This window comes from Salvia splendens, chromosome 1 (assembly GCF_004379255.2).
Source record: "Salvia splendens isolate huo1 chromosome 1, SspV2, whole genome shotgun sequence".
Taxonomy (NCBI): Eukaryota; Viridiplantae; Streptophyta; class Magnoliopsida; order Lamiales; family Lamiaceae; genus Salvia; species Salvia splendens.
In genome coordinates, this window is record NC_056032.1 from 30,634,923 (window position 1) to 30,707,011 (window position 72,089).

The 72,089-nt window shown below is 38.0% G+C and overlaps 6 protein-coding genes across 6 annotated transcripts; 2 read left to right on the forward strand and 4 right to left on the reverse strand.

Annotated features, from left to right (window-relative positions):
- Window positions 1-6,956: 6,956 nt before the first annotated feature.
- On the reverse strand, window positions 6,957-8,941 carry LOC121798040 (40S ribosomal protein S4-1-like). The gene is made up of 5 exons (XM_042196865.1): window positions 8,860-8,941; window positions 8,218-8,295; window positions 7,958-8,138; window positions 7,788-7,885; window positions 6,957-7,579 (listed from the first exon to the last, which is right to left on the reverse strand). The coding sequence occupies exons 1-5, from the start codon at window positions 8,860-8,862 to the stop codon at window positions 7,145-7,147; spliced, it is 795 nt and encodes a 264-aa protein (XP_042052799.1). The 5' UTR covers window positions 8,863-8,941; the 3' UTR covers window positions 6,957-7,144.
- A 15,144-nt stretch (window positions 8,942-24,085) lies between these two features.
- Window positions 24,086-27,410, forward strand: LOC121768793 (protein trichome birefringence-like 35). Its single transcript, XM_042165386.1, is given in 5 exon segments — window positions 24,086-24,275; window positions 24,332-24,482; window positions 26,717-26,789; window positions 26,791-26,882; window positions 27,027-27,410. Coding segments are annotated over 5 exon segments (849 nt in total). The 3' UTR covers window positions 27,370-27,410.
- A 334-nt stretch (window positions 27,411-27,744) lies between these two features.
- LOC121768871 (protein NODULATION SIGNALING PATHWAY 2-like) lies at window positions 27,745-29,127 on the reverse strand. Its single transcript, XM_042165504.1, has one exon. It carries the CDS (start codon window positions 29,125-29,127, stop codon window positions 27,745-27,747), a length of 1,383 nt encoding a protein of 460 aa, XP_042021438.1.
- A 3,291-nt stretch (window positions 29,128-32,418) lies between these two features.
- LOC121746896 (importin subunit beta-1-like) lies at window positions 32,419-36,141 on the reverse strand. Its single transcript, XM_042140854.1, has 3 exons — window positions 35,918-36,141; window positions 32,894-35,317; window positions 32,419-32,792 (listed from the first exon to the last, which is right to left on the reverse strand). The coding sequence occupies exons 2-3, from the start codon at window positions 35,311-35,313 to the stop codon at window positions 32,588-32,590; spliced, it is 2,625 nt and encodes an 874-aa protein (XP_041996788.1). The 5' UTR covers window positions 35,314-35,317; window positions 35,918-36,141; the 3' UTR covers window positions 32,419-32,587.
- A 10,548-nt stretch (window positions 36,142-46,689) lies between these two features.
- Window positions 46,690-47,760, forward strand: LOC121768954. Its single transcript, XM_042165612.1, has 4 exons — window positions 46,690-46,749; window positions 46,819-46,941; window positions 47,038-47,181; window positions 47,332-47,760. Exons 1-4 carry the CDS (start codon window positions 46,690-46,692, stop codon window positions 47,758-47,760), a joined length of 756 nt encoding a protein of 251 aa, XP_042021546.1.
- Window positions 47,761-48,558: 798 nt separating this feature from the next.
- Window positions 48,559-58,865, reverse strand: LOC121769032 (protein FAR1-RELATED SEQUENCE 5-like). Its single transcript, XM_042165726.1, has 5 exons — window positions 58,657-58,865; window positions 51,414-51,508; window positions 50,211-50,955; window positions 49,229-50,082; window positions 48,559-48,971 (listed from the first exon to the last, which is right to left on the reverse strand). The coding sequence occupies exons 1-5, from the start codon at window positions 58,863-58,865 to the stop codon at window positions 48,559-48,561; spliced, it is 2,316 nt and encodes a 771-aa protein (XP_042021660.1).
- Window positions 58,866-72,089: the final 13,224 nt, after the last annotated feature.

Below are 72,089 nucleotides of genomic sequence, written 5' to 3' on the forward strand. Positions count from 1 at the left end.
GAAGGAAAAGTCTGTAACCTTCATTAAATTCAAAGAATGGTGCAAGGAGGTTGAAGTAGAAAAGAGAAAATGCATGAGGTTCTTGAGAACGGACAATGGCTTGGAGTTTCTAAGCAAGGAGTTTGATCAGTACTGTAAACATAAGGGTATTAGAAGACATAGAACATATCCTAGCAATCCACAACAAAATGAAGTTGTTGAGCGTATGAACAGAACTATATTAGAGAGAGTTCGGTGTACGCTTTTCAGTTCAGGTTTACCCAAGAGATTTTGGGGGGAGGCTGTCAGTATGGCTGCTACATTGATCAACAGAAGTCCTTCATCATCCATAAACTTTGAGACTCCATATTACAGGTGGTTTGGAAGGGATTATGACTACTCTAATCTCATGATTTTTGGTTGCATAGCGTATGCTCACGTCAGCCAAAGTAAGCTAGAAGCTAGGGCTTTGAGGTGTGTTCTGGTTGGGTATCAGAAAGGTGTGAAGGGATACAGATTATGGTGCATAGAGCCTAACAACCAGAATATTATCATTAGCAGAGATGTCCAATTTGAAGAAAGCAGAATGCCATATCTTGAAGGAAAATCTGGACAAGAGGTTCCTGAAGTTGAGAAAATGGTTCAGGTGGAGGTGGAGGACATACCAACTGATGAGGAAGCATCATCAGAAGATGCAGTAACTAATAATGAAGTGGTCACTGAGATGGTGGAGCCAAGCAGATCAGAAAATCATCTGAATGGATATATGCTAGCTAGAGACATAGTTAGGAGAAATGCAAGGCCTTCAACTAGATATAGTGAAGAAGAATATTTGCTATATGTTCTATGTATTGCAGAAAACATTGAGTATGCAGAGCCTGCAAGCTTCAAGGAAGCTATGGCTTCAAAGGAAAGTAAGCAATGGATAGAGGCTATGATAGAGGAGATACAGTCATTGCTTAAAAAGAAGACATGGATTCTTGTGAAGAAGCTAGACACACAGAAGCCAGTAAGTTGTAAGTGGATCTTCTAGAAAAAGGTGGAGGCTGGGAATAAGATCAGATTTAAGACAAGGCTTGTAACTAGAGGGTTCATACAAGAAGAAGGGGTGGACTACAATGAGGTGTTTTTCCGTGGTGAAACACGCCTCAATCAGAATTTTACTAGGTATAGTTGCACCAAAAGAACTAGCATTTGGAGCAACTTGATGTTAAAACAGCTTTTCTACATGGAGATCTAGAGGAGACTATATGACAGTGAGGATAAGGTGTGCATACTGGAAAAGAGTATGGTTTGAAACAGGCAAGCAGACAATGGCATATTATGTTTGATGAACACATGCAAAGTATGGGATTTGTGAAGTCAAAATATGATAGTTGTGTTTAGTTCAAGCCTAAGGGTATTGAACCAGTGATATACCTCCTCCTATATGTGGATGATATACTGCTTGTTGGGCCGGATAAGCAAGAGTTGGATAGGGTAAAATGTATGCTTAAAGAGGGCTTTGAGATTAAAGATCTGGGAAGTGCTAGGAGGATACTGGGCATGGATATAATCAGAGACAAAGATGAAGGAGTTTTATGGTTATCTCAGGAAGACTATGTCAAGAGAGTCTTGCAAAAGTATCAGATTGAGAGGATCAGAACCACATCAGTTCCCTTGTCTCAACAGACCAAATTATCAAAAGAGCAATGTCCCAGAAATCAACAAGAAGAAAAAGAGATGAGCCAGATACCTTACTCCAATATAGTTGGGAGTATGATGTATATGATGATTTACACGAGACCAGACATCTCTCATGCGATCAGCGTAGTTAGCATATACATGTCCTACCCAGGAAGAGAACATTGGTTAGCCTTGAAAGGAATTCTCAAATATCTCAAGGGCAGTAGTGATTTGGGAATTGTGTTCAGGTCAAAGGATGAGGGCAATGAGGATGCTCTGATTGGGTTTTGCGATTCAGATTATGCAGCCAATATTGACAATAGGCACTCACAATCTAGGTACATATTTACATTGTTCGGAACAGCGGTGAGTTGGAAGTCAACCTTCAATCCGTTGTGGCATTGTCGACGACAGAAGCCGAGTATATAGCCTTAGCGGAGGTGGTGAAAGAGAGTTTTTGGCTCAAGGGAATGGTAGGTGATTTCGAGGTAAAGCAGAAGAGTGTGACTGTTAAGTGTGACAGTAATAGCGCCATCTGCCTCGCAAAGCATCAAACTTTTCACGAGTGTAGTAAACACATCGAAGTGAGGCAACATTTTATTCGAGATGAGGTTGACAAGGGTGGAGTTAAGATTGAGAAGGTGAGTACTGAGCACAATGCGGCCGATATGCTCACAAAGGCCTTACCAAAGTCCAAGTTCAAACATTGCTTGGATTTGGTGGGGCTTGTTCAAAAGTCTTAAGAGTCAAAGGGAAGAAGGTGAAGCTGGTGGTGTGTGAGTTTGAATCGCTCAACGTGGAGGATTTGTTAATGATTGAGCTGATCAAATCAATTTGGAATTGAGTTTTTCCAAAATAGAGTCGTTGGAACAGGGGCAGCTGAATTGGGAAAGTGGCCGTTGGTAGTTACAACTGATTTGGGGTTTTTTGCTATGAACGGAATTGGGGTTTGATTGATTCTGATCTAACTGCATTTATATAGCAGTGATTCATTGAAGGAGAGATAGAACTCAAGTGAGAGACTAAGAAAGAGAGATAGAAAAATTCCAGTTATGCGTGTGTGCTCTCGAAGCAAGTCGACTTCGAGCGAGCTAAGAGTGTTACTCATTTTTTAAATCTCCGAGAGCTTGAGTGTTTGGTAATCCTACAATTTGAGTGAATCCATCAATACATCACCAGATTTGCCCGTGGACGTAGGCCATTTGTGCCGAACCATGTAACCTTCGAGTTCTTGTACGATTTGTTTTCTTGCGTTTGAATTCACACACCATATAAACACGCTTCATCCATTCCTTTCACCACAATTCCATCATAAACACATTTTGGTACAACAACAGCTCCGATGGCGGGTAATGGGAAGCGAAAGGTGATATCCGATGGAAGTTCGCCGGGTACCATTGTATCTCTTTCAAGACTCCTCACCTCTCTTTCGTATGAGTCCACTCAATAGAAGTGATTATAGCCAAGCAGCCAAACAAATCAATAGCATTCATTTAGGGATGCAACGGGTGACCCATGGATGGATGTTTTTGTGGTTTATCATAGTGATCATCCATATCAGGACTAATACAAATAAAGAGCAGCCATTTGGGTTGAAGCAGCAATCAATGCAGCCATTTGGTCGGAAAGCTTTATTCGCCGCCATGAATCAGTGTCTTGTGGTTATGGGTATGTGGCTGTAGATGTTGAATAGTGGTGGGAGGGAGTGCAAATTAGGCATAAAGCTACAAATCAGGCAGTCGGAGAAGTAGAGAAAAAATATACTTGCTTTTGTCTTCGATAGTGGAATGTCTTCAATCTTCATATCTTTTGTATACCCATCTATGGTTGAATTTGTTTTATGATACTAGAGGTGTTAATGGGGCCACTTCATCAGGTTTTTACATTAGTTCTAATTTGGAGATGGTTTAATTTGGTTAGAATTTTATCAGGTTGAAATTTACAATCCTAAAAGTTTTGGATTTCGGTAAGGTTGAAATTTTAAGGTTTCAGTTCGGTTTTGATTTTCAAGTAAATTTGATTTTTCAGTTTCGGTGCGGTTTGGGGGAAAAACCGAACCGAAAACCCAAAAACCGAACTAATAAACCGAACGAAACCGAAAAAACCGAAATTGTATAAAATTTCAAAAAACCTAAAAACCGAAAATAAAAAAAAAACAAGAAAGCATAAAACCATAACATAATTAACATACATCAACCAACAAATACAAATATTTTAGGCAAAAACAAAGAAAAATAGAGTTTGATGATATCTAAGTAACTAATAAATCTACAACAAATTATAACAATGTAAATCTAGTCCAAGCCTTCTTGACTTCTTCGTGCTCAAAATTCCGAATACCAAGGGATGAACTTTGGTCATATCTTTTGCCCATAGTTTTCCTCACAAGTTTGAATGAACTTTGTAAAATCTGAAATACAAAATAATCTCTTAAGTTATTAAGAATGAAGCAGAAAATTTATGAATGTCCAAGAAAATGCTAATGAACAGTTGTGGGATTGAGAAAATTGGAATAACAAAATTTTTTAAATCTAGGGGCATGGAGCCATGGAGGACGGCAGATATGGAATGATTAGTGAATCCAATATTTTTCTTCAATTATTTCAGGTTCCTGAAAAAGAACATATACATAAACTCATTATATCAAGAATAATACTAACTTGCACACTATAATAACTAAACACAAAAACTTCGGAAATATTATAAATTGAACACTAATTTGAGAGTTAGTGATGAAAATATATGAGTTTGAGTTATTACCCTCTTCTGGAGGCGTGGATGGCTGGAGCACGGCTGATGGCGACGGGCTGCACTGCTGGAGGGTGGAGGACAGATGGCTGGAGCACGGCCGGCGGCGACGGTTTGGAGGCTTAGAGCATCCACTATAGGCGGCCTTCCCCAATAGCCCCGCCTCCGTGTTTGTCCATAGCCCCAATTTTTTTATCCATAGCCCCATTTTTTTGTCCACAACCCCACTATAGGCAAACACTTCCAATAGCCCCGAAATTTTATAACCAATTTTCATTTTAATTTTTTCGTTTCGTTTTTAAATCAACTGAATTGAAATAATTATAAAACGAGGTAATTGAGACCGAATATTCGTTGTATTGGCAAAGGTAAAATTATACAACGAACGAATTAAAAATAATACAAATAAAAACTCCGCCACCGTCTAATCGGCGGCGGCTGAGAAGGATAGCCGCCATATCCCGACGGCTGAGAAGGATAGCCGCCATATCCCGACGGCTGAGACGAATAGCCGCCATATCCCGACGGTTGGGAAGGATTGCCGCCATATCCCAATTCGTTCGAGCCAGGGGATTCGTCATCTTCACCGTGCATTTTTAGAGAGTGAAGGTGTAGATAGTGAATGAAGGGAGAGTGTGTGAAAATGGGGTAAATGGATGGAGGAATGGTATTCATAGGGGTAATTTTTGAAAAAAAAATAAATTAAAAAAAATTCAAGGGGGCGGCCGGCGCGCCGACCGCCACCCCACTATAGATAGCCCCGCCTATCGCCCCGCCGCCCCGTCATCGCCCAGTCCTAGCCCCCATTTTTTCGTCCGCCCCGAGGCGGACGTCCCTCCCACTATAGGCGGCCTCGGCATCGCCTCCTCCGGGGCTATAGGCACGCCTCGCCTATAGTGGATGCTCTTAGAGTTTGGGAGATTTAGCTTTAGATTGAGAATGGAGGGGGAGAGAGTGGGGAATGAGAATGGAGTCGGAATTTTTTAGGGTTAGAGATCTTAGTGTATTAAATAATATATATATATATATATAGGGGTGCATTATAATGATAACCCTAATTTCCGTAATAACCCTATAATTAAATCTGGACCACACATTTTTAAAATCACGTGGTCTAGATACAAACTTAGATTTACTTCATAAAAAAAGCGCGGGGGTAAATATGTCATTTCGTTCATGATAAAATTTACGTATCCAAATTTCGCTCATTTAATTTCTGAATTTCGCTCATTTTATCATTTTATCAGTCAGTCAAAAGTATCATTTTATCAACTCAGAGTATCATTCTATCCGGTAAAACTATCATTCTATGCAATAAACCTAACATGTATCATTTTATCATTTTATCAGTCAGTCAAAAGTATCATTTTATCAACTCAGAGTATCATTCTATCCGGCAAAAATATCATTCTATGCAATAAACCTATCATTTTATCATTTTATCAGTCAGTCAAAAGTATCATTTTATCAACTCAGAGTATCATTCTATCCGGCAAAACTATCATTCTATGCAATAAACCTAACATATATTATTTTATCATTTTACCATTTTAATAGTCAGTCAAAAGTATCATTTTATCAACTCAGAGTATCACTCTATCCGGCAAAACTATCATTCTATGCAATAAACCTAATATAATATGCACAATACATAATATACAAACCTACAAAGCAGTAAACGTATCATTTTATCAACTCAGAGTATCATTTTTATAAGGTTACTGTCATTTTATCCGCTTATATTATCATTTTATCAGGTAAAAGTATCATTTTATTAAACAAAAATGTCATTTTATACACCAAAAATACCTATCATTCTATCGGCTGAAAGTATCATTCTATCCGGCAAAACTATCATTTTATGCAGTAAACCTAACATTTATAAGTTAAAAGTATCATTTTATCAACTCAGAGTATCATTCTATCCGGAAAAACTATCATTTTTATAAGGTTTCTGTAATTTTATATTAAATATAATTCGATTTTTCGGTTTTTTTCGTCAGAACCGAATCGAAACACCGAATTTTTTTTATTTTCAAAACCGAACCGAACCGAACTGAACTGAAAAAAAAAACCGAGGCGAATTTCAATTTTCAATTTGGTTCGATTCGGATATTTGGTTTTCAGTTTTTTTGCTCACACCTAGATTTTGGCAATCCAATAGGCTAATCGGATTTCGAATTTGTTATAAATATCAAATGAAGTGCAAGAGGACACAAAAAAAATAATTTTGATGTACTTTACCCACATGAAAAAAAATTGTTCAAAAGAGCAAAATCATCCAAAACAATGAAAAATACCTCGAGATAATAAACCATTTCTCCATATACTTCCCGTGCTCGTAAATTTCATGAGGTATCGCAAATATGCAAACAACATTAATTAGATACTTTTTTTAGTTACATAACCAACTGAAAGAAATAGACAGAAAGCTCATGTAATTCACGTGATTTGCATTCAAAACAGCATAAATCTAACATTTTAAAACATATAAACATGTGTTATCAACCCCTACATAATATCTCGGTAACGCATCTAAATGGCATGGTTCAAAAAGAGTAAGGTGCAACCAAAATTTGATACTTTTCATAAATAAAATAGATCCGAAATTCAGAAATCCAAATTAAGAAACTTAAGATATGTTTTTCAAGGCCAACTCGATAGGAATGTCTAAATCTCAGAAAAAGCGCCGAACAATAAAATACAAGAGTTACTAAAACCTACTCAAATCATCAAGAAGGTAAGTATCTCTCTAAGCTGTGGCAGCAGCTTGGGCGCTAATCCTCTTCTTGGCCTCCTCGATGATAGATAGCTTAATACCCTTACCCTTTGGTAGAGATACCCACGGCTTGGTACCTTTTCCAATGGTGTAGACATTGCCCAATCGAGTGGCAAACTCATGCCCAGTTGCATCCTGGATATGGACAGTCTCAAAGCTTCCCTTATGCTTCTCACGGTTCTTGAGAATACCAACACGCCCTCTATTCCTACCGCCAGTCACCATAACAACATTGCCTACATCAAACTTGATGAAATCAGTAATCTTGCTGCTCTCAAGGTCGAGTTTAATTGTGTCGTTGGCCTTGATGAGAGGGTCAGGGTAACGAATGGTCCTGCCGTCGTAAGTGTTCAGGTAAGGAATGCCTTTCTTGCCAAACTGGATATTGCGCACCTTGCAAAGCTTGAACTGCAATTGCACGAAAAAGTTGTTCAAACAACAATGACATCCTATGGTATTTGATTATTTTTAGAGATACATAACCATCGCTCCATATATTAAAGAAAGCACAAGAAAATATACCTTGGACACCATAAATATTAAAAGAGAACATAAGATATCAACTTGAAATTAACATAGGCAAATGCCAAACCCACAACATAAATTGAAAACAGACCTTTGCTTCCTCATCCCTGATAGAGTGGAGCCTGAACCGTCCCTTGGTGTCATAAAGTAGACGGAAGTTTTCATTGGTCTTGGGAATAGAGACAACATCTAAAAGTAAAAAAATTTCAATATCAGGAAACAACAACAACCAACACGCAAAGAATTAAGAGCATTGCATACCCATGAATCCAGCAGGGTAGGTCTTGTCTGTCCTTACTTTCCCATCAACAAGGATATGGCGTTGCATCAGAATAGCAATAACCTCACGATAAGTTAAAGCATACTTCAACCTGTTTCGCAGGATGAGAATCAAGGGCAAGCACTCCCTCGATTTGTGGGGACCAGATGATGGTTTGGGGGCCTGTTTACACATTTTCACCCAAATGTCAAAACTAAAACTATATACAAAACACATTCATGAAATGTAAGGATATACTTACAAAGGCACCACCCAGTTTATCCAACATCCAGTGCTTTGGGGCATTGAGCCTCTTCAAGTGTTTCTTCAATCCTCTAGCCTGTTTAGCAGCATAATAAATGTTAAATATTTCCAAAATACCTCTTTGGATCAATTCCTTAAATACAGATTTCAGTAAAACAGATAGCTAAATTACAATCATACTTCTACAGATCTAATCAAGAAATGTGTTCATCAAAAGTTTCCCAGTAATTGAACTTTACTTTACAAGATAAGCAGAGATTCATTCAGTAAATACAGCTACATATGCATCAAGCTCAAATTTATTCAAATTAAACTACCGAGAGGGTAACAATACTGATACTTTTTCATGAAAACTAATCGCCAAAGAAATCAGCCTCGCCTGGATGAAATCTCTTAAACTAAAAAGTTGAACAATTGATTGAAAAAACTGCACTTTCTATTGAAACAGAAAACGGAAAGAAACGCAGAAATTAAAACCTAGATTTGCGGCACCAAACAAAGGTGCATAAGAGATCATTTAGGAAACGGGATTCAGAAACAAATCAGTGAAGAAAATACTTAAAAATTATCAATCATAGACATGAAGAAACAGCACTAATCTATGGTATCGGAAGAGTAAAATGGATCGAAATCAACAAACCATGTTGGAGGTGGTGGATGCAGAACGGGTGGCGCCTCCTCGCTTCTGTCGCAACTGAAGAAGCGTAAACCCTAACGGCGGAATTATATGATTTACGGAAAGGGTAATGTTGGGATTTCATATGTTTTTGTTGGGTTTAGTTAAAAAGGATACTCGATTCATTTAATAGGCCCAACTAAGTTTAACCCATTTATTAACGGGCCGAATATCATCAGCTCATCCACATTTATATGTTACTCCGTTGATAGTAGCAATTCTTTATGTTATTAATAAGAAGAAGAACAAAGAAGAAAATGTGTAAATAATGAATTTTCTCAAATATGATTTCAGTTTCTTCTTTTCAAATTAAAAATTGTCAGTTAATAAAATGATTTTAATGACACCAAAAAGTATGTCTTAAAATTTAGTTACATCAACATATATGGCCATGTTTGGTTGGCGGGAAAGTAAAGTTGGCAAGGAAAATGATTTCTGGGAAAATGAATCCCAAAAATATGATTTCTAATAACTTTACTTTCTCGTGTTTGGAAAATATCAAGATTTGAAAGTATATATTTGATTTAAACACTAAACTAAAAATATACTTATCATTTTTTATTTATAAAAAAATAATAATACATATTATTTAATAAATTATTAATTACAAATGATAATAATTATTTTATTTTATTTATTATTACGATGGATAGTTTAAATATGGATTATAAATCATAATATATAATAATATAATAATAAAGAAGATTATTATTATTATTATCATTATATTTACTTAATTTTTAATTGAATAAATTTTATAATTTAAAATTTCACTACAATTTTATTGTTAATTACTATTTTATAAATTAATAATTATCATATTATTATATAATTATAATTATTATTATCATTATTATTATTATTATTATTATGATAATAAAAATAAAAATAAAAATAAATATTAATAATATAGTTATAATTATGATAATTTGAATTATAGTTATTTATTATCCTGAAATTAAGTATGGTTTATACTTTTAAATTATTTTTAAAACATTGTAATAAATAATAATGATGATGATGATAATAATAATAATAATAATAATAATAATAATAATGATAATAATAATAATAATAATAATAATAATAATACTCCCTCCGTCCCGTGCTACTCGCATGTTTGCTTTTCGGCACGGAGATTAAGGAATGAGTGTATAGCAAAGTCAACAATTGCGGCTTTAGGTGATAATTTTTACTAAAAATGGAAAGAGTGCAAATAACTTGGGACGTCCAGAAAGGAAAATAGTGCAAGTAACACGGGACGGAGGGAGTAATAAACTGTACAATATTACATTAAATATGTAAGAATCCTAAAACTGGAAAAAAGAATACCTAAGAAAAGTTAGGATTCAGAATCCTAGAAAGTTGTACTAACTTTCCTTGTTTCAGGATTTTGATTACTTTCCCAGTTTGATTAAAAACGGAAACAAACACAGGAATTTAAAATTTAAGGAATCAGATTACTTTCCCAGACAGAATCCTGGCAACCAAACATGGCCATATGTATTCCTAGTGATTAAATACTAACTATTTTTTATATGCTACTAACTAATTAAATCAGTATATTATATTAAAAATGTCAACCACATAAATATGTCGATACAAATTTGAATTGCCATTTTATGAATGTCAAGATAAATTTGTATTGACATACTCAAGTCTTTTTGTTGATATTTTAAATATAAGTATGTTGATTAGTTAGTGAATACTCCATCTGTTCGCGAATAGGAGTCCCGTTTTTCCATTTTGGTTTGTCCGCTAATAGGAGCTCCGGTTCATAATTACCATAAATGGTAAAAAGGCCTCACATTCCACCAACTCATTCCACTGACATATCATTTAAAACTAATATATACAAGTGAGACTCATATTCCATTAATTTTTTTCTACCCACTTTTCTTAACATTTCTTAAAATCCGTGCCGGATAGAAATGAGACTCACATCCGCGGACGGAGGGAGTAGCACATTAATTAATTAGCACACTTTTATATATATATATATATATATATATATATGATCAAATACAAACCCCTATCTATAATATAAACTAAAAACTTTAATCCTACACACTCCTTGTAAGTAATCAACAATTAGCAATGGGATTCATATGTCAATGTCAACGCCTAATACAAATTCTGTCACTGGGGGAATGTCAACAATGTCAACACCTAAAGTTTGTATAGTTTATATATATATATATGTATATATAGGGTGCATTATAATGATAACCCCAATTTCCATAATAGCCCTATAACTAAATCTGGACCACACATTTATAAAATCAAGTGGTCTAGATTCAAACTTAGCTTTCCTTCATTAAAAAGGTGCAGAGGGTAAATATGTCATTTCGCTTATTTAATTTCTGAATTTCGCTCATGATAAAATTTACGTATTCAAATTTCGCTCATTTAAATACGTAAAATCTTATTTCCCATGATACACAGATGTATGAGGTTCAGTTACATGTATGTATAAGGTTCAATTATACGTAAAATCTTATTTCCCATGATATACAAATTTCGCTCATTTAAATACGTAAAATCTTATTTAAGTATCATTTTATCATTTTATCAGTCAAAAGTATCATTTTATCAACTCAGGGTATCATTCTATCCGGCAAAACTATCATTCTATGCAATAAACCTAACGTATATCATTTTATCAGTCAAAAGTATCATTTTATCAACTCAGAGTATCATTCTAACCGGCAAAACTATCATTCTATGCAATAAACCTAACATATATCATTTTATCATTTTATCAGTCAGTCAAAAGTATCATTTTATCAACTCAGGGTATCATTCTATCCGGCAAAACTATCATTCTATGCAATAAACCTAACATATATCATTTTATTATTTTATCAGTCAGTCAAAAGTATCATTTTATCAACTCAGAGTATCATTCTATCCGGCAAAACTATCATTCTATGCAATAAACCTAACATATATCATTTTATCATTTTATCATTTTATAAGTCAAAAGTATCATTTTATCAACTCAGAGTATCATTCTATCCGGCAAAACTATCATTCTATGCAATAAACCTAACATATATCATTTTATCATTTTATCATTTTATCAGTTAGTCAAAAGTATCATTTTATCAACTCAGAGTATCATTCTATCCGGTAAAACTATCATTCTATGCAATAAACCTAACATATATCATTTTATCATTTTATCAGTCAGTCAAAATTATCATTTTATCAACTCAGAGTATCATTCTATCCGGCAAAACTATCATTCTATGCAATAAACCTAACATATATCATTTTATCAGTCAGTCAAAAGTATCATTTTATCAACTCAGAGTATCATTCTATCCGACAAAACTATCATTCTATGCAATAAACCTATCATATATCATTTTATCATTTTATCAGTCAGTCAAAAGTATCATTTTATCAACTCAGAGTATCATTCTATCCGGCAAAACTATCATTCTATGCAATAAACCTAACATATATCATTTTATCATTTTATCAGTCAGTCAAAAGTATCATTTTATCAACTCAGAGTATCATTCTATCCGACAAAACTATCATTCTATGCAATAAACCTAACATATATCATTTTATCCTTTTACGTGATATTTGGCGAAATTCAGAAATTAAATGAGGGAAATGACATATTTACCCCCGCGTTTTTTTTATGAAGTAAATCTAAGTTCGAATCTCAACCACAAGATTAGAAAATATGTGTGGTTCAGATTTGGTTATAGGGTTATTGCGTGATTTAGGGGTTATCATATGATCACAACTCTCTTTATATATATATATATATATATATATATGGATGTATTCATTTCCTTTTTGTATCTTTTATTCTATTGTTCTTTTTAATCTCGGCCCCACGATTTTATAATGCAGATTTTCAGTTGAATAATGCACACCGACTAATAATGCACCATTATAGTGTAATAATGCAGATTTTCAGTTGAATAATGCACACCGCCTAATAATGCACCATTAGTGTAATAATGCAGATCATCACAACCATCCAATTCAAGGATCCAAGGGCTGCGATCTGATTGAAGCTTGGACTGAAAAGCTGCGAAGGACCTTAACACACCCATATATATATATATATAGGTGTGATCAAATACAAACTCTCTATAATACAAACTGATGTCAACGGAGTGTATAAATTCTGTCAACGGGGGTTGATGTCAACAGGGGCTGATGTCAACGGAGTGTACAAATTCTGTCAACGGGGGGACTGATGTCAACTGAGTGTACAAATTCTGTTAACGGGGGCTTATGTCAACAAGGTGTACAAATTATGTCAACGGGGGTGTACAAATTCTGATTGTTCGATGTCAACGGAGTGTACAGATTTGTAGGAAATGTTGACATTAGAAAAATCCCTTATATTAACCGTTGATTAATTGTATTAAGTGAGTAGGATTAAAGTTTGTATAGTTTGTATTATAGAGGGATTGTAGATTATCACACCCCTATATATATATATATATATGGGTTTTGATCCATGCAAAAGCATTCTTAATACAAAAATGCAGAACCAAGCATACAAAAGTAATTTTTAGGTCATTGTAAGCTTATTTTTACGTCATTATAGTAAGGATGACATGAAATGATCTTAACATGACCTCAAATCCAAAGTTTATAATATGACCTAAAACTGCTTTACAATGACCCTCCGTGTTTTTGTTTAATTATTGACCATTGGATTGTCAAATCTCATGGTCAGGATTTGGTCTGGATTTTGTATTGAGATCAAGTTTTGTATTGATCATTTTCCTTATATATATATATATATATATATATAATTATACAGTTTTATTACATGTAAAAGTGCATAGTGTAAAATGAATACACCTTCAAATGTCACTGTTGGGTACGAACTAGTCGAACATAATCATTTGAAACACCAAGAACAAGGAACGAGACGAATTTCAGCAAAACTCTTGCCGAGACTCTTTTATATTGATAGTTTATTTGATAGATCCCCTTTCTCAAAATGACGATTACACATACTTATAAGCAAAGAAACTAACTTAAGCCACTAACCCTCTATTCTATAACTGCTACTCAAATAATATTAAATAACAAAGTCTAAAATAACTAAAGCATAACAACTCTTGCATCCACTTCCCACGTTGCCCACTTCATCCACCTACTTGCTACTGCTGTAACTTCGAAGTTGGTCTGATGGTGCGTGAGCTACGACGCACCACTGGTGGCTCAGCTAAACCAGGCTCATCACTCTCCCCCTCTAAAAGACTAAGCTTGTCCTCAAGCTTGAAGTTTGGAAATCGTTTCTTGATCTCATCAGCTATCTCCCACGTGGAGTCGTCCTGTAGCAGATACTTCCACTTGATTAAAACTTGACGTTGAGGTACCCCACGGATCAAGATAGATCGTTGAGCGAGCACCCTCTCCGGCTCCACATCAGGTTCCCCTTGCTCCGAGAGTGGTGGTAAGGACATCGGCACCACCTCCGCACTACCCACTCGCCGTCGCAGTAATGATACATGAAAAATAGGGTGGACCCGACAATTTTCTGGCAACTGCAACTCATAGGCTACCTTACCAATCCGACGCAAAACTTTGTATGACCCAAAGTAATGACTTTCCAGCTTCTGATAGACACGACGGTAGACCGATTGTTGTCGATAAGGACGCAGGCGAAGGTATACCATGTTACCCTCTTCAAACTCCTCTTCACGACGATGCTTATCTGCTTGGGACTTTTGCTGCTGACGTGCCAGTTCTAGATTTACCTTGAGCTCTCGAAGAATTTCATCACGAGCTCGTAAGGCAACATCAACTTCTTGGACCATCGATGAGCCCAGCTCATAAGGAACAACAACCGGTGGAGTTCTTCCATACACCGCTTCAAATGGAGTCATTTTGATGGAGCGGTGGTATGTTGTATTATACCAATATTCGGCCCAAGCCAAATACTTCTCCCACTGCAGCGGCTTGCTCGAAGCATAACAACGAAGGTATTGCTCCAGGCTCCGGTTAGTGACCTCCGATTGGCCATCAGTTTCTGGGTGGTACGCGTTGCTCATCCTTAGTTTAGTTCCCATTTGACGAAAAAGCTTCTGCCAAAACATGCTCAAGAAAGCTCGATCACGATCAGAAACTATTGATTGAGGCACTCCATGCAACTTGATTATGTTGCGAACAAAAGCATCAGCTACTGTGCGTGCCGAGTGTTGGGATTCGCACACACAAGGCTTTCACACACTCAAGAAGATCACACACACACTCACTGTTGTATGAGATCACACAATGCAGAAAACACACACACTCACACTTTGAGTATTGAAGATGATAATCTTGGAGAGAAACTTGAAAACTCTTTATTGATAAAACTCTAAACTACATACACGGTTTTTGAGCTATTTAAAGCTCTACAATCAAGTAGCAACTGCTACTAACTAACTACAACAAGAATCAAGAAAGCAAGAAGAATAACCGCTACATCTCAGCTAACTAACTGCTGCTCCAACGGCTAGTTCGGCTAGGTTGCTTCTTCCTTCTCGGCTTAAGGCCGAACTCCCTTCTCGGCTCAAGACCGAACTCAAGACCGAACTCCCTTCTCGGCTCAAGACCGAACTCCCTTCTCGGCTCAAGACCGAACTCCCTTCTCGGCTAGTTCCAGCTCAAAGCCGAGCTTCCTTCTTCTGCCTTCTTCTTCTCGGCTAGTTCCAGCTCAAAGCCGAGCTTACCGAACTCTGCCTTCTTCTTCCAACTGAAATGAGCACTCCATTATTACAATTCTCCACCTGAGGGCTCATCTCAGTTCTTGCACAAACATTGATCAACTTCTTGCAATGATCAAACTTGTCTCTACCTAGAGACTTTGTTAGCATGTCAGCCGGATTGTGCAAGGTGTTAATCTTAATCACCTTCACTCTCCCCTTCTCAATCTCGTCTCTAATAAAATGCAACTTTATGTCTATGTGCTTGCTCCTTTCATGAAAACCCGGATGTTTAGCCAAGCACATAGCTGAGCTGCTGTCACAATGAATCACCATTGTCTTTTGGTCAAAACCAAAGTCAGAAATCACTCCCTGAATCCAAAAGCTCTCCTGTACAGCTGCAGTGAGAGCTATATACTCTGATTCTGTTGTTGAGAGAGCAACAACACTTTGCAAACCTGATTTCCAGCTGATTACAGTTCCAAACATGGTGAAAAGATAACCTGTTTGGGACTTTCTGTTGTCCAGGTTTGCAGCATAGTCTGCATCACAATAGCCCTGCACAACCTCCTCAGATTCACCTTCCCAGCCATTGAAGACAATTCCCCAGCCACTGGTTGACTTCATGTACCTCAATATCCACTTAAGAGCATTCCAATGCTCCTTCCCCGGGTCAGCCATGTATCTGCTAGTCACTGAGATAGCATGTGCCAGATCTGGTCTGGTACAGATCATAGTATACATAACACTTCCAACCACACTAGCATAAGGAATAGACTCCATCTCCTCAGCCTCTTGCTTAGATTTAGGGGCCTGCTCCTTTGAAAGCTTAAAACTCTGGGACAGAGGAGTTGATGCAGCTTTTGCATTTTCCATTTTGTATCTCTGCAAAACTTTCTCAATATAGTCAGTTTGAAGCATCCACAGCTTCTTGCAGCCTCTGTCTCTCTGAATGTGTATGCCTAGGATCTTCCTTGACTCTCCTAGATCCTTCATTTCAAAGCTAGACTTCAAATCCTCCTTGACTTGCTGAATTTCTGTCATAGAAGGTCCTGCAAGTAGCATATCATCCACATAGAGCAATAGATAGGCAATAGGTGTTTTGCCCTTCCTCTTGATGTAGATGCAATCATCAAACTCTGATCTAATGAAGCCAATCTTCTTCATTTGTGCATCAAACTTCTTGTTCCACTGTCTAGGACTTTGCTTAAGACCATAAAGACTCTTTTGTAGCAAGCACACCTTGCTTTCTTCACCACTCTTCACATAGCCCTCTGGCTGATCCATGAAGATAGTCTCCTCTAGGTCTCCATTTAGGAAGGCAGTCTTCACATCAAGTGCTGCAATTCCCAATCTAGCTGATTCACCACAGCCAACAAAATCCTAATAGAAGTGTGCTTAACAACCGGAGCAAACACCTCATTGAAGTCAACTCCTTCTTGCTGTGTAAATCCCCTTGCCACCAGCCTTGCTTTGAACCTGATTCTGTCTTTATCAGTGGTCTCTACCTTCTTTTTAAACAACCACTTGCAACTGATCAGCTTCCTCTCCTTTCCATCTGTATTCAGCTTGGATTTGTCCACCAAAATCCAGGTTTTGTTCTTGAGTAAAGACTCTATTTCTTCATTCATGGCCTCTATCCATCTCTCTCTGTCTTTGCTTCTCATGGCCTCTTTATAGGTGAGAGGATCAGCAATATCAATACTCTCAGCAGCACACAGTGCATAATAGACCATATCTGCAAATTTCTCAGGAGGCTTTGCATTTCTCCTTCCCCTATCTCTTGCAATCTGGTACTCTCTGGTAGGATCTGCTGTAGGCTCATCATTTCTTCTACCTTGAGCTGGAGCACCATCACCCTCTGGATCAGGTTCACTTTCTGAGTCAGTGACTCCACCTGCTCCTAGGCCAACTCCCATAGGCTCCACCTTGAAGAAATCACTCTCAACTTCACTGGAGTCACTGGAGTCCAGCTTATCTTTCAAGTAGGGCATCTGATCCTCCAAGAACACCACATCCCTACTCACCACCACCTTCTGCCTACCAGGCTCAATACACCAGAGCCTATACCCCTTAACACCCCTCTGATATCCCAGCAAGATACATTTCAGAGCCCTAGCTTCAAGCTTACTTTGCCTAGCATGAGCATAGGCTGCACACCCAAACACCTTGTATTTTGAGTAGTCACTATGAGCTCCATACCACATGTAATCAGGAGTTTCAGATTTCAGGGCAGTAGATGGACATTTATTGATGAGATAGGCTGCTGTATACACTACCTCTCCCCAGAACCTGCTGCTCAAACCAGAACCAAGAAGCAGGCACCTCACCCTCTCTAGGATAGTCCTATTCATCCTCTCCACAACACCATTTTGCTGGGGATTACCAGGAACAGTACGGTGCCTCTTCATACCCTTCTCTTTGCAAAATATATCAAATTCAGCAGACAAGAATTCCAAGCCATTGTCAGTTCTTAAACATTTAACACTCCTTCCTTTCTCTAGCTCCACCTCCTTACACCATATCTTGAACTTAGTGAGTGTTTCAGATTTTTCCTTAAGAATATATACCCACAACTTCCTTGTATAGTCATCAATGATAGCTAGATAATACTTTCCTCCACCAATTGAACACACCGGTGAAGGCCCCCAAAGATCACTATGTATGTAGTCTAAAGGGGCTGTAGAGGAGTGAATACCTGTAGGATAGGGTGCCTTCTTTGCTTTTCCAAGTATACACTGCTCACAGGGGTCCATCTTGTTGAAATCTCCAGAGATCAGGCCCTTCTTGATGAGTTCTTTCAAGCTTCCTTCTGCTGGATGGCCCAGCCTCTTGTGCCATAGCATTAGGGAATCATCTGACACAGCATTGCTTTCTCCATCAACGGCCTTAGCCTTCAAATAATAGAGAATATGCTCTCTGTCAGCCTCCATCATCACTGCATCTCCAGATTTCACAAACAATTTTTCTTGACTCATTAATATAGTGAACCCCCTCTGCTCCAGCATTCCCAATGAGATGAGGTTCCTCTTCACTTCTGGAATATACCTCACCCCAGTCAGGATCTTCACAGAGCCATCTTGTAGGCTTAGCTTCACCTTCCCTATCCCTTTTATCTGACAAGTATGATTATTTCCAAGAACAACCGTACCCGATGCTTCTTGAAGATCATGAAACCAGCTTCTATTGGGGCACATATGGAAGCTGCACCCCGAGTCCATTATCCACCTGTGACTGACCCCACTGTCACTAATATTCATAAGTTGAGCCGGGGGATCAGCACTCTCCACACAATCAGATTGGTTGTGTCCCTCAGAGGCCATCTTTCTCTTCCATGCATGACAATCTTTCTTCAAATGTCCAGGTTTCTTGCACCAATAGCAAGCTCTGGTTTCCTTCTGAGCATCAGAACTTGAGGGTTTAGGGCCCTCAAACTTCTTCTTGAAGTTCTGCTTCTTGAACTTCTTCACATTCAAGGCCTCTGCAGCTTGAACATTGGAGCTTGCAGAGCCTCTGTTGGCTGTCTTCTGGAGTTCTTTGGCCATCAAGGCTGAATAGACTTCTGCATAGGTGATAGGTTTATCTCTTCCATAGATAATTGCATCACTTAACTGGTCATACGAGCTAGGCAAGGCATTCAATGTGAGAATGGCCTTATCCTCATCTGAAATCTTGACATCAACAGATCCCAGGTCATCAATGATCTTGTTGAACTCCTCTAGCTGCTCAATGATGGACCTATCTCCAGAAAAACTATAGGCATACAGCCTCTTCTTGAGATACAGCCGGTTAGCCAAGGATTTGGCCAAGTAAACTTCATCCAACTTGTCCAAGATCTCCACCGCAGTCTTGGCCTCTTGAACATCCCTCAAGACCTTATCTCCAAGGCACAGAATCACTGCAGAATGTGCCTTGAGCTGCATCTCCTCCATCTTTGCCTGAGCTTTATCATCAAGCACTGGAGCCTTTCCTTTCTCCTCTGGTTTTGCAAGAACTGCGGCCAAGCCTTGTTGAATCAAAACCGCCTTCATCTTCATCTTCCACAGGCTATAATCATTCTTGCCTGTGAACTTTTCTGCATCAAGCCTTGCTGCCATCTCTGAAACCGTTTGATCCTCTGCAAATCAGCTTCAATATCCCTTCCCACAGACGGCGCCACTTGTTGGGATTCGCACACACAAGGCTTTCACACACTCAAGAAGATCACACACACACTCACTGTTGTATGAGATCACACAATGCAGAAAACACACACACTCACACTTTGAGTATTGAAGATGATAATCTTGGAGAGAAACTTGAAAACTCTTTATTGATAAAACTCTAAACTACATACACGGTTTTTGAGCTATTTAAAGCTCTACAATCAAGTAGCAACTGCTACTAACTAACTACAACAAGAATCAAGAAAGCAAGAAGAATAACCGCTACATCTCAGCTAACTAACTGCTGCTCCAACGGCTAGTTCGGCTAGGTTGCTTCTTCCTTCTCGGCTTAAGGCCGAACTCCCTTCTCGGCTCAAGACCGAACTCAAGACCGAACTCCCTTCTCGGCTCAAGACCGAACTCCCTTCTCGGCTCAAGACCGAACTCCCTTCTCGGCTAGTTCCAGCTCAAAGCCGAGCTTCCTTCTTCTGCCTTCTTCTTCTCGGCTAGTTCCAGCTCAAAGCCGAGCTTACCGAACTCTGCCTTCTTCTTCCAACTGAAATGAGCACTCCATTATTACACCGAGTATGGATGAGAAAGAGGTACAAAGTGAGCATATTTAGAAAGTCGGTCCACAACGACCATTATCACATCCTTTCTTCCTGATTTTGGTAGTCCTTCGATGAAGTCCATCGATACATCAACCCACAAAGCTTCCGGAACATCTAATGGTTGAAGAAGACCACTCGGCATCCTAGTGTCTGATTTGTTCCGTTGACAAATATCACACCTGCGGACATATTCAAGGACGGCTGCTCGCATTCCCTGTCAATAAAAAACTCTAGCGAGTCGGCTATAAGTGCGTAACACTCTAGAGTGACCAGCAATATTGGAATCATGGAACTCGCGGAGTATAGCTTGGCGTAGCTGTTTATCCTCTAGTACGACCACCTTACCATCCCGTAGTAGACAGCCCCGACTAACTGCAAAACGTGGATCTAAACTCACACCATTGTGCTGAACTTCGGCCACACGTTGTGAGAGCTCAATATCATGTTTGGTGGTAGCTCTAATAGAATTCCACAGCTCTGACTTAGGAATCGAAATAGAAAGCAATTCACCAGTATTGTCTCGCCCTGACAATCCATCAGCGACGCTATTCTCAGCTCCTGGACGATAAACTATCTTATAATCATATCTCATCAATTTTGCCATCCACCGCTACTGCTCAGGAGTCGAGACCTTCTGCTCAAGCAAAAACCGAAGGCTGCGGTGATCTGTAACAATGTTGAAACGGCGACCAAGCAGATAAGGGCGCCATAGTCGCACTGCTTCCAAGATAGCGAGCATCTCCTTCTCATAAGTGGAACGGCTGCGTTGTTTATCGCTAAGACCACGACTCAGATAAGCAAGAGGCCTATTTTGCTGCATAAGTACGGCTCCGATCCCATAACCGCTGGCGTCGGTCTCGATCACAAACTCTTCTTCAAAGTTAGGTAAAGCTAGCACAGGGGTAGACGTCATAAGTAGTTTTAGGTTACCAAATGCATCCTCTGCCTCCCTAGACCAAAAAAACTTACCCTTTTTGAGAAGTTGAGTGAGGGGTCGTGCAATCGCTCCATAGTTACGCACGAACCGTCTATAATATCTTGTTAAACCCAAAAATCCGCGCAACTCGGTCACATTTCTTGGAGTCGGCCATGATTGCATTGCTTGAATTTTTCTCTCATCCACTCTTACTCCTTGTGCAGAGATAAAATGACCCAAATACTCAAGTTCTTCTTGGCCAAACACACACTTCGAGGGCTTTAATAAAAACTGATGATTTCGCAGCACACTCAGAACTGTATGCACATGCTTCAAATGCTCTTCCCAACTGGAGCTATAGATTAATATATCATCGAAGAAAACCAACACAAATTGTCGAAGATACCTGCGAAATAAGTCATTCATTGTAGATTGGAACGTAGATGGTGCATTACACAAACCAAATGGCATCACAAGGAATTCGTAATGGCCATTATGAACTCTGAATGCGGTCTTTGGGACGTCCACCGCTGCCATTCTAATCTGATGATACCCTGCTCGAAGGTCCAATTTGGTGAAAAATTTTGCACCAAAAAGTTCATCTAACATGTCTTCAACAGTCGGCATAGGAAATCGATCCTTGACCGTAACTTCATTGAGCTTTCGGTAGTCAATACAAAACCTCCAAGTCTCATCCTTTTTTAAACTAGGAGTACTGGTGAAGAAAATGGGCTAGCACTAGGTTGAATCAGTCCAGAACGCAGATCAATCAAAATAGGTCCTAAGCTTTCCAACCAAGGCAATCCTAGCACCACATCTATATTGCAAATAGCTAAGCCATATAGAGTAGTAGTAAAGGAGATACCTTGAATAGACACAGAAACCCCCTCGAAACGTAGAAAGCACGGCATTCTTTCTCCATTAGCTACTTTCACAAAAACTGGTGGGATGTATGTCACTGGTAAATGGAGCTCCTCCGCCCTTTGAGGGTGGATGAAATTAAGACTCGCTCCACTATCTATGAGGAGTTGTACCACACCTTGATTATGTGGCCGATCATTCTCATGGCTTTGTTTCCACTTTCGCCAAGGACGACATTAAGAGATATAGAAGCTTCGATCTCCTCATCATCTTCATCATACTTTGGTGGTGTTTCATTTTCTTCTTCTCCACATAAGTCAATAAGCAACGCTTGAGTGCTTTTACACACATGCCCACGTGTAAACTACTCATCACAATTGAAGCACAAGTTCTTCTCACGCCGAGCTTGCATTTCGGCCCAAGACAACCGTCGTGGTTGCGAAGGGTTTGTTGCTGATGATGATCGAAGTGGTGCAGCTAAGGAAACTTTTTCAGCAACAACAACTTTCGGTGGTACCCGAACCGAAGAGTATCCTGAATGCCTACTTCTAGATTGTTCGTCAGCGTGCCTCGCCAACTCTATTGCATGCTCCAAAGAATGAGGTCGAAAGAAACGTATCTCCCTTGCCAACTCATCTTTGACTCCAGCCAAGAATGCCCCCAATAAAGCCTTATCCTCCCAATGTGGTAAACAATTCACCAATCTTTCAAACTCCGCTAAGTAGGTACGAAAAGCACCAGTTTGACGAATCCGGATGATGGCTTCATCGGCCTCCTCCATCTCTGTAGTGCCAAAACGTTGCAAAAGCCCTCTCTCGAACATACCCCATGATACTTTTGTATGTCGAGTACTGAACCACCTCCACCATTGGTTGGCCTCACCGTCGAGATGGTATGATGCCCATTGCACACGTTTGTTGGTGGGAATCTCTTGTGCACCAAAGTATTGTCGTGCCCTATCGAGCCACACCCGTGGATCCTCTGTCCAAGAGAACTTAGTGAAGTCCATACGAACTGGATTCTTCCATTTCTTTCCTTTGTTACTGCTGCTTTCCGATTCCGATGAATCAGAGTCATCGTCCCCCCATCCTTCATCCTCATCTTCCTGTAGTCTGCCAAAGGGATTCCGATCACGATCCTTCTCCTTCTTCTTTTTTGTTTTTGCTGCACGCAGTTCTTGAAGCTCCATAAGAACGGCATTGATCGAATCCTGCATCTCGGTCATGTTCAATTCCACCGCCTCGAATCTGGCCCTCGTGGCTGCCATTGCTTGAGGTTGAACAGAAGCGCAGATAATTGAAAATCGTAACTGTCTCTGATGCCAAATGTTGGGTACGAACTAGTCGAACATAATCGTTTGAAACACCAAGAACAAGGAACGAGACGAATTTCAGCAAAACTCTTGCCGAGACTCTTTTATATTGATAGTTTATTTGATAGATCCCCTTTCTCAAAATGACGATTACACATACTTAAAAGCAAAGAAACTAACTTAAGCCACTAACCCTCTATTCTATAACTGCTACTCAAATAATATTAAATAACAAAGTCTAAAATAACTAAAGCATAACAACTCTTGCATCCACTTCCCACGTTGCCCACTTCATCCACCTACTTGTTACTGCTGTAACTTCCAAGTTGGTCTGATGGTGTGTGAGCTACGACGCACCACTGGTGGCTCAGCTAAACCAGGCTCATCAGTCACTTAGGCTCCGTTTGTTGCATTATGCACGTTCCATCCATTACAGCTGGAATTATTACCAAAATCATATAATCTATAGTAGTAGTTGGCAATATTTCAATTAGTGGAAGATTATTGATTTGTTCTCACCTAAGTTTGACTTTCTCAGCATGATCATGTTCCAAAAGTAGGACAATAGAAACAATTTTTTAATCTACAATATTCTTTATAAGTCGGTAGTATATCACCAATTATTGAATTAACGTAGCATTGTAGAAAGAAAGAGGAGTTAGTGAGAAATGGTGAACAAAATGGATGTAGGAGTATCGAAAATCCGAAACAAATCCCAGTACTCTGTCGTCGCTCTCTTCCTCATATCTTTAGCCGTCACCGCCCCTCTTCTTCTAACCGGCGAAAACGGGAGCATTCTCCGTGAGCAGGAATCCCCGAAAGTCGGTCCTCCACCACCACCATCGGCGGGGAGATTAAGTACGAGAATGGTGGTGATATTAATGAAACTGCGTCGAGCTGCGATTTCATTTCAGGGAAATGGATTTATGACGAGGAGGCGCATGCATCGTACAACGATGGACGATGCTCTTTCATGATGGGGGACTATGCTTGTGAGAAGTTTGGTAGAAAAGATTTGAGATACCGGAATTGGAGATGGCTGCCTCATCGTTGCAATCTTCCGTGGTCAGAAATATCTTTACTAGCATCCCAATAATTTGGTTTCTAGCATGAGATTTATGCAATATTATTTTGTGAGTTAATGAAGAGACAGTAAACTAAGAGAGGGGAAAAAGTAAAGATAATGCTATTTTCATTTTAAAAAATATTTCATTTTTAATAGGACACTGTAACTATTAATCTTTTTGCCAAGACAATTGATAAAAGTAAGTTGTATATGTTTCTTTAACATTTCACCACAATTTCATTGTTTTGGGATGATAATGATAGGTTCAATGGTATGGCATTTTTGGAGAAAATATGCGGGAAAAGGCTTGTCTTTGTAGGAGATTCATTAAATAGGAATCAATGGATCTCGATGCTTTGCTTAATCGAGTCTTCACTCAATCAATCTTTGCTACAATCAGTTGTTAGAAGAGACAATTTGTTTGTCGTTGAGGCTATAGTAAGTTCTCTTTAATCTCACTTTGTAAATATTTGTGTAAACTCTCTTCTCACCATAAACTTTAAGAAAAAGTTACTTATATTCTTGTATACAAAAATTACTTTATTAAAATCTAGTATTCCTATAATTAATGTTATTTTGTTATAAATGATTATTGCTAAAACTAAGATTTGTTATTTTTATGATTAAAAGTTATTTTCTTTAAAATTATGGTGCGGTCTTCAAAAATAATGACAATTTATTTTTATTATGATTGAAAATGATAATTACAAAAGAGAGAGTATTTTTTACTAAAAGTTGTTTTCAAAGTATTCACACATCTAATTTTTGTGTTTGTGCTTTCCCATCAAAATAAGCATTGGTTTTTATCTAATCCACTGCTAAAAGTTTGCAACCAAAATTAAGGAAATATATATGGTCCATCCTTGTCGGATTGGGCCATGTTTGATATAATAAAAAATATCATGTTAGACCATCTCTACTTCGAATTCATGTTTTAGACTTTCATGGACTTATCGGTATGATAGAGAGTGTGTGCATGAGCTATCTTGATTCACATGTGTGATTGAAGGAATACAACGCAACAATCGAGTTTTATTGATCTCCACTACTGCTCGAGTCCAATTATGATCATCCATTTGCACACAAAGTAGGTGATCGTGTTGTTAGGATAACATCAATTGAAAAGCAAGCCAGACATACTTGTATTTGATTCGTATATGTGGTGGATCATGCCAAGCATGACAATCTTGTAAGTCAACAGTAAAAAAAAATAAAAAAAATCTTGTAAGTCATCTTTTTTTTTTTCTGTAGCTTAACTACAGAAATTCATGAATTTATATCCAACTAACGGTTTTTACATTGGTTAACTAACTCAAAGCTCATTCATTATATATACTCCATCTGTTCCTCCATTATGTGTCCTAATTTTCCATTTTCGATAGTAAATCCCACATTTTACTAGCTCATATTCACTTACATTTATTATAAACCTAATATATAAAAGTATGATCTATATTTTACTAATTTTTTTCAACTCACTTTCTCCTCCATCTATATCATTATTCTCTTTCTTACTTTACTTGTTCTCCCTTATATTATTCTCTCTCAAACATTATTTGTTCTCCACTTTAAATATTTATTAGTATTTCTTTCAAAATATGTTAAAAAAGAAATGTTTAATTTCTAATGAGATAAACGGAGTATTGTATTTCTTAAACTCATGCCAAATAAAAAATGGAACACATACCGGGAAATAGTATTTTATTACGAGCTCACTAAAATTTTGCTACTTTCTTTTCTTTTAACACTTTTTGTTTTCATGGAAAAAATTTTGTGCTACTTTCTTTTCTTTTAACACTTTTTGTTTTCATGGAACATTTTTTTCCACCAACTAACTACTTATCTACCTAACATTTTATCAAAATCACACAATCCTCATTATTGCAAACTCTTGTTGTTTGTCTACGTATGCGAGTAAATGACAAAAATTGTCAACAAACATCTTTCAGTCATTCTCTCTGTTCACAAGATAATGTCCACATTTACAATTTCGGTCCATCCACAAAATAATGTCCATATATGTTTTTTTTGTTTTTGGTAGGTGGACCCTACTTTCCACCTACTCATTATACTCACATTCTATTATAAAATCAATATATAAAAGTGGGACATACATTTCACTAATTTTTTCAACCAACTTTTCCTCGTCAAAGTGGGATTTTAAATCATGGATAGATGGAGTAGTATATAGTATAGGAGTATTATATTTTACTTAATTTCAATATAAACTCAGGTGGGGATCGTTTGAGAGCTCCGATGCAATTTACAAGAAAGTCCAGAGTCACCTGCGGTTGTATGAAATGGCTCTAACTAAACACATGGTCAGATTGGTTAGAGGTCAACACTAATCGAACTAAAACAAAGTTATTCTTCATGAGCCTTTCTCCTACTCATACATTGTAAGTCATCTTAATTACATTCTACTACTACCACTACTTATGTCCTTACTAAAACATAAAAAATGATATGACCCAACCTCAAACATTGGATAAATTTATGAAAAAGACTTTTCTTACTACTAATTTACTATACTAATATTGCAGTGGTGAAAGATGGGATGTACTACAACATTGCTACAACGAGACTCAGCCAATTCTGAATGAAGGATATTGGGGAGTAATGGCAGATCGCAGGATGATGCACATAGTTGAATCAACCATAGAAAAATTGGAGAAGAGAGGAGTGAGGGTGCAATACCTCAATATAACACATTTATCAGATTATACAAAAGATGCTCACCCATCTATTTATAAGCAATTTTATGGATCTCTAAGCCAAACACATTTAGCTGATCCTAAAACCTATTCAGATTGTCTACATTGGTGTTTACCTGGAGTACCTGATGTTTGGAATCAAATTCTTTATTCTTACATTATGAATTCATAATCAAATGTAAGGCCACTATTGAAATTTTTTTTTGATTATATTCAAAGCAAGTTTCCTTGTCTTAGCAGTTGTCAAATGTACAAACATGAGAGTTTTGGAGGATTTGTCAATTGTTTCCAATTTTTGTAGTTAAGTTTCACCATGTGCAGTTTTGGAAAGGAAATGGGCTAGAATTAGATCAATACGAATTGGGTTTTTACATGACTATAGTAGAATACTAAATGCATAACCAGGCTGTCATACAAATACCACCAGAACGACTAACACATTTAGGGATGGAATTCTATGAACAATTTTTGTTCATAGGATTCCATCCCTAGAGGAGTTATCTACCCTACCGAACAATCGCTAACAGGTATATACCAATGGTGTCGTTCACATCCACGTAGAAACTTGAACTAGTGTTGTCTCCTTCCATCGCAAAACCATCTCGTGATCCCTCACACCTTCGATCTTAACACTATACGGATTTTCCCCTCGGACCATCTCCTCAGCTTCAGTTAAGCTCTCCAACCTAAGCTTCCTTCCTTCCAATCGAGTTTCCTTCTGAAAATTGCAACTTTTCCTCGTCTCCTCCCAGTCCCGGAGCCACGCAACCAGACACATCAAAGGCCCCAAAAACAGACTCTCCATGGCAGCCCTTGCCTCCGAAATATAAACCGGGAGATTCCTCTCAAGCGACTCAAACACGGCTTGGTAATGTCTTTGTAGAAAATCAAAATATGAGGCATAACCATCACAATTCTCCATAGCCTCTCCATCTCCAAGTACCACAATGCCCCCATAGCCTTCCACCATACCCTTGGCTTCGTTTAGAAATCCTTCGACGCTCGCTCTAGGCCGTCTCCTCCCCATGTGTGGAAGCCCTACCATGCAGTTGAAAACCACCCATTCCCTTCCTTGCATTCTCATCATCTCAATACCAATTTCTTCAATGGACTTTTCTTCAACTTGGAGCTTAACCCCACATTGTTTGGCTTGTGATAGAAGCATTTTCTTGGTGTCCTCAAATTTCCAAAAGGAATAAGTGCATTCCTCTTTAGTCCTTAGTGAGGTAAGCCTCAGGGCCTTCCCTTTCCGGCCCAACGCCTCCATCAACGGAGGCCATTGAATCCCCTCTCCAACATCAAAGTCCACAACCCTAACCACCCCTGCATCATCAGGGATGGAGTCAAGAATAGCCGTGTTTGCAGTGAAATGTGCCACCCTTCCATCCGGGAGGCTCTGATACATCACTCTGAATGCGGCTATCAGGTTCTTGGCTGCCTCATCCCTCATGTACCCCCCATGGCCTTCACTCAACCCGAACAAGTTGTATGCAACGCGTTCCATTGTGTTCCCAACAGGGCTGCTCTTGTCGTTGATTGCCCCCACAACCACCTCGCCTAGCTCCTCCTCCCCATTCTCCACGGCCTCCCCATACGCCCTCAACAGATGGATCAAAGATGTGTCATCTTCTTCATTTATCCATTCACATATGCTCTCAATTTCACCTCTTGAAATTGTCTCCAATCCTTCCATCTCCAAACATGCTTGCAATTCGTTGCACGTTTCTTTCGTTTCATAATAGTACTCGTTTTCAACCACAGCTTCGCGGATGCATGAGTCTGAAGACATCACAGAGGAGTCTTCAGGTGAGGTGATGAATGAACATGAAAAATCCCAACCATCAACCACAAAAAGATCCATTTCTTGATCATCATACAACACTTTTGTATCAAATGGTGAGCATGTCAGGTTGTAGCTTGGCATCATCATTTCTTGAATCTTGGTGGCTCTTTACAAAGAGAGAAGGAGATATTTGAGGTGTGGTGGTAGGCATGATCAATCATTTATTTATGCACATATATATATATAGAAATATATGTGTAGGTATCAAGTAGGAGAAAGATGGTGACACAAAAAAAATAAATTTTGAGGAGAGACTACTCCGTTGGTCATATGTTACAAAGGAATTTATTAAGGTAAAGTTCCCGGTGAAGTCTTCTTTCTTTCTTGAATTATTCTTGGATGTTTACTTTCTATATTTAGTTTTTTTCTTTTTTATTACTTTATTACTTTCAAGTTTATTCCCTTCCATTACACTATCAACTTTTTACCATTGGCTAGATTAGCGGTTCATAATACAGTTAAATCACATGTAGACATGAAAATGATCAGAAATGCCTACCATTATTATATCTGTTGCAATTAGTAGTCAATCAGATAAGACAGGATTAGAGCAATTTATTCTGGTTTTATGTTGCTTACAAATAGTTTCGGAAATTTTATAACTAACAGGGAATTATGTAACGATGAATTTTGAATGGACTGACCAGAGGACCAGACCATCTCTGTTTCAAGGAAGATGACTCTTTTCTTGGGTGGCACGGGATTTTATGCGGCTTTATTTTGCGTGTTAAATGAATAGAGTAAAGTAAGAGAAAGAGAATAAAGTAGAGATAAAAGGTGTTTCTAATTTTAGTATTGAGTCATCTTGATTGGGACAAACTAAAAATGAAAGTGAGTCATCTTCAATGGGACGGAGGGAGTAATATAGTAATATACTGAAACATATTTTTTAGGCCAATAATTAATATAGGAGTATTGAATAATTAAAAGATGTGATATGGTTCTTTTAGTGATTACTTTGAAATTTAATCTGAGTAAAATAATGTAGATAAACTACAATTTTATTCGTTCTTATCAATAGCCCTTCAATTAATATGCTAATCTCTCGGAATTTAAAATTAAAACGATGATTTTGGTGATGAGCTGTCGCATCTTTTACAAGGTTGTGATTTACATGTATATATTAATTCTTGCATGAAACTATATATAAAAAAATTGATCAAACTTGAGCCATAGTGAAACTAATCAGTACATCTAAATCAGACTTTCGCAATCTATTCTAATTGACAAGAAACGACAGATATTAATTCCTTTTCCTCATTATAGTAGTAACTGCTAAATTGGATCTAATCGGAACTTGAGTATTTAAGAATTCTGATATAGTTTTAATATTTATTAATTTTACATTAATATATAATGTAGTACTCCATCTATTTTATCAAGCAAATTCTGAATTTGATTGCTAATGGATAAAAAGGGGGTTTAATAATTAATTTTCACATAATTCAGCCATCCGTTGTCCCATTCTTAAGCTACTATGCCAAATGTTACTCTATAAGATGAGATATGAAATACAGCCTTTAATTTGTCGTTGGTTTTAGTTTACTTTGTTGGATAAATGAATATGCAAATCTTGATTCATTAATTCATCCTCCATTATCTACAATTTTTCGATCTTCATTTATATTTGTAAGTGATGCTGATCTTCTTCTTGTGTTTAATCCCCAAAAAAATAATACCCCTTTTCTCATAACCAAAGTATCTCATTCATTTTGGAACAAGTATTAAGTAAGAATTGATTAAAGAATATATTTAATTGCACAATTGGAAGCCTGTTATTTTCGAAATTTGAACGAGACATTCTATATAAAATACTTATAAAAGGATAAAGTGAGTTTCATTATATTTATATCAATTGATAAATAGCACTTATAGGACATGTATAAATGTATAATTGTATATACTGTTGATTTCGTTCAATAAAAATACAATAATAAAACAAACCCAACATTCCAAAAACTGGCTTTTCAATGGAATTGCATTAATTTTCAACGAAAATTAAAAACCTTCATTAATAAGACAAAACACTCACACACACATACGTGTTGGGCTCAATATTTCTATAGTATTACGCGTGTCAGTCGAAGAATAAGATGAAGTCGTAGTTTTCATGAAATAGAATATATATTAAACATTAAGGCTTATGATTGAAGACATGTTTAAATTAATGTCCATGAAATTGAGATTGAAAGTGATCATTAAAATTAATTCTCTTTTTGTGACAACTACAAAATGCCGCCTCAAAAACAGCAACACATGATAAATAAGGCTTAATTAGTTATACATAATTTAATCTTGAAAAAAGTATATTATTTCAAAGAAATTTTGGATGAAGAAAAAAAATTGAAGAGCTTATTTTTGTTGGATTGGAGGGATAACCACTTTTACAATTATATTAGTGAGGGGGAAGCAGGCTCGTAATTTCAGAGAAAAAAAAACAATGATATCGATCGATATCTACTGTAACAATAAATAATAAAATATTTTATAATGTTTGTTTTACACTGAAAAAGAATGAAAGAGAAAAATCGACGCAAAGAAGGTCAATCATCTAATCTTCAATGTTTTCGAATATAATATATCTGAATAAACCCCACCATATCCGTTGAAATCTTTCCTGGAATATATTTGCCGACTCTCTATATGACAGAATATAAATGAAAATGAAGGTAATTAATTTATTTTATAAAAATTAATTATGCTTATGTACGTTCAATTTGCCAAGAAATTAGATGCCTAAATTGGGATTTTCTGGCAATTATTGATTCCCCTCTCAAGTCTTTTAACCGTTTTATGACTTTGATGCTCATACATAATTCCTTAATAACTTTGATCCTCGAATACCCTGCATTCTTATTTACCTTTTTGAACATTTTTTAATACAAAAGAAATCTTGAGACGAAATTGACAAGCAACAGAAATAGTTCAGTATAGAACAACAAATACTAATAAAATCAATGAATCTTTGTGAATAGAATCATTTTGCCCAATTCTTCAGGGTAAGATCAAACACAAACATATACTACCTTTTACCATGAGTAAGTTGTAGAAACTAGTGTCGTAAATAGTAATAGTTTTGATTAAATCACACAAATACATTTAGGATCAAATCACACTATTTGTTCACCTATTGCTAAACCTTCTAGTCATTGATCATACAAATTTTATGTGACAGATTTTCTAATTCGCTGAATTGCATTTGGTTGTTTCTGATTGATTACAGGAGCCACATAAAAGTAGAATAAATTTCCTTCACCACACCGGATTGAAAATCAAATTGCAGTTTCTCATATGCGCAAAATTATTTATCTGCTACACAAGATAAGAAGATCAATTCAGCAGTATATTATATATCATCAAAAATAAGCAGCAACAATATGGCAAAAAGCATAACTTTATTATCATTAAGAATAATGACAAGGCCACAAAAACATGATAAGCAACGTTTTTCATAATTAGATGAAAAGAATTTCATCATCCACATTTTGAAGAGCAGGACTTGTTCCATTAAGAAACTCAAACAAAGCAATGAACTGAGAAACAAAGCTTAGCCGCACACAGAAAAGGCTCGCCCGATCATCCCCTGAGTCCACGTTGCCGTTTCTTTTAACTGATCATCACCAGACACAAGGCACTCTCCTAGCAATTCAGTGCAGAAAGCACTATCTTTGATCATCATCTTCAAGTTTGAACCCAGTGCATCAGCCAGGTCACCAAGAACAGCCACTGCTGCCTTAGTAACACTCTCATCTCTGAAGTACAGAACAAACCACATCAGATTATATAAGAAAGAATATTCAAAAACATATAAAAAACCATTGATTGATTATTAGTCTTATTATTATTATTATACCTCTGCTGGTCTTTTGCAACCAGTTCTATGAACTGCAGAAGATGAGGAGCATGAGGAAGCATCAGCTCAGCTTTGGCATTCTTGAATCCCTGAAGAATGCCTGAATAAGCCTCGAAAATACTGCGCCTGAGCTGGTTGCCGTAGTCGACCATATCCTCATCATTGGTGTCAATCCGAGCACAGAGTTCTGAGGCTCCTTGCATCATTGGCACCGCATAGGTTACGTATTTTTCAAAGTGTTCGCCAATTGCAAGAGCAATGTCCCCGAAGCATGAGAATATGGGAGGTTTAACCGACCGGTCAAGTTCACTACTGGAAAGATCTTTGAGAAGATGCGTCATGATCCCATCACAATATGGCAAGATCTTGCCATCCAATGCACGGCATATGTCACCAACAACCCCGACCGAAATGGCACAAACTTGATATTCCTCGAAGTTCTGCAAACCCATCTCTAAAACCTTGTAGAATTCTTGCATGTACTTTTCAAAATCTGGCCCAGTTGCATATGCCAGTGCCCCAATGGCAAGCATAGCTTCTTCATGCACAGTAGAGCTACGGCAAGCAAACACGTTGAGGAAAAGCACCATGATCTGGTCTGCTGCTTGAAGTATTATGGGTTTAGTGTCGTCAGCACTGCTTAGTTTTTGAATGATGACCTGAAATACACCACAAAGAGAGGCTTGCAAGTCCCCTTGCTTTTCCCTGTCATCAGATGACACAATTTGTAGATTGATAGTCTGTTCCAACTTTGACATGATAGCAGGGAGAAGTCTGTAGATTATCTGGGATGTTTCAGGGAGATTTGAGCACCTAACAACCTGGTTCAGGGCTTCATATGCCGAAGACCTAAGCTTAGAGTCACTGCTATCTGTACGTTCAGCTGTGGCAATCAAGGTGCTAAAGATATCAGGAAGAAAAGGAGTCATCAGCGAAGAGGTCGACCCAGCATCCTCATATCCTAGAGCAAGAAAATAAATAGCTCCACAAACCTTCTCTGCGATATGTGGAGCATCTTTCAAACCCTCCAACAAAACAACCAAAATTCTTTGGAAGTTAGAAGGAGTAACAACAGAGAAACCAGATGCTGGCAGGTGCATCAGCTCAAATATACGACTAAGAGTCCATGCAGTTGTGTCTTTAACGTGACTGTTTTCATCTTTCATTGCATTGAGCATGAAATCAAGACCAGCATTCACCATAGGTAACAACTTCTCCATGCTAGGGCCATCAAGAATAGATCCAAACGCAAATGTGGCTGCTTCCCTAGACCGCCAATCACTCATTGAAATGTTAGCCTCTACAAAAGGCATTACACGTGGGACAACTAAATCCCCAACAACCTTAGCAACAAGACCAAGACAGGTGCCGCCAGCCATGGCCAGATTCCAAATCCCATCTTCTTGGTCTTGGTCCTCATCCTGTTTGAGCAGAGTTTCTAGCAGCATAGGAACTAATGTCGACAGTGCCTTCTGAATAAACTGAGAGTGTGGAGGATTAGAATTTCCACTCTCCGGCAGCTCATTATCTTGAATGTCCAATTCTTCATCACAAATAGAGCTCCAGAACTCTAATGCTTGAAGGGCAACAGCTTCCTCATCTGCTTTGACTGCATTCGACGTAAGCTCAAAGATCTTCTGCATATAAGGTTCAAGGATCTCATAATATGTTGATGCAATGGAAACGAGACATTCAAAAGCAGCCTTTCTGATCTCTATCTCATTTGCCAATGCAGCATCACATATCACTTTCATTATATAGTTTCTCTCCATCTCATTACCAAAGTTCGTCCGAGCAAAATCGAGGGCATTATACAATGCTCTAGTTGCTGCCAGCCGAACATCAGAGTTTTGTTCAGAGACATTCATTCCTTGAATAACAGCTGTTAGAACAGCATTTACTTCCTCTTGCACAAGATCTTCATCAGAAATCTCCTCACATATGTAACCAAGTGCCTCCAAGGTTGCTTGCTTCAGCAATACAGGCGTATCTGGTTGAGTCATATTGGAAAGCAACAATCCAACAAGCTCCGGCCATTCCTTTTTTGGCACTTCGATTGAAGCTATCTTAGCAACCACTTGGGCAGCAGTATGACTAGCCTCCCTAACAGATGATCCCAAAGTGTTCAAAAGAGAGTTTTTGATCTGGGACTTGAAGGAAATGTCAATTGCCACCCACTGTTGGACGAGGTTGCCTTTGGTTACTGCTTCTTTAGCATCCAACGAGTTCTTGAGTACAATACCAGCAAGTCTTCGGGATTCAGTTGGCTTTCCATCACTAGAGAGTTCAACCGATAAAGACAGCAGAAAACCAGGTAAATTCTGTTCACGAAACTGACCAAGAGCGGTCTCCGCCTCATTTCTTATTTTTGCATCCGGAGATTGAGCAGCCAATAGATATTGGGTAATCTCCAACGCCATTTTTCTGCACAAATAAGCTACAAGGTTAAGGAAAATAAATCACAATGTTCATATAAATAAGAGCGAAACCATGAAAGCTCTGAAAATAAATAAAAACTGAACACGAACTGCAAACACATTCACACAGAGAAGGCTATGCAACAAACCTCAACATATGAAAGATAAAAAAAATATGTTTCACATATGAAGGTTATACAATCAAACTCGACACAGTAAATAGATCGACTCAAAGAGAGATCAATGCGAAGAGTCAAACTGTAAACAACTTCAAAAGCTTTCATATAAAAACAAAGGTGAAATCCGAGTCATACTCAGTCCTGACCTAAGTTTAAATCCTAACACACCGATAAGCAAATCGATCAAATATCTTATAGACAAATCTAAAGCTTGATTGATTTCATTCTCAATAAACAAAGCATATACTAACATAATTTGTATATTAACTGAAAAAATGATCGAGGCCTATACAACAATCTCACGAAAACAGAAATAAACAAAAACCGAAGCGAGATACTAAATGCGTAGATACGCAGAAAATTAAACCAAATCAACTCCAAATATCAACAGATCTGAATTGAATAAACACAAAATGAAGGGAGAATACCTCAATCAAACAGCAAATTGAATATCAGTTCGATTTCAGATCAAACAGCTACACTGATTCTTTTAACGCTTCTTCGATACAAATTACAGATCAGATTATCTCCTCTGGGTATGAATTAAAGTAATTCTATAACTACTACGAATCAGATTTTGCAAGCAAAAATTTGGCGTTTGAAAAATGAAATGCGTGTAGAGAGAGAAAGGGAGAGAAATTCGAATAGAGAGAAGAAGCGGGACGGGAAGTTTGAGGAATAAAATGAAAAAATAAATAGACGGGTAACGGCACAAAATCTGCCCGAGCTGCCCGAGACACCGACACCGCAAAACCCTAGATTTTGATCTCAGCTTTTTCCTTTAAAGTTGCAAATAAAAACATTTGGGCCGAGTCCAAAATGTAATGTATTGTGGGCCATAATTTTTACCATAAGCTTTCCTTTGATAATAATGGTGTTTCCTAATTAATTATGTGGTCATATAAGCTGTACTTGATCATCAATTTCTTATAATATTTTTAGCTTTTTGTTTAAATATTCACCACTCAATAATTCAGGAATAAAATAAAGTAAATATTGGGGTCCTTGAAAAATATGTGCATGTATAAAAGTATGTTTTTTTTATATTTGAATAACACTAATATATCTTTTTGGTAAACATTAAATTGGATAATTAATTTATCTTGAAGATAATAATAATTAAATAAAATATATTTTGAAGAGATTGGATTGACTGTACGAATTACGAAATAGTTGGGATTCAGGATATATGATTTCTCTCTAAATTATCATCAATTTAAAGAAATGTTTTAGTAAACTTAAATTAGACTAGAATATTACTAATTGGGCCAAATATTTCAACGGTGGGCCTTTTTTAGTCTAATATATTTTTGGATAGTATATATTCGAAGGATCCGAGACGTGATATTTTGGATGGTTTTCCTTTTTTTAAATTTTATTTTGGAGAAATTATTTTTTAAATCATACTGTCTAATTAATTTTTGTTGATTTATTATAGATTTCAAACCTTAGGAATGAAATTATAAATTCACATTAACAATTGTCATACCGTACCGAAAAGAGCGGTATATACAAAATATCATATTGATACCGTCACCTTAACGTTATTGCGGTATACCGCACTTTTACTGTATACCGAAGTACAGTACCGTATACCGTAATATCGTTATGCAAAAAAATATATTTTGTACATAAAATATTTAAAAGTAGGATTTTCGGAGATTTTTCTTTTTAATTCTAATATATATATAAATATATTAAATAAAATATAATATTTATATAATATTTCTACATATATCGATTTTTTGGTATGCACCTAGGATATGGTATACCGCGGTATACTGAATCTATGGTATATACCGAATATTCGATATACCACGGTATAGAAAAATTGATACCGTTACTGTACGAAAAATTGTGGTATACCGAAAAACCGATATTTTCAGTATTTTTTCGGTACGATAAGTGCGATATTTCAGTATTTTTCCCCACCTCTAAATGAGACTATTCTTTTCTATGAAATCAGTGAAGGCGTGGAAGCTAGATTTTTCGATGTGGAAAACCTATCTGTGTGTGAGAGTCGAAGTGGAGTTTGCAACTCTCAAACCACAATTCGAGCATTTGCAAAATTAAACATGCAAAATTAAACATTTACAATTTGTTTAAAAAATAATCAAAATTTATAATTTCAATAATATTTTTTTCTATATTTATGATAAGGATTCAAGACTCGAGAGAACTTGAGTGCATGTGTGTGTATGCCTGTATGGCTTCACCCGAGCTCAACTTCTTCCCACAACTGTTTTAGCCAACTCCTTCGGTTCACATTTGCAATTTGGTCCCTTTTGCATTCATATTCCAACAAATCTCCACCTCGGATCAGGTGAATAAGTTTGAAACATCTTCTCATACTTCCACTTTACTTCTATATTAGATTTATCAACTCGTTCAGTTTGGATGCAGTGAAAAATGGGTGGAAAATGTTAGTGGAATGTGAGTCCTACTTTTATATATTAATTTTATAATAAAATGTGAGTGGAATGAGTTAGTGGAATGTGGGGTCAATTACAAAAAATAGTAAGAATGTCAATTAATTGGGAACAGACGAAAAAAAAATTGGTGTCAATTAATGGGGGACGAAGGGAGTATTCGGATTCTGTAGTATAGTGTGTCACTACTAATTGCAACATGATTTCCAGCCAACAATTGATTCATATAGACAAAACACATATTCAGATTCAGACTTTTAGTGTCAAAATCATGCATAGTCAGAATCAGCGAATCCCAATAAGTGATCCCCATTTGTCTTTTTCTTTCTTTTTAACAATATCCCATAATAATCGGTTCCTCTTAGATATCTCAGTTCTCATAATCCACTTGAGAGCATGCCAAGTATCCATTCCTGGATCTGCCATGAATCTGCTTACTACACTTGCATAGTTTTCAAGTTATGAGACCTTGTCAAGAGCAATTGTAATTGTTTAGTTAATGTTTAATACTCCATTCTTCCACAAAAAATAGTCTTATATATGGAACACACGAGTTTTAATGAAAAATTGGTAAAGTAAGAGAGAAGAAGAAAAAACAAATAAAGTAAGAAAAATAAAGAGAAAAAAATGGGTAGAGTATGAGAGAGAAACTTTCCATTTTTTAAAAAGTTAGTGAATTGAGATCCATGTTACGAAATCTCTCGATTTTCATATCTGCGTAAGAAAGATAAAGAGAAAAAATGGGTAGAGTATGAGAGAGAAACTTTCTATTTATTAAAAAGTCAATGAATTGAGATCCATATTACGAAATCTCTCGATTTTCATATCAGCATATTCAGTGAAATGGATCCCACAATTCACTCACAATAATTTTACTACGTACTATTTTTTCTTCTTCTCTCTCTTACTTTACCTAACTTATATTAAAACTCGTGTTATTTTTAAAGTTTCTATTTTTAAGAAATGGAAAAAGTAAAAAATAGCCCGGAGGTCTGCATCATGTCGACTCTTTTAGGATTTAGGCAATTTTCATGTAGTCACATTCACAACAGCTTCTACATACTCCCTCCGTCCCAACTAAGTTGGTACAAAACTTTTAGGCACGGAGATTAAGAAATTGTGTTGAATAGATTAAATGAAAGTAAAATAAAATAGGAAAGATAAAAAAGTAGGATATATATATAGAGAGAGTAAAATAGATGATAAAATAAAGTAAGAGTGATTTGATATTTTGTTTTTTGTCAAAAAGGGAAATGACTCACTTTATTGGGACGTCCCAAAAAGGAATATGACTCAACTTAATTGGGATGGATGGAGTAATATTTATGGCCCATGTGAGCATGTGTCCAAGCCTACTATTGTAACCCACATATATAAAATATTTTGTTGGGTGAATGTGAAAATACGACATTTGGCATTTATATCAACAATACTTCAACGTAAGTCCGCAACAGATTTGGACCTAATTGGGTCGAACCCACTAATCTAGATCTGGATTCCCCCAAACTGGGTCGGACCCACTAATCTGAATGTGGGGTGGACGATAGTCCGCCCGATGCATCAGGCGTGCTATCGTCCGCCACTGTATACATGCGGACGATGCCCGATGCATCTTCCGCGCCCTAAGCATCGTCCACGGACGATGCGCCTCTCAACACGCATCGTCCGCGGTATCGTTCGCCCATTGCGGGTCACGTGGACGATGCAACGCGTTTTTTATTTTTTTGAAAATTTTATTTCTTCCAAAATCTATATATATATATATATATATATATATATATATATATATATATATAGGAAAATGATCAATACAAAACTTGATCTCAATACAAAATCCAGACCAAATCCTAACCATGAGATTTGACAATCCAATGGTCAATAATTAAACAAAAACAAGGAGGGTCATTGTAAAGCAGTTTTAGGTCATATTATAAACTTTGGGTTTGAGGTCATGTTAAGATCATTTCATGTCATCCTTACTATAATGACGTAAAAATAAACTTACAATGACCTAAAAATGACTTTTGTATGCTTGGTTCTGCATTTTTGTATTAAGAATGGTTTTGCATGGATCAAAACCCTATATATATATATATATATATATAAGCGTTATTCTCCTATTCATCCCTTAGATCATTTATTCTTCTTAATATGGGCCGTTAGATCTCATTCATCAACGGTCCAGATGATCAGCATTATTACACTATAATGGTGCATTATTAGTCGGTGTGCATTATTCAACTGAAAATCTGCATTATTACACAATAGTGGTGCATTATTAGTCGGTGCGCATTATTCAACTGAAAATCTGCATTATTAAATGACACGTGGCACCAATCTAACCGTCGGATGACAAAATCGTGGGGCTGAGATTAAAAAGAACAAAGAACAAAAGATACAAAAAGGAAATGAATACATCCCCATATATACATATATATATATATAGGGATGTATTCATTTCCTTTTCCTATATTTCCTTCTTTTTCCTTCTTAATATCAGCCATTAGATTAGAGAAATGGACGGTCAAGATCAACATTGGGTAATTAATCCCGTGTTGCATTATTTGTCCTATTTTGTGCATTATGAGGGTACAATAGTAATCTAATAATGGCTGGAAACCGCTACGAATAATGCACCACATGGTCACGAGTAATGCATAAAATTGCCTATATAATGCACAATATGTGAACTGCAATGCATACGAACAAGATGTGCTGTGTTATGATGTCTGACACACGTTTCTTGTTTCCCCTAAGGGTTTAATAAGCTTAGGGGCTAGGGTATAGTACGTAGACATGTATGTAATCTTCACATGGTAACGAGTAATGGATATAATTGACTATATAATGCACAATTTGTGAACTGCAATGCATACAAACAAGATGTGCTGTGTTATGATGTTTGACACACGTTTCTTGTTTCCCCTAAGGGTTTAATAAGCTTAGGGGCTAGGGTATAGTACGTACGCATTAATAACAAATTATAAAACGATACGAATAATTCACCAAATTGTCACGAGTAATGGATGTTATTAACTATATAATGCACAATATGTGAACTGCAATGCATACGAATAAGATGTACCATGTTATGATGTTTGACACACGTTTCTTGTTTCCCATAAGGGTTTAATAAGCTTAGGGGCTAGGGTATAGTACGTAGACATTACTAAATGCACGTATGTAATCTTCAATCCGTTGATTAACCCATATACACAATACCTCTAATAATGCATAATATACTGAGCTAATGACAATTAACAGCTACATAATGCACTACCTAAACCAAATAATGCACATACGTATATTCCAATAACAACAATTTGTTAGTAATGTCTACGTACTATACCCTAGCCCCTAAGCTTATTAAACCCTTAGGGGAAACAAGAAACGTGTGTCAAACATCATAACACAGCACATCTTGTTCGTATGCATTGCAGTTCACAAATTGTGCATTATATAGTCAATTATATCCATTACTCGTTACCATGTGAAGATTACATACATGTCTACGTACTATACCCTAGCCCCTAAGCTTATTAAACCCTTAGGGGAAACAAGAAACGTGTGTCCAAACATCATAACATGGTACATCTTATTCGTATGCATTGCAGTTCACATATTGTGCATTATATAGTCAATTATATGCATTACTCGTGACCATGTGGTGCATTATTCGCAGATACCAAAATGTGGCAGTTACTTTTCCGTCAAATGTCAATAATAACCCTGTAATGCATACAACCACCTTCTATAATGCAACACGGAACCAGTTTTATAGAATCAATCTGATCCGTTGATGCCTTAGATCTAACGCATAATATTAAGAAGGAAAAATGATCTAAGATGTGAAAAGGAGAATAACGCTCCCCTATATATATATATATATATATATATATATATATATATATATATGGTTGTGATCAAGATAGAACCATTCTTAAATGTAGAACCAATCTTAAATGTAGAACCAAGGCCAAATTTGGATTGATAATATGATTAGTGGGGTGGTTAGTGGGGTGGTTATAACCGATGCATTGTGATTATGTATGAAATTTGATCTTGACCATCCTTTTTCCTCATTCAATGGATGAAATGTAGTTCTAGGTTATACACTTTAGATTGTTTTGTATATAAGACAACCCTATATATATATATATATATATATATATATATATATATATATATATATATATATTCTACAATTCATCAACACTTCCATTTTCACTCTCCAGTATATTTCACTCTATTTTCACTTTTCTCTTTCTCTATTTTCAATTATGAATCCGGGTGAGTTCCCAAATTCGAATAGTCCCGAAGGACTGCCGATGTTCGGCGGTGGTGCATAGTGGCCGGGTACAGACCCCGTACGATCAGGATTTCAGCACGGATTCGTACGGTCTCTCCGACATGGAGCCGTCCCACACCCGCGCCCCCGTGGCCGTAGCCGTCGCCTCGGCCTCCGCCCCCAAGAAGAGGAACAGACACAGAGCCTACAAGTTGCCGCCTCCGAATGTGCCAGTGCCGCCACAGGGTGTGAACGAAGAATTCGCCCCAGGGAGGACGAACTACAGCCTCGAAGAAAGTGTTCTCTTGACGAAGTATTGGGTTGATATTTCAGAGGGTCGGCGTTTGCCAACAACCAAAGGAATATCGCGTACTGAGAGCGCATTGCTGATCGCTACAACGAAGCCAAGCCGACGGCCTCGTACAAGTGCCATATGGAGCAGCTACGCAAGCATTGGGATCAAATCAAGAAGCAGATCAATTTGTTCTCGGCGGAGTATACGAAGTGCTTGAGGGGGCAGGGCAGCGGCGAGAATATGAATAATGTGCGCGATAAAGCACTCGCGTCGTACATTTCACTGTACGGCGAGTTCAAGCACTACTCCTCCTGGCTCATCGAGAAGGAGAAGCAGAAGTTCCAAGGAGGGATTATGTCCATTTCGTCTGCGAGGAAGAGGACGAAGAACACCGCTACCGGTGATTATACGAGCAGCGACAGCGGTGCAATTCCGATGGACCTCAACCAACCGATGTACGAGAATTAGAGCTCCGGCACACCGGTGTCCACCCGGCGTCCCATTGGCAACAAGGCTGCCAAGAACAAGGGCAAGGAAAAGGCGACGACGTCACAAAACCCGGCCCCGACCCCGACCCCAGCCCCGCATTCGGCTGTGGCACATGCATAAAGGGAATTGGTGAGGGCCGCCAACCAGAGGACGTTGTTGGACACGCACAACGCCCTCAGGCAGACGGACGACCCGGCTGAAGCTGAATACCTCAAGCAGATGCTCGAGAATCTCCGGCTCCAGTTGAGAATGCTTTAGATTAGCCTCGTTTATTTGCAGTGCACTTGTTTTTTATTTCTACTTTTGTAACTTTTTTTTAATTAAGTAAATGTAGGATTTTCCTTTAAATTGTGGTGCTTTTTTATTTATTTTGCTTGACATATTTGCAAACATAAAAATTAAATACAAATAGAAGTAAAAACTATAGGGCAGACTATTGACATGCAGGGTCCATTTATGTTCGTTCTATTGAGAAACAAAAAACCCCACACAGATTTTTGGGTTGTAGTTTGTTGTTTTGTTTGATTTTTAAAAAATCAACACGAATCACCCAGCAAACCACCGCCCTATTATGTTTTTCTTGTGTTACAGGGTTGGTTTTGAAATCACAATGCTGTGTAATTTTTCATATTATTTTGAATTTAATTGTTGCTGACATTGAACTTGTGGTGACATTGTTAGTAGCTGCTGTTGACACTAAAATTATGTATATTCTATGTTGTTGACACTGAAATTCTTTCAAGGTTCTCTGAAATTATGTCTGTTCTATGTTGGAGGCATTGAAATTCTTTCAATGTTGTTGACATTTACAGAATCTGCCTTTGACGTTGAAATTATATTTTGGTTGGCATTTAAATAATAGGCTGGTGACTATTTCACCTGGAATGTGAATGTTGAATCATAAGGCAGGTTTTGACAATGATGCTTTATATTAATCTTCATTGCCTATATGATGAAATTAACGCTAACAATACAGCTGTCCAATGAATCGAGGATGACATGGAATAGCTTACATTTCCCCTTACAATGAAATGTGATGTTGGTGACATTGCTAGTATATGCTGCTGACTTTGGAAATATTATGGCATAAATCTTTTGTTTTGGTCATTGACTTAACTTATTGATGGTTGCAATGTAACAGCGAAACGTCTAGCAAAAGGTAAAGCTGTAGCCGATGGTGAGACAAGTGGGAAGCGGAAATCTGTGGGGGGCGTCCCTGTACAAACCAAGAGACCTCAGTTAAGGATCAAGAGAACCACTCGTTTTTTTTGGCGCATTCTGAAGTCTATGAACGAAAGGCAGAAAAATGCTGTAAGACAGCTCGGCTTCGGAGGACTCCTCGATTTTGACGTTACCTCTGTTCCAGGAACCTTAGCGTATTGGCTTTTGGAGCATTTTGACCACGTACGGTGCAGTCTTTTGCTGCCCAATGACATTGAGTTAGTGGTTGACACGAAAGACGTCGAACTTGTTTTTGGCTTCCCAAATGGGGGGATTAAAATTGATCGATGTGATCTAAACACTGGCTTCAAATACCTGGAAACTATTCCACTCGAAGAGGAGGTTGATGTGCACGCGATGCAGACAAAGGTTCTAGAAACGAAGGTTCTACAAGAAACTGGGGGGGCGCAATGTTTAAGAAGATATTCTTACTGCTGATGGAGACTGCACTCATCGAGACCTCACCATGTGGTTATGTCAGACCTCGGATTGTTGATATTCTTGGTAATTTGCAAAAGATAAGGAAGCACGATTGGTGTAGGTACTTGCTCGACAATCTGTTGAGGACACGGGAGCTGTGGAAGAACAATAGGTCGAAAGTTTTCAGTGGCCCATTAGTCTTCTTAGTGGTATGGCCTTCATTTATCGCAGCAATGCCGTTTATTATTTGATGATTATTTGACATGGACTTGTGTGTGAATATAAATTTGTTGTTGTCGTGTCTGTAGCTGGATCTTAGAGCACTGCTTTTATTGAATTCGGTCTGTTGCTGACATTGTCTATATATTTTTATGTACTGTAGGCCTTCTACGTGGATCGAGTAGTGCACCGTAGGAGATGTGTCCAACGTGCGATTCCTAGGGTAAAGGGTTGGACAGCGGAATTGTTAAAAGAGAGAGAGGACGAGGAATTGAAGGAAGTAGATTTCGGCCGGGGACGTGTGGTTTCAAAGTATGACGAGAATGAATTAGGTAGTGTGGAGATGTCAACTGGAGTGGAGCATCCAGAAGCTGCTGAAGATGTTGTTGAAAGCAGAGATGGTTCCGAAGAATGGGTGTATATCAGGGGTGTTTGGGGTGCAGTCAAACACATTGGTGATGGTTTGAAGCTGCTGGCCAAGGAATTGAACCAAGCTCCTCCAGACGTACGGAAAATGGACAGCTTTAGAATAACATGTGACACCCTTAGGAGGGCATTTAGGCTGGACGACAACGTCGTTGACCCTGCTGAGTCAATGACGCAGACGCAATCTGCCCAAAGTACTTCAGTGGAAGACTGGTCAGCCCTGACATTTTTGTTGGACACTGCTGAAAAAATGGATATACTCGAAAACAAGGATGAATACCCAAGCTTCAGCCTCGGCTTTGATGCCAGCCAGGTTAAGTATATATTATACGTTCCTAGGTCAATAGGTCGTTGACATTCTTAACGGCATGGTGACATTTGGTATATTGTAGGATGGTGATGCTTGTCACCGTGATTCAGGACGTCGGGAGGGAACCGACAATCCAGCCAATGCTGAAGAGGTATGTTGGCCACATTTTTTTTTTATTTAAATTGATTGCTCACTCAATCATCCTAGCGTACTTTTCGTGAAGGCTGACGTATCGAAGAACGGCCTAAGGGAGCCATCTGACGAATTATTCAGTGGGGATGAAGGTGTTTCCCATGAAAGGGAAAGAGAGCCGGCTGCCAACTTAGGAGGAGACTGTAGGGATTTTATGAGTGGTAGTGACAATGGGAGAGAGCCTCTGACTGCTGTGAAAGCAGGAACGGTTGTGAACGAGGAGAATGCACTCGATGCGGTTAGGGCTATAGCGCGTGATGTTGATGAGGAGGTATGTAAAACAGCTGAACTTAGTAATGATTCATATATGTAGGGGGTGTTGACATTTGCTTTTGGATGTGGATGTTTGATGGTGTTGTTGACATTCAGCATAAGTTGTTGACATTGTACACTTTTCTGTTTTCCCAATGCAGCACGACGAAGTAGATATAGCCATCTGTTCTGCCGTGGAAGCAATATATGTGCTAGGTGATGCCGCCTTTGAGACACAAACAGATACAAGGGGTGTTGACAGGTAAATTTCCTGTTCGTGGGGATGCAGAGAGTCATCTTGAAGAGAGCACATTTGCTGACATACAACCTGCTCCAGTGAGGAAAATGAGATTGCCTACGGGGAGAAGAGAGGGATCGATGTCAACGCGCATCAGCCCTTTATGGACTAGAGAAGAGAGGGACTGTTACCAATTCCTACTTGCAACTCCCTATATGTGGACGTAAGCCAAAAATTACATCATTATTGGCTTATTTTAACAAAAGTTGCTGACTTGAATAAGGTATGGTTGAAATGTAGGGATCATGTTGTCTACGATGATGATATGGTGGAACTTAGTAAAAGAAAATTCAGCACGTTGAAGCCCCATGAAGCTGTTGATGTTGGAGTTGTGGATGCTTGGGCATGGTATTTGAATCACATGGAAGTGGAAAAAACAACACAGATTACCAAGAGATTGTTTGCCACAACATCTCCAACAGTATGTGTCATGTTACTGCGATGTAATTTGTATTATTTTATGCCTAATGACATTGTGTCACGAGTGCAGACATTCAATGTGGTTGAAAGGAGAACTACTTGGTTAGAGTCTGAAGCTGTTCATTCGTTCTGTGAGGAGATGGATGGTCAATTCAACATGGATGGAAATTTTGATTTCACAAAATATGATATGGTAATCCTTCATTGATTAGAGTCTGAAGCTGTTCATTCGTTCTAAAAACAACGTCGTCGACATTCATTATTGAAGCAAGTGTATAATTATGTGCAGATATTTTTCCCAATCTTTTCAAATAGACAGTACTTTTTGGTGTGCTTTTCCTTTAAGACTGGTATTGCGGACGTGCTAGACATTGTCGTGCCTGAGAACGGTATTCCAGATGCGAGCAAATATGCGACAGACCTGGGTCTACTTGTAAGTACACAAGTTGACACTATATTGAATCCTTGATGTTTTAAATGACTCTTCATCGCCTATATAATGACATTTACGCTAACATTACAGCTAGCCAATAAATCAATGATGACATGATATAGCTTACATTTTCCCTTGCCTTGTATGCAGCGGAATTTTCTTGGCTACTATCTCGAGTCAAAAGGACTGAACGCAATGTGTGAGGTAATAATGAAAGAGCAGAGAACCCGACTGCTGGACTTGCCCTGGAAGACACCCCAGGCCACTAATGACTCGGCAGTATTCCTGATGAGGCACATGGAGTCCTACAAAGGTAACCCTGACAATTTAAAGGCTATTGGTCTTCATGGTGCTAGTGTGAGGATTCTGCAGATTTTGAGGGGGAGGTATTGCAAGAACATGCTCCTTGCACCGTTCAACAGTGCCAAAGAAAGGTTCTTGTCATACATGAGTCATTTCATCAACGTGACGCCCACTTTCAGAACAGATTTTGCTAGGCAAGTGAATGGAATGTTGAACAAGGCTCCCAGTAACGAGCAATGCAATCAGCCTGCCAGGAAGAGAAGCAAGATGAAATGAGTTTATTTGAAGTTGATGATCTTTGTTTTCAATTGTTTATGGTAGTTTTTGGATTTTGACGTTTAGAACTTTTGGCTTGATAACTCGTCGTTTTGTTAATTGAATTACCAACATTAGGAAGTTGTTTGAACTGAAGCAAGTTCGTATTGATATTCTCTCCATTTTGATTCGTCCTATGTGGAACTTTCATAATGACATGGTGTTTCTGGTGTTGATAATGTTACAAAACAGAATAACCTTGGTGACATTTGTTAATGTTGCAGCTATAATTGGTCTACCTATTGACCTTCTGTCTTGAGGGGTTGAGAAAGGGAAAAAATCCCTCTTGAGAAAAAGGTTAGAGAAACAACATATTAAAATAATATGTTGACATTGCTGACATTTATTAACCCTATAGACATTTGAAGTTGTTGTAGACAGTGCTTCACTTGGTCACAGATATTGACATTCGGTGGAGGGTATGATTATAGGAAGAAAACCTTGAAGAATTTAATCCCAGGCAAACAACATAAGTCAAAAATATGTTGACATAGGGTGTTTACAAAAATTAAGAAAAACACGACATTGCATAAGTTGGTGATAGTGTAGAATTTTCTATTACTTTTCTTATACATTCTATCACAACTTGCTTTTAATTACTACTATCATACCAGCAGTACGATATACACTAGTAAACCACTGCCCAGTGCATCATTTAAGTAGAAGATAACGTAAATGGGAAAAAACACAACCACGTCCAACTTAACTCTTTCACTGTAAGATGTTCTTTGCAAGAGTACGGAAAGTAAGTAAAAAATCCTACATTTTAGATTTTCCTTTCTCCCTACCACAATTCCTTGCATCGTGATGGCCCATTTCTCGACACTTTGCACATCGCCTCTTAGGTTTATTCTGTAGTATGATGGCCTTCTCAGTTGCTGACGCAATTCGCTTTCCAGAACTGCTGCCAGATCCCTTTGTACTCACTACATCGGGAGGGTGCACGTTAACAACACTCGGTCGAGATGCCCCGTACAGACCCTCAATCCTCTGTGCTTTATCCATGGAAGACCATGAAGGTACTGTACCCCCAAAGAGTTTTTGACTAAGTTCTTCCATTCCGTCGAATAATGCAACAATGTCATCGTCATTGCTCTGTGCTCGTTGGACTAAGCGAAAGTATAGTGAATGCAGTTTGGCTGTTACAACTCGCTTGCGATCAATTAGTGAAACTGCAGCAACATTATGTCAGTACCGTGTCAACATGGTGACATAATACAAAAGCAACTAATTGAAAAAAAAAATCAGGATAAATACAGACATTCGGATGACGATGCTTCCTCACTAGGATCGCAATGGATCGATTTCAAGAATGGCGTCTTCAGCCACCTTGTACCTATATACGTATCTGGTATTTCCTTCACGTCGTGGTTTTTGAACAACCAAAAAATGTGGCAACATAATATTCCACGCCGCAAAAATAACTTACAATCACAGTGGTACGATTCGGTGCCAACTTCATGGCGGACAACAACTTTATTTCGAAGGCTGTCCGTTATTGTGTAAATCTCAGTATTATCTTCCATCTCGAAGTGAGTCATTCTGCAACGTTGATGAGCCTCGACGATCTCATTTTGAACTTGCTGAAAGATGCGATTTGTATAAATATATGCTGCGTGGTTCTCAAATAAGAGCTCCGTTGAGAGGAAGGGGACTTTTGTAGCATCAACGAAATCGAGCCTTTCTGATAGGTTACGTTGAGCATCTAACGCACTGTTGTAGTGCATCACAAAGTCAGCAAGATTGAAGTGGGGTTTTGTGTACCTTTTGAAAAAGCTGTTCTCGGACTCAGAGAATGATGTTGTCTTCAACAGCGACCCCATTGGGAAATCCCTAAAATATGCTGGAATCCAATACTCTCGTTGTGTGAACATATTTGTGAACCAGGATTCATTTTGTAAACCATATTGGTCCATAATGGTCAGCCAAGTTTCTTCGAATTCCTCTGGCTCCAACAATTCAGACCATATACAAGAGTCCAAATCCTTCTTCAACTCTTCGTTGGCAAGTATTCTTTTGGGTACCTTTTCAGGAAGCTTCATCATGATGTGCCACATGCACCACCGATGCCTAGTACTAGTTAGCACACGTTCTATGGCAAGTTTCATCCCCCAATCCTGGTCAGTTATTATCAACTTGGGCGCGAACCCCATACATTCTACAAACTCACTAAGCAACCAAGAGAATGAGTCGGCTCCCTCATTTGAAACGAACCCGACACCAAACGTAACAGGGCATCCGTGGTTGTCTTTTCCAGTGAATGGCCCAAACACCATGCAATACCTATTCAACGAGTATTGCAAGCATTGAGAGTGAGTAAAATGAAATCCAACAGCTCAACACATCACCTGAATTTAGAGCATTATAAACAAACAAAGAAAATGTCAGACACAATGTACACGTGCGATTACCTGTTTGTTGAGTACGTAGTATCAAAGGATACAATGTCACCGAACATCTTGTAGTTCTGTCGGGACACAGCGTCACACCAAAAAAGACTACTTAACTTTCCGTCACTACCTTGCTGGAATTTGTAATGGAAACCGTCACTGGTTTTCTTCTTCTCCTCCATTTGATTTAAAATCATCTGGACATCAGCGCCTTTCATTTCTTGCAATATGTCGCGTTTGCCGTTCCGTAAATCAGTAACAGTGCAACCCACAGCATCATAGCCACCTAGGAACTCTTTCAATAAATTGAAAGTCTGTGTAGGTCCAATGTTGGCTTTTGTGCAGTCCTGCAGGAATTTATAATGGATATCCCCAAGGTTACGGTTGGATTTCATGTATCTGACGTGCTTTGTATCGACCATATCATGATTATGTTGGGCTACAAAGTTGCTGACAACGTATCGAGGACTGTCGGAATCGTTTATATACTTCATCGTAAGTTTCGCATTGCATTGACATCTGCTAGAATGCCGTCTACGTTTGGTAGAGCTACCGTCTTCGTCAGCATCCATTTTTTCACCTTGCCTGCTGCACACAATGGTTTGCCAGGTTTTGACACCATGTGCGTATTTGTGTCCAAATCTTCGAGTATCAAACCGGCAGTATTTGGCATATGCTTCATAAAATGAAATTCCATCTTCTACTGTTTGAAACACCTGACCAACGTACGGTTGCAGCTCGGGCCTGCAATCTGGAATAACTGCAGCTGCACACACGATAGAGAATCATCATCGAATAATGTCATAACTGAATGTCAACGGCCCAATTGGCAAAATATCGTCGCACACTATAGCAGACAAAACGCATTGCTGACAGCTAATGTATACAACATCAGAACAAGCATAAAAAATTAAATAAACTTACACAAAGTCTACGTTTCAAAAACACATTCAAACACATTTCGGAATATAACCTAATGACTATGCATAATATAATCTACATACGATGTCTTCTTTAGTCAAGAACAACAACTTCTATACTATATATTCAACAATTCTTAAACAAAAAAGTACAGAAAACTCAGCATCACCGAGAATGTCATCAAGGTTTGTCATCTCGGAATCTAACTGCAACTATACACCGATAGGGAAGCATCACCAAGAATGTCATCATGAAATGTCAGCGGCCATAGCTACAGATATAACATTGCGATAGAGAATCTACCTTGATCTATGTCAGACATTTCCATTTCAACACAAGCGAGGACGTTGCCCTTGGGCGGGAGAAGAACACTAAAACGCACGTCGAAGAAAATTTGGCTATGAATATCAACGGGAGATTGAAGTTAATAGTGCAATGGTGAATAATTAATATATGAAATGATACTGATGGTAGTTTGGGAGAATGGAGATAAATTAGGGAGTCATCACAGTTACAAATAATTGAATATACCATATTGGAGTAAAATAAGCGTGTATAAAATTGCTGATGCAAAAGGATTTCCATATACACCCCCGGTGCCATAAAATTCACTACCCGGTGACATTGACTTAGTAAACCCTTCCCAACCGCAGATTAGTATCAAAGATGGCGTGTGATTGCAGTTTGGAGTTTGTACGTAAGATGTGAGTTTGCATTTGATCACATCTCTATATATATATATATAATTATAAAAATTTTACCGACATTCATAATTTTCTATCTTCTATAAATAGTGTTCACTTCTCTTCATTAAAATGTTATTTATTGTGCCCTTTTTAGTAAATTTTATTGTACAATAACACATATATCATATAATAATATTATTATAGAAATTAAATAAAAATAAATATATAATTGCTTGGTTGGGTGATCATTGATAAGCTTTCAAAAAATTTACAGTTGGATTGAATAAATATTATTGATGTGGAAGATGACACGGAGGATATAAAATTTTAATTTAAATATTAAAAAATTGGATGGTTGGATGATTGTCGATTAACATTGTCTAAGTAATATGACATGCATGAAAGTTTGTTACAAAGTTCATTTTTTAATCCTAAATACATTACTCCCTTCGTCCTGTAAGAATATACACTTTTGTTGGATATGAGTTTTAATACACAATTATAAAATAAAAGAGAAGTAGAAAGAAAATAATAATTAAAGTATTGTTAGTGGAGAATGGGTCCACTTCATTAGAGATAAAAGAGTTTCCAAATTTAAAAAGTGCATACATATTCTTGTGGGACGAACTAAAAAGAAAAGAGTTTCATTTTTAGGGGTGTGGTTTAGTGGTATAGAACTATCTTCACTGGAGGAATAAAAAGGAAATCTCATTTCTTCAAAGCATAAACCAAAAAAAAAAAACTAAAAAGAAAATAGTGCATATTCTTGTGGGACAGAGGGAGTATTGTTTTACAATTATGGTCATCACAATAATTACGTTCAGAACTTTTTTTAAAACACATTGATTAACATCACAAATAAATTAATTTAATTTTCTAAAATAAACAATTTAATTTGTAAATAAATTATACCCCCTCCATCCTACAATAAGAGTCACATTTTGCCATTTCGGTCCGTCTTATAATAAGAGTTACGTTTTTTTACCATAAATGGTAAGTAGGTCTCGCATTCTACTAACTTACTCCACCCACACTCTATTATAAAATTAATATAAAAAAGTGGACATTATATCCTACTAACTTATCATAAAATTGATAACTACACCTAAATGATAGGCATTAGATCTTTAAATCAAAGCTCAAGATCATTTATCCTCTAGTATTAATATAATCAACAAATAATGTCAATTATGGTATTAATGTCATTTAACAACAAATTACTTATAACTAACTTTAAGAAAAATATCACTAAATTTTAAATTCATATAACTATCTCAATTTAAATTAATTTTTCAGACAACATATATCAAATTAATGGTTTTTTCATAAGGATTCTAACGAGATCTCAATTGTATATGTTTCGATATCAAAATTTTTTAATTTTTTTTATGAATTTTGAAAATTTTCGACAAACAGCTAAATATCAACATAACTGTCATAATATGTCAACATAATATGTGTAGAATGTCAATATTAAATTGTGTTGACATACTCAAAGCATTGTGTTGATATGTTTACTATACTATATTGATATCCGATTCAAAACCCTAACTTTGGTAGTTATTCATATCTTTTAATATTAAAAAATAAAAAACAAAACTACACGTAACAATTTATACACCATTATATCTCAAAAATCCTATAACCTTAAATTAGTTGTAGTTAGCAATTAAAGAGTGAGTTAACAATTGATCATGTCCCCGGAGGGAGTAATATTCAAATGCAGAATGCTAAATGCTGGATATTGGGCTTTATTTTATTGGGCTAATATCATACACTCTTTAACTGAGTAAGCTCTTTCCATATTTCTTAATGTACTCTTTAACTAGAATCTTTTTGTTATTCTCCTATTTGTTGAACTAGAAATTTATTATTTCTGGACCAAAATTAATTTATTAACGGGATTTAATTTATTGAGACAAATTAATTATGAAATCTATTATTGGGGCGATCTCTGTTATGTATATTCAATACACTAATTTTCATGAAAATTAATCATGATTATATATTTATATTTTCTTGTATTTTTTGAGCTAAATTTCCATCGATTTTATTGAAAAGATCTTAAGTTTCTATAAACTGTTTGCGTAAAAGTTCCAACTTTGATATGTTTTTGCACAATAAAAGTAGTAGTAGTATTATTTAGAATGTACTATACTCAATTCGTCTCTCATTAATTGGCACCATTTGTCCTCTGCTGGGGTTCTAAAAAATGTACCATATGTTCAGATAATATTTTGTTAAATTGATAACTGACAACTATGTCAATAAGTTATGTTATGAATGTCAACACGAAGACATTTATATGCCAACTAAATATAGGTGACATACATATGTTTTCGCGTTGACATCTGTAACGTAGATTGTTGACATAGTTGTCAGTTATTAGTTTAAGATAGTTGTCAACCTAACATGACCCCTCCTCCTATGTATGTAAATATGCGATCATTTGGGCAGCTATCCACGACTTTTCCGCTGCCCCATAATCACAACTTTGTTTCCAAGAAGACTACAAGTGTGTTAGCGTTAACATTTTCACCGGTATAATCCTGTTTGAAAATTCAGAATTAAAAAATGCAATTGACTTTGTTAAGGGAGTTAGGATTGAACCTTGGAAAGTCACCATGAGGACGGTTGATGATGACTACAAGGTCTTAGATTGTCAGCAATGGCATCATTTATGAACTCAATAGTGTTTTTATCTTGAGATTGCCTCGTTTCAAACTTTGATATCTGTTACATGCATCAACCTATAATTCAACACAATAAGTTATTATAAGATGACAATCCAAATAAATTTTTTTATTCACAAAACGGTGAATTTTCCTAGTTGGCCAACACATATTTAAGTTCATCATACTCTCACCAAAACATTAATACTATTTGCTAATTCTTTACATAGATTTTTATCACAAATATAGTAACATAGAATAAACAAATTTAATATCAATAAAAATGTGCATAAGAACTAAAATAAATTAACATTATTAACCTGACGAAGCCATATTTCTTCGCAAATTCTTTCCCAAACTACAGCTTCGATGCGGCAATCCTTATTCTCACAGACGACGCCAGTTGAAACGATTGGCCTATTGTAGCACGAAAGTAGCTGAGTTTGAATCGATAGATGTATCGCAAGAAACGAGAAGTTTTATCCACTCACAATTGAGCTGAAATCATTATGAAATTGGAATTGAAACTAACTAACCGAAAAATAGAACAAGTATTTAATCTCTACACACAACCAACGGCTAATTGATCTGATTGCTCAGATTAAAAGATCTACTAACTTAATTAAACGGCTACTGGTACATCATGTTGAACAACTGCTTTCTCAAGCATTGATCGAGCTACTGAGCTAATCACATAACAAAATCTATGCATCATGATTAGTATTGGGGCATAGTTGTTTCCTTTAACACTTTTATGATAAGTTTTGAGTTTTCTCTTGTATCTAATTTCTATTTCGTGGTATCGTACTTGTGTTAGACATTGAATGCAACTTCATCGTTTCTCCCCGTATGAATTTGCTCAACACGAAGACATTTGTATGTCAACTAAATTCCTTCGTGTTGACATCTATAATATAGGTTGTTGACATAGTTAGAAGTTAACAATTAGTAAATATCTACTATTTCTTCCATCCTCACGCCCATATTACAGAAACTGGCGAAGGCAAGCTCATGTATCAAACCTATAATACCCGCAATTAAAATTCTAGGATTTTCATTGAACTTAGGAACACATGTTGCTTCTAGCTACCTTTAATTCAAGGAACGCATGCTGCTTTGTTGTCATCGACTTTCTTAAGTAATAGTATTATTTATTTCACGAACTATTACTTAATCACGAGCTACAAACGAAAAAGGAACGAGGAACGAATTAAAACGAATTGTGTTTTTTTTTTCTTTTAGTAAACAAAATACACTAACATAAGAGAATACTAAGAGTCTAAGACTATGTCTTTAATTAGAGTCAATACACGAACTTAAGTATCTATGGTTTACAAATGTGAGGGTATACAAATATGTGAATGTTGGGCCTCTCTTTTCGAGCCCAAGAGTCTTTCAGCCCGATGATTTGAAGAAGCAGCCCGATGGGCCAGGGGCAGCAAGCCCATGCCTCGGAAGGCCCGCTTGGCAGCCCAGTTCTTTTTTCCAAGCTCTGCAATATGCAAACAAGACAAATTAAATCCTAATGTACTAATATCAATAGTCTGCCAAGTAAGAGAGGAATTTAGGAGATGAGACAACAATACCTTTCAAAAGTGAAAACAAGTCTTGCCAAAAACAGCAAGTATACTCCTGCAAGTATACCGAGAGCTGCAATGAACAAATAAAAGCAATAAAAACTTGTAAGGTGCCAAAGCTTAGGGACAAAAGGTGATTCGCTCACCCCAGGCGCCCCCATAACCCGGCCCGACATCGCTATGGAGGGGTTCAAACACGGTACCTCAGCGGCCCATTAGGTGGGAGGAACTTACACTGGTAACCAGCACACAAGGAGCCACCACAGTGGTGAAACTCCCACACTGCGGCTGCCAGCATTCGATCCTGTCTGCTTAGGGACAATCTACCACCCAGGAACCAACTGAGTTAAGCCCGTGCGGGCGTAAGGTGCCAACCAGCACACAAGGAGCCACCACAGTGGTGAAACTCCCACACTGCGGCTGCCAGCATTCGATCCTGTCTGCTTAGGGACAATCTACCACCCAGGAACCAACTGAGTTAAGCCCGTGCGGGTGTAAGGTGCCAAAGCTCAACTTCACACAAAGCAAGGAAAGAAGACATCCTTACTTAAACAAAAAAAGAGGTCAAAGTGATCCCAAAATAGCAATGGTCAGTTCTGAACTCCTCTACTCCCAACAGCTCCTGGATTCTCTCACGTACACCTGCTATAGTTAAACAAGTCACATAAATGCAAGAGTACTTATGCACAGGCAAAACACCAAGCTTACTTAAATTAAAAGTGGTGAAGAATCAACAAAGAGGATACGCTGCAATAAGAGGACAAGAGCTAGGGCAGCTCCTTGATTCCACACGAGTACATACCCCAATACCACTCCTGCAATAAGGAAAAAGTTGGATTTATTAGTAGTGTAATATGCATCAAATTCTTCTCCTATACACCTTAAGTTTCTTCCACCACAATAGCAAGTTTGAGAGTTAGAGAGCTTGGAGGATAACCGTGAGTGAAAACAAGGGCAGCCCCATTTCTTCACTGTCACATGTAATCCCACACCACCTCAGTTCATACTCATGTAGCATATAGAACCATAGATAAACCTCAAGCATGTTTAGAGCACCACCACTTCACAATCACAACATGATAGAAATAAATAGAAGAAACAGTAAAACACTTGCACACCCACTACCTTATTTTGGACTTCATGCTTAGGATAAGAAAATTTAGAGCTTTAACACATAAATGAAACAAGAGAAACAATAGGCTGCTGCCTTTTTACCCAAACTCAGTAGCCATACCAACTTAAGTTCCTAAGTTCCTTAATCTTATAAATTTATGCACACCAAACCAAAGAAATCCTTACATGCTCATAAGATTTTAGCCAAGCTACTTCAGATCTCTTTGAACACATCGCTTTTGCAATAAACCACAATGAACAACTGAAATAAATCACCTCCTCCAATAAGAAATCAAATCTATAAAAGCAAGTCCAAAGAAGTCCCCAATACTCAAATTACAGATTGACATGTACTTAGCTCTTTTAATTTAAATAACTACACAAGGGAAGAATGGAATAAAGAACTTAGCTTAGGAAGAAATGTCCGTAAAGCTACTGTCATCGAACCCAACCACAGCGATGCCGACAGATTGACTGCCTGTATAACTCTGACTGCAACGGCGAGAACTCAGAGGGCGCTGATACAGAACGCCGGAGGAGATAGCCGCAGGCAGAATTGTAGCTCGACGGAGGGCGGACGACGATGTACAGGCAGCAACGAGCTGTGAGGGGAGGCTGTCTGTGTGAGACGGAGGCTGAAGACCGAAGACTCCACGACAATGGTAGGATCCGTTCGGCGCTATTACGACCTTACCACGTGATTTCCCAATCGTAAATTGTAACACACAGATCCACCAAAATTCAATAAGATCACACGATAATATGCAACGTAAAATGAGAATCAACCAAGAGGAACTATATTAATCAGTATGATCGAACGAGAACAACAGCAATATGCAGGAATTACAAAAGAAAATGCCTTAGATCCACGATTCAAGCACAACAACAATCACATAACACACACGTAAAGGATGGTTGTGGTCCCCTTTTATACTCGGCTACTCACACGCCTCGCACCTCCTTGCCACCTCACCACGCCACCTCAGCCTAGGATGTAGCCTTGCCACCTCACCATGCCACACTTATTGAATTACCTAGGCTACTTCTACGTTGCATGCATGTATGGTATGACATAGGATAGTCATGCATGCAACAATATCCCCTCCTTAAGGTTCCTTGTCCTCAAGGAACCAAGGAAACCTCTCTTTGATCAAGTCGGCAAACTCTCAAGAAGCGTCAGCTGGGGATCGTCCATTTAGTCACTGCTTGGTTATGCTTCTTCACCATTTTCCTGTCCAAGATAGCCTATGGTACTACATCATTTATGTGAGAGATGTAAGTAGATCAGTTACTGGACCCGTAGGTGGAGCGGCCGACTTCAATAGAGACACACGAAAGACATCGTGAATGGTGGCCGAGGAAGGTAAGTTCAGCTTGTATGCAACCTTTCCAATTCTATCCACAATCTGGTATGGGCCAAAATATTTTGGGTTCAAATTTATGGTGTTGCCCTCGTAAAGATTTCTGCATGTAATCCTGCAATTTCAGCCATGCACACTCTCCTATCTCAAACTCTTTATCACTCCTATGCTGATCGGCTTGCCTCTTCATTCTCTCAGCTGCCTTTTGTACATTTCTCTTGAGTATACTTATCATTTCCTCTCTATCCCGCAAAGCCAAATCCACAACTTCCACATCTGAGTCTCCTGGTAGATAAGGAACAAGTAATAGAGGTGCAAAGCCATGCAAAGCTTCAAATGGAGTCATCTTGATACTAGAATGATATGTGGTGTTGTACCAGTATTCAGCTAACCCCAACCAGTGAACCCAAGAGTGTGGCTTCTCTTCTACAACACATCTTAAATAGCATTGCAAGCACCGGTTGACCACTTCAGATTTCCCATCTGTTTCTGGGTGGTAAGCAGTGGAGTAGAGTAATTCAACACCCAATAATGTTAAAAATTCTTTCCAGAAGGTGCCCACAAAAATGTTCCCCTATCACTTACAATCTTAACTGGCATTGCATGCAATTTGAAAACCGAATCCAGAAACACCTCAGCTACTTTTTTAGCTGTGAAAGGATGCGATAAGGGCATAAAATGTGCATATTTACTGAGTGTATCCACCACCACTAATATGGTATCCTTCCCTTGTGAACTTGGAAGAGCCTCAATAAAATCCATAGGTAAATCTATAAAGATTGCAGTAGGCATAGGGAGACGTTGTAATAAACCAGCTGGAGAGGTATTACCTGGTTTATACTTTTGACAAGTGACACAAACTCTCACGAACTCCCTGACCTCCTTCCTCAATTTCGGCCAATAAAGCAAGGTAGAAATCCTTTTATAAGTTCCCAGGGCTCCAGAATGTCCAACAAAAGCATATTCATGGAAGATGGATAGTATTTGAGCCTTTACTCCAGCTAAATTTGAGATGAGACATTTCATTTTGCTGTTTTTCATTTGATATATGTTGAACCTGTTGATCATTCTTCCAAGATTATTTAATCTTTGCAATCAACTCCAAAGGAATTATAAAAGAAGTTAGTGCATAAGTCATTACTTCAAGCACTCTAGACAAGGCATCAGCTACTGAGTTTTCAATGCATTTCTTGTATCTAATTTCATAGTCAAAGTGCATGACCTTAGCATCCAAGCCTGCTGAGTGGGTGTAGTCAATTTTTGCTCTATCAAGTATTTCAAACTCTGGTGATCAGTTAAAATAATGAACTTCTTGCTCTGCAGATAATGATACCATTTTTTTAACTGCCATCAAAATTGCTAGTAACTCCTTTTCATAAACAGACAAGGTTTGGTATCTTGGAGATAGAGACTTGCTGATGAAGGCTATATGATGCTTTTCCTGCATTAACACTGCTCCTATGCCCACCTCTGAAGCACCTGTTTCAACAACAAAATCTTTAGTGAAGTCGGGCAAAGCTAGTACAAGTGCTGTGATCATAGAAGCCTTCAGTTTATCAAAAGCTTCACGTGCCTCTATTGTCCATCTGAATACAACACCCTTACTCACTTCTATCAAGGACTTAGCTATCAGTCCATAATTATGCACAAATCTCCTGTAGTACCCAGTCAGGCCCAAGAAACTCCTATCATGTTTAGCCGTTTTGGGTTGTGGCCAATTCTTAACTGCTTCAACCTTTCCTTCATCAGTAGCCACACCCTTTTTAGATACAACATGGCCGAGGTACTTCACTTTCTTACACCCAAAAGTGCACTTAGATCTCTTAGCTAGAAGGCATGCTTCCTCATCAACTCCATCACTACCTCAGATGCTGCTCATGTTCCTCCTTACTCCTGCTATATATGAGGATATCATCAAAGAAGACCAGAATAAACTTCCTCAAGTGCTCTCTAAAGACTGTTTTCATCAAATTCTGAAACGTAGCTGGGGTATTTGTTAAACCAAAGGGCATTACCAAGAACTCATAGTGGCCCGAATGCGTTTTAAATGCAATTTTGTGCAAATCCTCTGGTCTCATCCTCACCTGCCAATAACCAGATCTCAAGTCTATTTTTGAGAACCAAGCAGCTGCTCCCAACTCATCGAGAAGCACCTCTATTACTGGTATAGATACTTATCCTTCACAGTGATTGTATTTAAGGCTCTATAATCTACGTACATTCTCCAAGAAAAGTCCTTCTTTACTAACACTATAGGACTCGCAAAAGGGCTCTCACTATGCCTTATCACTCCAGCCTTCAACATATCATCAATCATAGATTCAATCGCATCTTTTTGTTGAGCTGCATACTTATAGGGTCTCATATTCACTGCTTCTGTCCCCTCTTCAAAATGATCTTTTGATCTTGCTCTCACTATGGAGGCAATGTTTTTGGTTCCTCAAATAAATCTGCATATTTTTCCAAAACTGAGCTGAGATTTGGCCATATCTCCTCTACACTGATCTCACAGCAACAACTAAAATCACTCTTCACCGAAGGCATCAATTAGCTGATCTTCCTTTCATTCTCATCTGCCTCTTGTTGATTTAAACGTGCAAACAATGAAGTTGATCAGCTTTTGGTCACCACAACTTCCCTTGCAACTTCACTTCCACATCAAACATTTTAAACACCATACTTAGCTTATTGAAATTCCATTTAATTTCTCCTGAGGTAGACAGACATTCCCCACCAAGTATAAGATCATAAGTCTCCAAACTAATATCATAAACCTTGGTTTAAAACACTGATCCCTGCATTTCCCATGCAAGGTTGCTACATATTTGATTACACTGCAATATCTGCCCATTAGCCACTTCCACAGCCTTAGAGCTTACTGGAATAAGCTCACAATTTATTTTCTTAGCCACCTTAGTGCTGAGGAAGTTATGAGTGCTACCTGGGTCTATCAAAATTTTCAAGGCCTTCTTCTGCCACATTCCCTTAATCCTCATTACTTGAGGTCCATCTTTCCCCAAAACCGCATGTAAGGATAATTTCAGATCACACTTCTCTTCCACTACTTCCCCTTCACTCTCTTCTTGCTCCTCACTCTTAACTACTTCTCCTAGCTCTGTTAATTGTATAACATAGGATCTTCTCTAAGAACATTGATGGTTCAGAGTGAATTTCTCATGGCACCAAAAACACTCTTTCTTTGCTCCCTTCTCATCCATTTCCTTTGGTGATAGATGCCATTCCAGTTACTCACGTTTCTTGGTTGTAATAGATAATGGTTTACTACTCGAGTAATAGCTACTACCCATTTGCACATTGCTTTGAGCTCCTTTCAGTTTTCCCCCCAAAGCTCTCACCGTTAGCTCTTGCAATTTGGCCAAGGAATACTCCTCTGCTAAACCTTTAAGCCTAAACATTCTCACCATCATCTGTAATTCATCAATCAATCCAGATAAGAAATAACTCAACGCCTGATCCTGTATAATACCAGCTCTCGGATAGAACTTATAAAACGCATCCATGTACTCCTGCAACGTTCCTTTTTACTTGAGATTTCTAAGATCGGATCTTCATACGCGTGAGCTCCAAAGCGAGTCATGCAAGCTCTCAAACCCCCGATGCCACTGAAGATTCCCTTCGAGGTGAATCAGCGCCACCCTCACTTTTTCTTCCTCCGGCACCTTCGCCACATGACAAAAATATTCTATTCTCATCATCCACCCCTCAAATACATCTCCATCAAACTCAGGGAATTCATAGCATGTAGATCTCCCCCAATCATTCCTTCTTACGCTCCAATTTCCCTCACTACTACCTTCCCCACTATCCATCGCCGATTTACTTTTTTGATTTTGCAAGTTAATCGCAACAATCGCCTACGCTAACTTCTCCATTCCCCCCCTTGGACTTGCATCACATGCTCGAGAATTCACTCATCCTTTGCTCCATTATTTCAATCACTTTCTTCTCCATTTCGGCACCTCGAGTCACCGTCCGACGTCCGTAGATCGATTGCTCTAAATACCACTTGTTACGACCTTACCACGTGATTTCCCAATCGTAAATCGTAACACACAGATCCACCACAATTCAATAAGATCACATGATAATATGCAACGTAAAATGAGAATCAACCAAGATGAACTATATTAATCGGTATGATCGAACGAGAACAACAACAATATGCAGGAATTACAAAAGGAAATGCCTTAGATCCACGATCTAAGCACAACAACAAGCACATAACACACACACGTAAAGGATGGTTGTGGTTCCCTTTTATACTCGACTACTCACACGCCTCACACATCCTTGTCACCTCACCACGCTACCTCAGCATGCTAGCTAGGACGTAGCATGCGCTATTTATTGACACAACATGGCTTTTTGAATTACCTAGGGTACTTCTACATTGCATGCATGTATGGATAGTCATGCATGCAACAGGCGCCCTCCAACGGAGCGACTCCCCGCCTGAGTCGATTGAATCTTGGTCGATTGAGAAGTAGGAGAGAACGTGTTGCCTTAAGTTCCCGACGGTGGGAGTGAAGCATGTCACAAAATCAAGCAATAATTTGGAAAGGGAGAAGAGGCGCCGTCAAGTTTGGATCTGTGAATTAGGGATTTGAGAAGAAGAAGTGAATTGGGGGAAAAGAGTTGATCGATAGAGTGGAGTATAGGATTGGGCCACTCTTTTGAGATATGTTTGGGCCAAGCTAATTAAAATGGTTGGGATGTTTTTGGTTATGAGTTGGGCTAAATAAATAATTTAAGAAGTAGGCCGATTTTTATTTTAAAAGAAGGAATGGGCTGGAATTATTAAAATGGTTGGGCCTGCAGTTTGGTTCGATTAAATCTTGGGCTCGTCAAAGTTAAACAACCAAGTAATTGATTCCATGAGAGGGTTTCTAATTAAACCCCGAGATGATGAATTAATTTCGAAAAAGATAAATGGAAAAATATTACTCCCAAAATTAATCAAATAATTTCTTAAACTTCCACATTAAATTAAATCCCCCGATTTAATTAATGTTCAAGGATCCTAGCACTTTATCTAGAAAAATAAGAGAGAATAAATGATCACGCACTTAGGATGCATTCACATTTAAGTTTTGTTGACTTCTTAAAGTGTAATTAAAGTATTACATTATTTCTAAAGGGACGTCTTCGCATGTCGTTTAAGACCAAGTCAAGGAATTTTCAGAACAAGACTTAAGCTATCGAGGTGGGCATTACTTTCAAAATGTGAACTTGCCTTTTAGCATGATTAAGTGAAAATTATGCTATTTATGTTTTTGTCATGCCGTTTATGTTTTATAGAATACATATCTGCTTAGCTATGCCAATTATGTTTAATCGAATTCGGGTCCCAGTGGGGCCGCAACCCCAACTCGAACTAGTGTACACATATGTGGATCGTGAGCTAGCTTTCAAGTTGGCCGGTCCAGTGACCGTCGTGGAATGTGGTCACATTCCCGGTTCACATACGTTTCAGATATGGTATCTATCATGAACTTAGATTGCAATCGACTTTATGAACGAAAATACTTTAGTGACTCGGGCATTTTCAAGTTAAAACCCCGAGATCAGTCAATTGGCTGACAAAACATTTTTACGGAAAATATAATTTCGGCAATGTGCCCACTGAGTATATCAAGTACTCAGCCTTGCACGTTTCTTTTCTACTTGAACGAGCGGATGGTGGTATTGAGCAATTGGTGATAATAAGTTAGCCTAAGATGTCAAATAGATCATGTCTTCATACATGATGTATTGTCTTGAACTCTTCCGCTGCAGATGTATTTCCTTTTTATGTTAGGATATTCGGAATTTGTTGTTATTGATCAAACACCAATGTCATTACTATGATCTAATTTGTGACGAACCCCTTGAGTTTGCCATGAATACCCATTTTAGTCTTACTTGTGATATAAATGTTTTACTTTCACCTTTAACCTTATAATTAGTCACGATATAGCCAATCTTACTATAACTAGTAAGTGCGGTCGTGACAGAGTGGTATCAAAGCAATGTTCTTCCGCTCTGGACCCAAGAACCTTTCTTCAAGCCTTAGTCTAGAATGGTAGTACTGGGCTGAGATATGACTAAAATGTTAAACATAACAGTTCAACACCCTGACTCGTCACGTTCAACCGCAACAAAAGAGGTAAATACATATGCTTCTTGAAATTTGTAAGGAAAAATAATTCTTAGTCATGCAAAAACTAAGTCCCTTTTCGTTTAGGGAAAAATGTATTTTTTACGAACCTTTATGAGTTGCAATGTGATACTAAGTGTTATGTGTTATGCATGATTAATTATGTAATATGTAGATCAATGTTTGTGGAAATATTAATGACTTGTATCCGGGACTATGTATGCGAACCTAGAGTGCCTAAGAAAGTATGTTAAGCTGATATATTTTTGAGCAAGTAGTAGAATAACAACTCCTTTGCCGCTTTCTAAAGCGATGAAATGAATAAGAACATGCAAGTTAGGGAAAACCCCTAATTTTAAACGAAATACGAGACGATAAATGCGAACTACGACGTACTATACTACTCTTATGTTTCGACAAAAACACGTTCAACTATATTTTTCGTTAGGGATACATATGTTGCACAAACCAAATTATATATATATATATTGTAATCGAGGCATGAGAACCTCCTTATGATCTTTTGACACGACGAATAGTCCTATGCCTTCTACTACACGCATATCAAATATTGTACTTTCTTTATATCCTACCCATCGTGATTGATATTGAGAAACCTTTTTCCTTCTATGTAGATGGCACTTCAGCGTTTTACCCACCGTAGGCCCTTTAGCGCACACACCGGTCCCGAGGCGGTTATCCGCTACTATCGGACGTATCGCCGATGCTATGGGGACTCACTGACAGAGTTCGTCGCCCACTACGGGAAACTGTGGGCCAGAGCTCACTGGCATGGGGTGACGACCTATGACGGCATTGTTAGGCTGATTGATCTGTTTCCAGAAGAGTGGCAGGACTGGATCACTGCCACCGCCAAGATCTTCATTAGGCGTCAGTTCCCAGCCTATGATCTTGTAACACCCCGGAAAATTGTGACTTTATTTTTATTATTTTTATTTGATGGCTTGTTTTATTTTAATTAATGTGGATGTTGAATGAGAATTTCTTTTGTGGAAATTGAGTCTCTATGTGTTTGAGTTAATTATGTGAAATTAGTTGTTGTGAGTTATGTGAGTTAATGTGATTAAGCTTCCAATGTGTTAATTAACTTAAATGGGATAATGCATAATCATTCTAGCCATTTTATTTGAAATTTTTGGCCCTTCTATTTATTGGAAATAATACTTTCTTTCTTGGATTTAATTAATTGCTTTGGGATATTTATCCAAATTAAATCCATACCAAATTATCCCTATGCTATTCTACATGATTTTTGACCCCTTGGCCATCCCTTGAGATTTTCGAAACCTCCTACTAATTAGGAGAAGGAATTATTTTTGTAGATTTAATTGGTATCTTGTTATCTATTTCCTTGAATTAAAATCCAAGTAAATCTTACCATATCTTGCCAAATCTCTCCATATCCTATTTTAATTAGGATTTGACCCTTTCTTTCCCTAAAACCTCATAATTTTCGCCCATATGACCTTCAATTACTTGTGGGATTAATTTATTCGTTACCTATTTTGTGGGAGTCTTTTCCTACAAGAAATTACCAAATTTAAATCCTATTCCTATTTGATTTGAGGATTTAAGTATTTTTCCTTGATTTTTCCCATTATACACGCCCCTTTTTATTTCCCCACTTGGAGATGCTTAAATTAATTTGTTACCTTATTTATGAGATACTCAATATCTTTTTACCTATTTTGTGAGTATCTTTCTCTCCAAGTAAATACCAAATAAATATCTATGCTAATTAAATAGAAATTTTTGAAAATTACTCCCCCACATACTACACGCCTATTTTCCTTTTAATGGTGGGATTTATTTATTGACCTCTATTTTATTCTTCCACAATTTTAATTGCTTTATTGTGGGATTTATCATAGACTATAAATTAAAAGAACCCTAACCCTAGCCCTCATATTTTCACCTCCCTCTTATCTCTATACCACACGTCTCTCTCTCCCTCTCTTCACCCTCTCCACAAATCCTTCACCAATTCCTTGTTCTTGCATCATTGTGGACTTGGAAACTCAAGATTCATCGAAGAATCGCATCATTCGTCATTCCTTCCTATTGTTTTTCAAGAGAAAGGTATACTTTGATTCATCTTTCTCCTTCTTACCATTGAATCCATGTTTCTTGATCCCCTCATGAATATAGTGGGTGTAGAAATCGTAGATTTAAAAATTAATCGGTTGGGAAGGATGTTTGCATGAGAAAGTATGTGTATGTGCGTGTATGTATGTGTGTGTGTGTGAGTTTGTGGATGATTCATTGGTGGATGCTATGTGTAAATAGGAGAACATGGTTGTGATGTCATTTTTGAAGCGGAAATATGTGTTGAAAGCATGAATATGTATGTGTGGATGAAAGATAGACAAACCCTAGTTTGTAAATGTTGAGCATGAAAACTGTGGTGTTCGGAGAGTAGGTTCCGATGAGTGTTTGGCGGACCAAACGATCTTACTTTGGCATAAATTTTAACTGAGTGAAATTTTAAGTGTCTTCTGTGTTGTGTCAAAATTTCAGCCTCTTTTGATTAAAGATGAATTTTTAACGAATTTTTTAATTGAACTGCACAGTCCTGTCAGAATTTGTATTCTCATCCAGTGAGTTTCATTTTTGTTTTTGACCGACCTAAAGATGTGATTTTCGTGAGCATTTTTAACTGGATGAACCTTGATGTGTGTACTGTGTGGTGACCAAATTTTAGCTTCAAATGATATCGGATGGATTTTTAATAATTTTCACAAAACGACTGCTCTGTTCTGCCAGATTCATGTCTTGATTGAAATAGTCTTGTTGGCAAGTTTTGAATGAAATACATGATACATGTGTGAGTAAGAACTTATCCTATGATGTGATTATGTGTTGCACGTTGATGTATGCCAAAGGGTTCGTATCGTTTATGATGGTGAACGTTGGGATGGGCAATATGAGAAAACGATGAAAGGAACGATAGGGCATGCATGAGTAATGTGTTGATAGAAAACTGATTATGTTGTATTATGTGGTTATGATGTTGATAAGGGTTGTTGTGCGTACGTGGGTACGAAGAGCAAGGATTTCAATAAAGTTGTGAACCGTGTTTGTACGCAATCGAGGTTGGCCTTCTAACTAAGTATTTTGTGGGCTTTCTTTTACTAAACTCTTTTACGCTTTCAAATGTATGATACGGTGTTATAAGGGTGGTTTAAAGTGTTATGTTATGCCATGATTGTTTTGACGTTGAGATTGTTGTCTGATGCCTAGTTCGTTTGAGCTTGCTCCGTTAGACTATAGGGCTATGTGTGAAACGAATTCGGGTCTGAGTAGGGCCTCAAACCCTATCAGGCTGTGTACACAGGTGGGATCGGGAGCCGTCCTTGCTAGTTGGCCGGTCTCGTGGGCGAATAGTGTGGCTACACTTTCGTCGCACTATGGTAAGAGGATGTGATTGATTAATTGTGGAGAAAGTGGGGAGATTGTTTTGATTGGCCAGTCTATGAAAATGTTTTGTGATACTCGATGATATTCTTTTCTAAAATGTTAAAACTCGAGTTCACTATAGTATGGATGACATTACTTTTATCAAATATTTTGGCGTGTGTCCAGTGAGTATGTCAAGTACGCAGCCCTGCATATGTTTTCTTTATGTGCAGGTTGAGCGATGATGTCAAGTACTCAGCCATGCATATGTTTTCTTTGTTTAAGATGTTGTCTTTCATTGTTTTCTCCTTCTTCTTCCCCGTTCCTTAGTCCCTTCCCTAGTCACGATTTCCCCGTCTGTACTATCCTTAGCAAGGGCGGTCGTGACAGATCTAGTGGGTGATATGCCTAGGTTCTTGGGCGCTGTGCCAGCCGAGTGTTTCCAGTATCGCGACGGACCGCCATCAGACTTTGCAGTACCCAGGAGCGACAGGTTCATGAACTTACCCCCATGGGAACTTCTGGGGAGAAGAAGTGGAGACTATGAGGAGGGACAGTCATCCCGAGCACCCGCCGGCAAGAGGAACCGGGCATAGAGTGAGGGCAACCATGAGCCCGAGGAGGAGGCCGAGCCGGTGGGGAATGGCTAAGGGAATGATGATGACGCTGATGGCCCCGAGGATGAGGTAGATCCGATGGGGAATGGTACCGGGGACGGTGACGGTGACGAGGACCCAGAGGAGGAGGGCGGATGATGATGAGCTAGATGATGAGGACTTCAACGAGGAGGATACTGAGGATGATCATGAGGAGGGAGAGATAGAGGTGGACGACCCCGAGGAGATGCCACAGATCGAGGATCTCGAGGGCAAAGTTCGTCCTCCCACTTTCCGCTGGACCTCCGCCCGAGATACCCTCATGAAAGACTCGCATCTTCCTAGTCTTTACTTTCATCATTTTCATTTGTCGTTGTGGCTTACTCAAGTTGGATCGTCAAACTGACCCAGCCAGCCTATATATACCTGCTACCTGTAAACTGCAGGTAAGTGGATCCAGTAAAAGCCCAGGCTGATCAACTCGACATGGATTCGACTTTGAGTGAGATGAACCGAAGATCTAAAAAGATGTGTTCTCTCAAAACCTTAACCCACTAATACTATTAACTAGTATAGGGAAGTAAGGATCGATCCCACAGAGATGAGGCGTTTTGGCGATTTGTTTGCTTGACTCGACTTGGAGATGGCTGCGGCCACGCTTTCTAGGGGGTAGGTTAAGTTAACTACTAGACTTGAGAAAATAAACTTAACTAAACTGATCAACTTGCAGGACGAAGCTAAACTACTTGATCAACTTAAATAAACTTTCCATAAATGGACAAATAGAATAAACGGGGACTGTCAGTCCCCTGCAAAAAGCACTGTAAAGTAAAAACTTTCTAACAACTTCATCTTCTTCAACAAATCAACATGAAAAACATAGTAAATAACAGATCTGAAAAGTTAAGGAAGATGAAACATCAGAACAACTCATAAAATTAAATCTACTCCTAAGATCTAAACTACGACTACGTAAAACTCAAAACTAACTCATGCTCATGCATGAAAAGAAACATAAACTACTAGATCCAAACATACTAAAGACTCTCAACCATAAAACATCAGATCTGATCAAATCAAAACAGAACAAAACATTTCTAAGCTAAGACATGCAAAATAAAAGGGAAGTCGAAAGCAGATCTGAACACATCATACATGAAACAGAACGCAGAACCTGGAATAACATCAAAAGTAAATTGAAAGCAAAACAAAGAAAGCAGGAAATTGTTTCATCACCCCTTCTCAGAGTGGAATAACAGAACCGAAAGCTAAAATGCAGGAAACTACAACAAACTACTAGCTGAAACTAAACTAAGCTAAGACCAAGTGTGTGTGTGTGCAAGGAATCAAGAACAAGAAATGAAAAGAGCACTGATTTTAGCCCTAGAAGATAGTTGAATTCCTAAAGATATTCTAACTACGAAAGCTTTTGAGACCCCCTCCCTACACTACTGGTTGAGTCTCTCTTTTCTTCATGTGTTGGGCTTCCTTTATATAGAGAGGCGTAGGGCTCTGATCCCTAGGGTACCATCCTCTCTGCAATGTCATTGCTGCCCTTCACATTTTGTAGGTGGGGTCTCTCGCTCTATCTTCCAATGTAGAACTCCTGCTGGCTCCGTTTGATTTCTGACTTGATCAACTCAATGCCGCAGTTTTTGCCTTCTTTTCTTGATTCGTGCTTCCGCCCAACGATTTGCTCTATCTTCTGAAAATGACGGATTTCACACACACCTAGCTCAAAAGTAGACGTTAGTTCATGGTTTTGAGTGCATTATTACCACAGAACACATGCATGAAACGAGCCTCACCAAACTGCTCACAGTTAACCCATACTTGTCCTCAAGTATGAAAGAAAAGAAAAAGAAAAGGGGTAAGTTTCAATGCATGGTTCTTATTCAAAAAGCAACATAAAACAAAAACAAAACTTAAAAGACCTAGAAAAGAAAAAACACAAAAGTAAGCTAAACACATTGACAAATAAAATAAAAGATAGAAATGATAAAACTGGTTTATGTTGTTTGACAATTGTCCCCACAAGCTTAAGGTTAATCTAATCGTCTACAGTCTCAAATTCCTTTCTATCCCCTCTTCTACTTAATCGTGCTTGTCCGTTTGTCAAGATAGATTCTATCCTTTCTCTTGTTGGATCACTCGGTCACTCAATCCACCAGAATTGTTAGGACCATTCTCTCATTCATTTTTCCATACCATTGATGCTAGAGTTCTATTGACAGAAGCTAACTCCTTAAGGTCTTTATTTAGGTTGTAATGGGGTAGGGGTTGAAGTGTATAAAGGTGAGGGTCCTATGGGTTCTAAGTTCATGATGTATATAGAAGTGTGAATGACATGTGAACTTAAGGACAAAACTAGAACAATCTCCCTATGTACAATCTAAAACTTTGGAACTACCCCTGGCTATTTTGGCCTTTTTTTAAAAAACTCTTCTTAGGGTCAGGTTACATCATTTCCTGCCCTCTCTTTCTCTCTTTTCTATTTTCTCTTTCTCTTTTTTTTGTGTGGGTCAGGTTACAATGTTTCCTGCCCTTTTTCTTTGTATCTTTCTTTTTTAATACTCCCATGTTTCACAATCTATTTTCTATCCCTAAATGGTGAGTTACCATAGCCTATCCCCTTGTTCACATGACATGAATGCTAAGGGATTCCAAAGAAGGGATTATCAAATTTAAGGCTCAAAGGTGTAACTAGGGGGTGCCTTTACATTGAGGCAGGTTTATCTGGTTCGAAAGAATTTGGCTCAACTGGTTATTCATATTGCTTTTAGTCCTTGCAGGGATCAATCAAACTCGACGTCCGGCTGAAGGTTTTTGCGGTGGGACGGAGGTGGAGTCTTGTCCATTCTTTTTGGCTGAAAAGGTATTTTGCAGAAGGTGGATAGCGAGGGGATTAGGGTGTTGTTTAGTTCTTTTTTTTTCTTTGAGGATAGGCTTCTAATTTGGGTGGGGATATGAAAAGACGGGAGGAATTTTGTTTAGATATCGATGGAGGAAGGTGAAACGATCTCCGTGACATCAGCGCATGTTTGCCTTCCTGCGCCAAAATTCAAAAATTCGAGGATTTATAATATTCCTTTAATTTTTTTCCTTTTTATGCTTTCTCTCGGGTAAAAGGCAAAAGCGCACAATAATTTTATTTTTTCACTTAATTGCTAAAACTGTGCTAAAAAAATAAGGTAAAATTGAAAATTTTTGTTAAACACTGGTAGACAATCTTCGAGATTGATTTCCAATTAAATTTCAAAAAATATTTTTTTTGTTTTCTAAAAATTAATCTTTTTTTGTTTTGGAAATTTTTCTTAAAAAACGAGGGATAAAATAAAAACATTTATTCCGGGTTGTGGACAAATTCTCTGAATTTACTTGAGCACAGTTGAGTATGTAA

Coding starts and splice junctions, on each gene's coding strand:
- LOC121768871 (XM_042165504.1), bottom strand. CDS start 29,127: ATGATGATGCCAAGCTACAACCTGACATGCTCACCATTTGATACAAAA.
- LOC121798040 (XM_042196865.1), bottom strand. Junction 8,139..8,217: donor ATAAACTGGGTGGTGCCTTT/GTAAGTATATCC, acceptor ATGTGTAAACAG/GCCCCCAAACCATCATCTGG. Junction 7,580..7,787: donor TCAGGGATGAGGAAGCAAAG/GTCTGTTTTCAA, acceptor GTGCAATTGCAG/TTCAAGCTTTGCAAGGTGCG.
- LOC121769032 (XM_042165726.1), bottom strand. CDS start 58,865: ATGACTCCATTTGAAGCTTTGCATGGCTTTGCACCTCTATTACTTGTT. Junction 51,509..58,656: donor AAAGAGTTTGAGATAGGAGA/GTGTGCATGGCT, acceptor TGATATTCATAG/CCAAATTTTCTTCGACGTGC. Junction 48,972..49,228: donor CGAATCGTACCACTGTGATT/GTAAGTTATTTT, acceptor ATGTTGCTGCAG/TTTCACTAATTGATCGCAAG.
- LOC121746896 (XM_042140854.1), bottom strand. CDS start 35,313: ATGGCGTTGGAGATTACCCAATATCTATTGGCTGCTCAATCTCCGGAT. Junction 32,793..32,893: donor GTTGCAAAAGACCAGCAGAG/GTATAATAATAA, acceptor TCTGTACTTCAG/AGATGAGAGTGTTACTAAGG.
- LOC121768954 (XM_042165612.1), top strand. CDS start 46,690: ATGGAAGTGGAAAAAACAACACAGATTACCAAGAGATTGTTTGCCACA. Junction 46,750..46,818: donor TTGCCACAACATCTCCAACA/GTATGTGTCATG, acceptor TCACGAGTGCAG/ACATTCAATGTGGTTGAAAG. Junction 47,182..47,331: donor CGACAGACCTGGGTCTACTT/GTAAGTACACAA, acceptor CCTTGTATGCAG/CGGAATTTTCTTGGCTACTA.